Consider the following 71874-nt stretch of genomic DNA (forward strand, 5'->3'; position numbering starts at 1 on the left):
GGGGTAACTTTCAACAGCTATTTTGGGCGAGGCATGTTCACCAATTCACGCATATGTCTTTCTTTTTAATCAAAATAAAATAGAAAAATTTACTAATTTACCTATTCTCATGGTAACATACCATTCCCAAAAATTCTCTCAACAACAGTATAGGTTGTTGGGGGCCACCAGGCAAAGTTTTTCCTCATGAAAGAATGAGGCTACCCTCCAACAATGCCACGTGTTAAATGCCAATTGAATCAAACTTGAATAATGTAAAACCTAAATTTCTCAACCAAACGTAATCGAAGTTCCATTCAATCCCATGCATTGCGCATGAGTTTTATTTAAAAGTTTTTGGCTTGATGTCAAGGTGAGCATTATATTTGAAATTTCGTTTTGGGAACTATTGTTATTTGAATAAGTATAAAAATAGTTAACAAGGATTTATTTAACTAGTCGATGTAAGTTTAATTCCTACAAGTGAAAATCGTTTGATAATTCAAAGCAGCTTTTAAGACCATGGGAAGCACCGAAGCGCTCGACAGTTGCAAGGCCAAGAGGCAGTTTTCTTCATCTTCTTTCTCTTCACTGAACGATTTTCCGAGACCACTGACAGAAGACATGTCGCTAGCCGTGAGGCTGGGGGTTGCAGGCCTTCTGAAATGTAGCTGAGACAAAGATCCTTTTCTAGGGGAAGGAGATCCAACCAACATATTGATATTAATTTAATGGAACACAGTCATGAAACATGACATAAAGCTCTAGTGCCAATGCAATAGTCTTTCATATTTAAAGTAAAAGAACGATTGTCTAGAGGAAGGAGATCCAACCAACATATTGATATTAATTTAATGGAACAGTCATGAATCATGACATAAAGCTCTAGTGCCAATGCAATAGTCTTTCATATTTAAAGTAAAAGAATGATTTGTCAACTACAAAAGCACAACTGCTTAAATAGATGGTAAAAGATACAAGCATGATCAGAGCTTTAGACATATTCATTCAAGTAGAAGTTACCATCAGTACCAAGCCATGGGTTTAATAGCCACATTTTCCTCCACGAACTCTCATATTGTAGACTGCAAGATCTGGTCCACAGAGCTTTAGACAAAGAAGGCCTAAGTTTCAACTTGGATAACAGTTACACTCAATTCAAACAATAAGGCTAATTTTGGAAGGAGTACAAATGTAAATATGTACAGTGCAAATACATACAAAATAGTAGAAAAATACAAGGTTTTGCACTCTACATATTTGTAGTTGTATTCCTTCCAAGCTGAGCTTTAAGGCTGTGTTTGGTTGCAATGCAAATAAATTTGCACTGGTGCAAAATCATAGCGGTGCAAATGATTTGAGTGTAAATTCTGACCTATTTTTGTTTCAAATTTAGCTTATTTTATTTGATTGCAGTACAAATGAAGTAAATTAATATATGAAGCAGAATAAAGTAAAATCCAAAACAAAATTAAACAAGGAGTTGCATTTTTTACATTTGCACTCCCATACATTTGTATTAGTGCAAATAAATTTACACTGCAACCAAACACACCCCAAGGCTCAATTTGGAAGGAGTAAGAATACAAACATGTAGAATGCAAAGCCTTGTATTTTGTATGTATTTGTACTCCTTCCAAACTGAGCCTAAATGCATACAAAATAATACAAAATATAAGGTTTTGCACCCTACATATTTGTATTTGTACTGGTGTAGGATAAGTGGGAGACATGTTAACAAAGTCTTTGCCTAGAGACAAATTTGAATTTTGCAAAGAAGTTGCGGGCTTGGTGAAGCCCCCCATATAAGCTGGAGGGAGAGAATTGTTGGGTGTGGGTCCAGCCCATATGGAGGGGGCCCACCCCACCTTTATTCGCTCCCAAAAAGGAGCCGTATAGTGGAAAAAATGCTTCCACCTTTCAGTTTTTTGTTATCAAGTTTGTAACCACCCGACAGAAAAAAAAATGAAAAAAAAAACATAGAACCGAAGGGTTGTTTCTGGTTCTTTGAGTTCTGTGAAGAAGAGGAAAAAACTGGCTCTTATTCCATTCAAGATCAAGTTTAGAGGTGCCTTTCAAGCCCATTCTTGATGATATTAAGTTATGGAGTTAAGAATCCCACTCCAATTCAGATTTGGTGATTCTTCTTCCTTTCTCTACTTCTCGGTTTAGATTTACAACAACTTGGTGAAATCTAAACCTCTATTTGTGTTGTATCCACCTTGCATTTGGTGATGCTATTGCTATTCTTATGTGCCAAGGATTATTTCATTGATGTTTGTAGGCCTCTAGTTGCAACTAGAGAAGACTTTTTTACCCATTAATTTCTGAATTAGTGGAAGACTTTTTCGGACCATAGGTCCCATGGTTTTTCTCTGATTTTGGGACTTTCCACGTAAAAATTCTGGTGTGCTATTGTGTGGTGATTGTTATATGTTTTTCCGTTACTTGGCTGAATTGTTTAGTTGTTATTATTGTTGTTGGCAAACCCATTTTGACACACAAATTTGGGGGAAATATTCTTGCTATCCTGTGATTGATTTTATATTCATTTCTGCTACTATAGTATAACTTGCCCAACATGATCGCATGCTATTCTGAAAGCAAGATATAGAATCGGATTATTGCAAAATATGTGGTACTTATAGATGGATGAAAGATAAGTGTGTTGGGGGCCAACAGCCAATGTTTTTCCTCATGAAAGGATATGGCTAACCTCCAACAATGCCACGTGTTAAATGCCAATTGAATCAAACTTGAATAATGTAAAACCTAAATTTCTCAACCAAACGTAATCGAAGTTCCATTCAATCGCATGCATTGCGCATGAGTTTTATTTAAAAGTTTTTGGCTTAAATAATACTTGGTGTCAAGGTGAGCATTATATTTGAAATTTCGTTTTGGGAACTATTGTTATTTGAATAAGTATAAAAATAGTTAACAAGGATTTATTTAACTAGTCGATGTAATTCCTACAAGTGAAAATGTGAAATATCTTTAGTTTGATAATTCAAAGCAGCTTTTAAGACCATGGGAAGCACCGAAGCGCTCGACAGTTGCAAGGCCAAGAGGCAGTTTTCTTCATCTTCTTTCTCTTCACTGAACGATTTTCCGAGACCACTGACAGAAGACATGTCGCTAGCCGTGAGGCTGGGGTTGCAGGCTTTCTGAAATGTAGCTGAGACAAAGATCCTTCTACCTCTCCTCCACATTTGCTCCTTTTAAAATAGAGGAAATGGTCCCATTCGTGGTAATTGATAATGCCACGTCTACTCTTTTTTTAAGGGAATTTTTTCTTTTTTTTTGGGAAAATTCTATATTAGTGCCCTGTCACTTTGGTCCTCAAATTTTAAATTGCCGCAATTTAATATCTAGACTTTCAAAACGTGTCACTCTAGTACCTGTCATTAATCAGCCCATAACCGCCGTTAAGTACCATTTGAGAAGACAAAAGTATCTTTATCTTTTGAGTGTCATCTAATTCTTTTTATACCATCCAAATATTAACAAAAAATGAACAGTCCTAAATCTTTGCCTCTTCTATTAAAAAAAGTTGGTGTAGACAGAATGCCCACTAAAACATAACCAATTTTCATGAATAGAAAACGCAATTTGAGACTGTTCATTTTTATCCATATGTGGATGATTGATAAGAAAACTTACACTTAAAGAATATTTTTGTCTTTACAAATGTCACTACATTTTAAAAATTTGAATACTGAATCATCGCATTTTAAAATTATGGCATTAGTCCCAAATTACAAATTCTAATTGAGAATTTTCCGATTCAACTAAAAGTCAATTCCCCTCTCCCCATTTTAGTATTATTTTTTTTTATTTTTTCTCTTTTCTTTATTTTTAAGCAAGTGAATCATAATAATTGATCATCATTGACGTCACTGAGGTTTCTGACTTTCCTTCATATCGACATAATGTCACGGTCTGACACAGGCTTAGCCTTGCCTACGCTTGGAAGGCTTACATTAAGGGACACCACCGTCATTTTCGCCTGTAAGATTTTTGTGAGAATTGATGTCATCTTCAGGCAGACCTCTAAAAGCTTAACGTACTCTTTGAGGAGGGGTGGTCGACCTCCTTGGCTGCCTAACCCTGGCACTCCTAGACCAACTTCCCTTGCGGGGCGGCCCTAGTTAATGGTTAGCATGGCTACCAGGGTTCCTCATGGGCGACACTTGCCCATGGGGACAGTGCATGGACCGACACTACGCTGCCGACACTCAAGGGAGGCTTGGCATGCGGGCCTGGCTCAAGCATGACCCTTCACCATGCCAGCCCCTTGCCCAAGCTGATCGAGCTATCCCGTTGCCCCTAGCGCACAGGTGTGTTCTAGCTCAAGCGGTTGCCTCTCAACATGGCACACAGGTGCCCTTGGTTGAAGCCACAATATATTGGAATGATAGGAATGTGGGAACACTAGCAGTTGGAGCATGGTGGCCCTACACCGGCAATGCAACAGAGGACATGCTCAGTTCAACAAGGCAGAACACTTGTAGCAGCGACAACTCATCACAAGGCGAGTGCATGTTCGGCAACATCTTGGGTAAAAGTTGCCACCACTCACACACATTGCGGTCAGATCTCCTTGAGGCAATAGCACATTGGGGCCCCTCGGAGCGAAGATGTAGCCCGAACCGGCGAGGTGAAGTGTAGTTTCGAGGGCCAATAGAGCATATGCCATGAGTTGGTTTGAGTAACCCGCACACGGCAAGGTGAAGACCGCAAGCCAGCATGGTGAAAGGGTACACCCAACACACATCGCCAACAGCAGGAGTAGACCTATCAGCGTGTTCAGTAGCACCACCGAAAAGCTACCAAGAAGACGGTCAAGCCTTGAAGTAAAGATGATACATGGGGCCGACCTTCCCGAAGCACACATCCAATTTCTTCGAGGGCCCTTTTCACAAATTTCAACGGCATAGCCATTGCGCGGTTTGAGTGACATCAACATAGGGGGTGAAGTCTAGGCAGGCCGGCATGGTGAAATGGTTCCGTCCCCATAAATGGACACTAACATAGGCAAGACCCAGGTTGGATAGGTGAGCCCTAGAACTGGCAAAGAAGTGGATGGCGCGGGACACTGACACCCATTCACGAGAAGACCATTGTCGAGGACAACAATGGATTGAGTGGGGGAGCTTGTCACGGTCTGACACAGGCTTAGCCTTGCCTATGCTTGGCAGGCTTACATTAAGGGACACCACCGTCATTTTCGCCTGAAAGATTTTTGGGAGAATTGATGTCATTTCCAGGCAAACCTCTAAAAGCTTAACGTACTCTTTGAGGAGGGGTGGTCGACCTCCTTGGGTGCCTAACCTTGACACTCCTAGACCAACTTCCCTTGCGGGGCGGCCCTGGTTAATGGCTAGCATGGCTACCAGGGTTCTTCATGGGCGACACTTGCTCATGGGGACAGTACATGGACCGGCACTGCACTGCCGACACTCAAGGGAGGCTTGGCTCAAGCATGACCCTTCACCACGCCAGCCCCTTGCCCAAGCTGATCGAGCTATCCCGTTGCCCCTAGTGCACGGGTGTGTTCCGGCCCAAGCGGTTGCCTCTCAACATGACACACAGGTGCCCTCATCATCGGCTTACTGGAGACCCCTTACATCGGTGCCTAGTCACCTCTCATCGGCGCCCAGTCGCCTCACATCATGGTCATCCCCTTTAGCACGTAAGTGGCGCCTCCCATGGACCAGACAGTGCCAACCGAGTCCCCCGGCCATTCGACTTGAGGTCAGGATCTAGTGCTACTGACCTTGGTGGAGCCATCTCATCGGGCAACTCTTAGTCTTGCAGCACACAAAGGCTTGTCATGGCCTACCTTGACTTGGACACTGCACGGGTTTCTTCCGTTGTAGAAGTACCCCCGTGACAATAAGTCACATCAAAGCATTCTTATGTGGGCGTTAATTGACAATTCCTATTTTGAACTTTATCCCAAACTTTTATAGAGGAGAGATAGATCGAAGACTATTTGTGCTCATGTGATGCTCAGATGATAAACTGTAAAGCAAAATATTTTGGAACTTGTTCAAATTGGTGGGGGTTCTCCACCAAGCTGGCCGGATTCGTTTGTATCTGTATTTGTAACTTTATTATAGTTTTATGTTCAATTATCGAAAGAAAGATATTTCACATTTTCACTTGTAGGAATTACATCGACTAGTTAAATAAATCCTTGTTAACTATTTTTATACTTATTCAAATAACAATAGTTCCCAAAACGAAATTTCAAATATAATGCTCACCTTGACACCAAGTATTATTTAACCCAAAAACTTTTAAATAAAACTCATGCGCAATGCATGGGATTGAATGGAACTTCGATTATGTTTGGTTGAGAAATTTAGGTTTTACATTACTTTGGTTATAGGCGATACATTCAAGTTTGATTCAACTGGCATGTAACACGTGGCATTGTTGGAGGGTAGTCTCATTCTTTCATGAGGAAAAACTTTGCCTGGTGGCCCCCAACAACCTATACTGTTGTTGAGAGAATGGTAATTTTTCCTATTTTATTTTGATTAAAAAGAAAGACATATGCGTGAATTGGTGAACATGCCTCGCCCAAAATAGCTGTTGAAAGTTACCCCCTTTCGCAAGCCTCGAAGGGAAATTATGAGATTTTGCCATTTTTTCAATCCATCTTCACATGAAAAGACGTGATTTAACCAAACGGTCTTCAAATTGCTATGATCTTGATGCAAAAGCTCACATCGTCTTTCAACTATTAAAGCTTCCAGAAAATCTTTCAAAAAAAACTTGCCAAATGACCCCTAAGATAACTCTAATGAAGTAAATGTTAACTTATTAGTATTTGAGTTATTAATTCATGACATGTCTGTTCGCATAAATGGATATAAGAGAAAAATTCTATTTATATGTTTCCGGTTGGACTATGATACCAGAAAGACATGGTACCAGAAAAACTTACAGCCAATCAACTGGTATAATAAAATAGGTGACCAATCAGGTGGTATTCCTCAAACTTCATGGGGGTGCTTTAATTGGTCAAAACTCTTCTGATACCATGTCTTTCCAGTATCATAGACTTTCTCTTGTGAGAAAATGCAAGAAAAACTAGTGGGAATATATTTTATTGATTTTTTAATGTATTTAATATGTCTGGAAGGAGATTTCAATTGTTTACAATTTGCTATGATAGGTGTTTTACAGGTTCACCTTTCATCTTAGTGTGGCACAAAAAGGAAGTCTAATGTTAGATCAGATTATCAAAATTTGAGTTTTTCCTCCTTATAATCCTTTTCTACAATGGATAATTGACATATTGTTACCATGTTTCTTACTAGTTTTCAAAAGCAATTTTGTCAAGCATGAACTTTCCATTTCTTACTGTTTAGTATATTAATGGTATTGTACCTGCAATTCTGAGGTTTTTCAGGAATCCCCCTACAGTTCTGATCTCTTTTTCCATGTCAAGACTTTATGTGAGTAGGAACACCAACATTTCTGCTGGAGTTGCAGAGTGGAAGATAACCAATCCTGTACATGTGGTATGCTCTGTTTTTGTTTCTTCTATTAAATGAATAAATTGATCAGTGTTGCATCTGCGTATTGAGATGTTCACTCTGTATCACTTCCATAGTGGGGACTTGGAGTTGACCCCACAGAACTTGAGGCTCTTAGTGGTATGGGAACTAGGCATCACATTCATCCTGCTGTCTCCACTCTTGAGTCCCTACTGATTGTCTGACCTAATAACTTGACTAGTACAAAAAATAAAGGCATTGATCAGTTGCATGACATGCATCAAATAGCAGTGTTGTTTGTTTAAAAAATCTTGGTACAAGTATAGTGTGCTCATTCAAATACATTGCAGGCGATTTCAGGACTTTCTCCCATCAAAAAAGGGGTTAAGTGATCGATGATACTTACTGCTCAATGACTTGTACATCTCTATTGCATTGCGCTGATGAACGCACAAAGATCCTACTGGTTAACTATGAAAAATGAGACTTTTCAAAAGATATGTTGGTCATTTTATTGGTGATGGTCTGTATCTGCAAGCATTCTTTTCTAAAATTCTGGATACGAGATTGCTTTGATAATCATTTCAAGGGTGCATAATTGTCTGTTAAAAGAAAAGAAAGTTAGGAAGGAAGAAAATAGGAAGCACTATTTGTAAATTCTCTGATTCGTATGAGATTCTGCTCTTGATTTATTTTTTATATGTAATAGAAGGATATCTTTACCAATGGAAAGGAAGGGGAGATCATTTTCTGTGATACCATGTCTTTAAATTTATTTTTGTGCTTTTGTAGGTCTGCTATTTCCGCTACTTGAGGTTTTTACCTTCTGGCAAGTTCTTTTACAAGGTTACTTCCCATATCTGGATTTCATTTAGGGCCTGTTCCTTTTTCGGATGAGGGGGGAAATTGGTCAATGGGAGAGCTATATCCTTTTTTCAGATTTATGTGGGATTCATGGAAAATTTATTTTCCCTAGGTATCCATCTCCCTGGTGGGTAACTTTGCATTTGGGGGAAAATTGCCAACACTTGAATGGAACAAAATTGCCCCTCTTAACAATGACTTTTTATAGCTAAAACGGTCATTATCTCATTTCCCTGAGCAATAAAAGAAGACGAGTAAATGCACTTGCCCAAGAAATAGTTATGGGGGCAAATGCATTTACCTATGTAAGAAAACACTTACCGGGTAAGTGCATTTACCCAGGTAAGTAACTTCCCACAAGTGCCTCATTAACTTTCTCAAAAGATTTTGTCTTGCTGTATCTAAATGTATATTCTTACAATGTTATTCTGTTTTGTCAGAATTCTTCTGGAAAGGTGAAAGATGTGGCAAAATGCATGAACTTCCGTGCTTCTAAAACTGATGTGTTTTTAGTGGCCACTACGCACTGTCTGATGACAAGGTCTGGTTTCATTTTCTTGGTCGGTCTTCCAGAACTTCACTCCATACTTTGCTATCCACTTCTCCATTTCTATACCATTAACATTTCATTAGATGGGAAAATCTTATTGGAACCTTCTACTTTCTAGTCCACCACTTCGTTCTTATATTTCAATATGTTAACTGATGTTCATTTCTGGTCTTCATCTGCAGGTTGAAGCTGCTCTCCTGTATCCAGACTTGCGTTCTACTGCTTTGAGAATTCAGTTAAGGTCTCACATGGTTTTGCTTGCATTTTTTCTGTTGTCTAAGATATCTATTTGGGTCATTGGGGCTATCATGTGATGTTGGAAGCATATGTTCTTTCTGAACCTATTTGCTAGAAATTGGGGCTATCATGTGATATCTTCCTTGTTGACAAATCCTTTTGATAATGTAATGATGGTGCAATACAATGCTCTCACGCATGCTTACTATAAATTTATTATAGATCTAACAAGTTAATTTCTTTCTTCCTTGTTCATCATTTTACAGTATCTTCACAACTCCTAGTTGAATGAATCTGCTATATCCCTTCTTGTCATGAGCAAGCCCATAGGAATTTGAAAACATCTTCTGTGGCTTTTCAATGATGTTCAAGATATCTCTGGATTAAAATGTGTGAAAACCCATGAATTTCTGACGAATTTTCCTGCTATTACCTGAATGTGGAGTTGATGCTATTCAGTTATGTTGAACAAATACTTCCTGCTTGATGATAAGTCTCTTCTATTAGCCATTTCAAGAGAGCAAGAATTTTGACTTGTCAAAGGCCATTTATTTCTTATGGTGGTTTAGTTTCACCATGAAATCACACACCCCAATCTTGTGCGTTGTACAGGTTGAAACATCGGTTCTGAATCTTCCTGTGGACAAGATGGATTATTTCATGCCTGGGAAAATACTTGCATCAGGAACTTCCACTCTGTAAATACGTATAGGTCAGGAAGTTCCCTATGAATATAGGCTATTGTAGTAATCTTTAAGTTTGTGAAATCTTTTAGTGGTCTAATCTCATAATGAATGATTAACCAAAACAAGGATTTTGTTTTTTTAGCTTTTGTGTATAGTTGAGATGAGATGCTAACTATGCCATGATTGTGATCTTTTGTCCTCCTTTTCTGAAATATATCAGTATGTTCTTATGGTGGAAACAAAACAAATTGTTGGATGTTGGACTTAACTGAGGTGCCATGTTTAAATTCAATTACCAATCTTCTATCATGGGCTTCTTCACCTAATAGTGATATTTTAGTAACTCTCAAGCCCTTAAGTTCCGGCAGCAGTAACTGGTACAATTTTTTATCTGACATCTTTGTTTGATCACTCTCTTAGTTTCTCTTGATTTAATAAAGATTGTAACATCTCCAGGAATGACATATTTACACCACAAGCAGATAACACAAATAGTATCGCCTATTGCTGTGCAGTTGCCAAATATAGTTTCGTTGATCATCTACAGAGAATACTTTGTACCTCAGCCATTATGCCTGCAAATGGTATCCATTTTATCTGAATGCCAATTCAAATTCCATCCCATTAAACTGATCTGAACTAAATTAAATCCCCTTTTAAAGCTGAAAATGATTGCGATATGCAGTGTATGGTTTCTCTGGAGTTTCCCTTCATGGTGTTGTTGGCTGGGATTCTGAATATCATTATTTCCAATTTACCGTCTAATCCATCTATCCTGAGCATGAAGAATATGAGCCACCTGAGTTCATTCCGTGGGCAGTAATGAAAATCAGTCCCCTGATTTTCATGTTTGTTTTCTACGCGTTGGACCGTATTAAAATTTCAAGTTTAGGTTGTCAACGATGTATAGAAGAAGAACAAGAGAGGAATGCCTATATTATTGCTATTCATAATGGTTTTCATTTAGAAGGTAAACTCATTTGCACACATGCACATAGCCATCCAAATCTGTCAAATGACTCAGCCAAAGGAGTTAGCTTCTGTAAATTAGACCTTGACTTCGGAAGGTGGAATTTTTAATTGATAAGACAGTCGAAAATGGTTAGCAGCAATTTGTGGTCCATTGGTTCAGACATCCAACCATATATTTAAAATGACCTGGTTTTGATGGAACTAGAATTGACCTCTCACACATACTCCATACTTAAATTTGCATATAGTTTCCTTTTTTATTTCTCAGATAGATGCACCCACAACATAACCCCCTAAAGCCATGAAATGAGGAGCAGAGTATGGACATCATTACATAGAAAAGATGTTCTTTATTCTTTTTGATATGTATGTCTATGTAAATATATTCTAGTTGGTAAAAGTTGAGAACTTTCACATATTAGATTTATGACCATCTGTATATATGATTGAATTCCATGATGGATTCCGGGGAAGAAATGTATCCTGCCAAAAAGAAGCAAAGAAATGCCAGATTAATTCCTGTTCCGGTGGCATGATAGAAAAACTGTCATACAAAAGAATAAGTTTTCAAGACCAATCAAAGAGAAAAATCGATTTTCAACAGTATGGCTATGCAACTGTATTTTGAGTTGGAGACATGCAACATGAGGGAATAATGCAGCTGACAGGAGAAAAAAAGTTTATCTTGAAACAACGTTTTAATCAAATTTACCCTGAAACAATGTTGTTTGACTCTAGAATTCAGAAATCTCAAAATTGATAACTTGTGGCACGTATTGTTCAATATTCAACATTTAAACAAGATAAATCACATTATGGCTCAAATGATGTGTTCATGAATACCTAAAAATATGTTTAGCAAAGATAAATGTGTTCATAAGCTAAAAGCCTAAAACTGAAATTGTTGGATAGTAGTACTCAAATATGGCTTTTCAAAGACATCTTTGAACATTTCTCCAAATGTGACTAGATTGAATGCTAGGTTTAGCATGTACTAAAATAACAGCTGTACTGTTAGTGGTAAAAGAATGAATAAAAAGAAAGACTTTCCACATGTTTTCATGAGTTACCATGATGGAGCTGCGAGATTTTTCACATTTCAATGATCAGTTTTAAGAGGAATCGCGGTAAGCATAGATAAGACCGAAAGATTTGATAAGAATCTTGTCTAAGCCAAAATGGACCCAAGTTCTAGAAATGGAAACTGCTAGAAAGATATGTGAATCTCTGGCACAAAATCTTGTTTCTTTTTGAAGACACATGTTGCCCATCCTTCTCTCTGCAAGATTCAAAATCCCTGTGTTTTACTTACTGGATTAGACTTTTGAAGACACAAAATCCCTCTATTTTCCCTACTGGATTAGATTGGATGACATTGGTCTTTGGCGAAGGTATGATTAATAGCACCAAACAAGAATTTCTCACGATCAAATCTATCTGCCAGGACTGCTTGGGCTCTAATTTCTAGATTCCAATCGCTAAGTCCACATAATATTACCCAGACAAGTTAGACAAAAGTAATATATGATATGTGCGGTTCCTTGAACAATCCTACAAACCTAGTAGACAGTCATGACTCATGAATGGCTCAAACCCAAGAAAAAAAAGGCTCCTACTAGTAATTAACCATGATGAGGATGAGTTTACAAAGTCAAACAGAGAAAAATGGAACTACAGCGTTCTGCAATTTTGAGTAGGCAAGTAAAAAAACAATATTAATACAAGGATTCACTTGAGAAACAACCATTTATATGGACCATAAATTAAAGATCAACAACGGGAAATTCTAGCCATACTCAGGATCACCTTCAGTTAAATAGAACAGCAGCAGCTATTGATGCTAAAGAAATCCTAAACGGGACACAATCTACCGAATGAAAACTTGAGAGAAGCATCCGAGCAATGGAGGATATAAACCTAGATTGCAAGAGGTAAAGTACAATCAATCAACACATGTACAAAAGAAAATTACAAAATCTAGACAGAAAATTCATGAATTTGATCCATATTTAAAGTCTAACATCACTACAAAAGGCACAGAACCCAGAAGTCAAACTTGCAGACTACCAATTAATCCGGAAAAAACGTTCAACCACCGGAAAACATAAACCCAGAAGGCAAACTTGCAAACTCACAATTAAAACCCATCAAAATTCGAAACGATGAAGCATACTCGTAAAACAAAAACCTAACATACACCAATCGGAATTCTTGGCCAACACTAAGAGCCCCACTGCACTAATAAATAAACCACGAGAATGGAGTGGTGGGGGAGACTTACAGAAACGTAAGAACAGGTTGGGATTACGGACATGGAATGAGCTTTCGCATGATTGAGGGCCGAGACACAGAGATGGGAAGCGAGACCGTGGCCTCTCTTGCTAGATGGAACGAACGTGTGAACGATGTCCATGACTTTCCCGCCATCCCTGAGCTCGTACTCTATGTAAGCTTTCTTATCCTCTGTCTCGAACCTCTGCTGGCTCTCGTTCCAAATGATCTTCGGAGCCTCTGTTGCCATGTCTCTCTCTCTCTCTCTTTAGTCTTTACTGACCAGTTGAGAATAAAATTTTGCTTTTTAATATAGCAAGGCAAGTGCTTCAAGTGAGTGGAGGTGCACTATCGACTTCATTATGGCCCAATAGGCCCATAGTGACTGCTTTTGGGCTTTGTGCGTTGTGACTTGTGAGAGTCTGAAGGTAGAAGACTTAGACTCTTGGAGTTGAATTTTGAGACTTTTTTTTCTTTTCTTTTCGAAGCCTGATAAGGCGAGACTTTTTGGTCTTAGGCATGGTTGAAGGGTCTAAGGGTCTATTTTCGGTTTTAGACCTGCTTTTGGGCTTTGTGCGTTGTGACCTGCCTATTCTTTTGACCTGCAGAGTATGAAATGATGGGAGTTCTGTCTGTGCTTGTTTGAAGGGTCTATGTTGTGGGAACAGAGGAAAAGATGGGATAAATTGAAAGGTCAGAGAGAGATTGCTAGTTGAAGGGTCTATTTAAGTGCTTGTTTGAATGATCAAGTGTGCAAATTTCCGCTTCATACCCACCTCACAACACTTGTTTGAATGTTCTAATGTGTGGCTGCAACGTAAGTTAAGTAGGTGTGACTTGTAAGAAGAGATGAAGCCTCACGAGCCCCTTGCAAATGGGGACTTTTAGTTTTAGAGTCTTAATCTAGGGACCAAGTTTGAAGTTTGAAATTTAAATGCAGATTTCAACTAATCACACCTTTTACTGTATGGTGCAGAGGATGCACCATAAATTTTACCCTTGATATATCTCTGGCTAAACAGAGATTTGTGCTAAATTATATTCATATTGATTCAGGTTCAAAATGGGCTCTAATTGTTTGGTCTCCCTTCAACAGGTCAGAAGCACATATTTTGGGTATAGAAAAATTGAGTATATAGGTGTGGGTGTTCAGGTGTTCAGTGGGTTAAGACTTAAAAGAAACTACATCAAAATTAGACCATTTTTTAGCTCTGGTTGCTGTAGTATTTGAGTAGACAGACACCCTAAAGCCCAGAGATCTTCCGCATGATAATTAAGCACTTAATATGTGCACCTAAGTTTACAAAAGGTCTAAGTAATGCCTTATTCCTTCAGTCATATCTTAAATTATGTGGTGAAACCACCCTTATAACACCTCTTAGAAAAAATAATCTATTACAAATTGAAAGGGCTAAAAATTAAAAGAAGTTGAATAAATGACTTAGATATAAGTAATAAAATATGGTGCAAGTGCCCTTAATTTCACAAAAGATATGGCACAGAACAAAATTCATGTAACCGACTCCATATGGTCAGGACAAGAATTAGATGATGATGATATTGGGATCGGTAAACATTTTAAAGTAAAAGATATACTCTGCAAACAGACATAGGCAGTGTTTGGCAACGATGCAGACGATGACGAAAACGGTGCTACATCGGTGCCACATCAGAAAAAGCGGTACTTTAGAAAATGACCTTTTGTTTGGCATCATTTTTCCCAAGGTTCAAAGTATCAATACGTATCGGCCGTATCAAGAGTTTCCCGATACACCCTTACAAGGAATGTATCGAGATTTTGACTAGTTTAGGGGGTGGACGAACCTTAAACCGACCCCTCTAAACTGGATTTGAAAAAAAAAAAACACTAAAAAAATTATGATGTATCAGGTGTATCGATATTTTGAACCTTGGTTTTTCCAAAAAAATGTTACTCTAGACCATGCCTTGAGAATTGGGAAAATGTGGTATGAAGAAAACTCCAAATTCAATGTTTTCTCAAAAAACCTCTTACTGCCAATGGTGCAATGACGTGACATCAATGTTGCATCATTTTGAGCATTGGATAATGTATACTGATGAAGGAAGATTTGGCCCGACCTCGTAATCACTCAACACGTGGCAAAGGCAAACAGCTCGGCACAACAGCGCACCAAGGGCGCAAGCACCAAAGGGAAGAAACCAGCAGTCCGACCTCCTTACTAAGAGCCCGACCTCCCTACTAAGAGCTCAAACTCCCTACGAGGAGCCTGACCTCCCTACGAGGAGCCCGAACTCTCCCTTAGGCCCAGCGCCACACAAGGCAGTGACCCGAACTGGCCCGCCTCATGGCAGTTCAGGACACTCCCCTATCCGAACTCAAGACTTCACCTCGTTCGCCACTCCAGCACTTCGCCACCGAGACGCCGAACTGAACAAACGTACCATACCTGACACCGAGGAGATCCGTATCCAAGGGCGGCGCACCTGATTGACATCTGACGCTTGACAGCCGCACTTCAACGGTCACCTACCACCGCCACCTGCCACCGTCATCGCTAGTCATAGAGACGGCTCCGACAAAAGGGAGCAGTGGCGGTTCTGTCCAGCAGAGGGAATGACACCCGAACTGGTAGGAGACCAGAGGTAATTGTACCTGACCTGACAGAAGCTTAGGAGTGAGTGCACGAGGTGGCTATAAAAGGCTCCCTACCCCCAAGAACAAGGTACGTGAACTTTGCGCCATCTGGTTTTATCTTGCCTAAGAATTCTAACTTGAGCTTTGGAGCATTCATACCGGGTTCCCCCCGGAGCTTCCCCATCTTCTCTGTTTCAGGCTCCCTGTATCTTCGTTCAGAGGCAAGGTCGTTGACAGCTAGGACCAGCCGGATTGCGCACCATCAATTGGCGTCGTCTGTGGGAACACTTCTAAAAGCCTCCCTCTAAACTCTCATAACCTCTTTTCTTCAAAAACCCCAACACTCATGGCTTCTTCCAGCAACGCCGGACGTGGCATGGAGACAAACACCACCGGGGAACAACTTCATGTCCCCGTGGTGTGCGTCGGACAGTTCACCATCCCCCTTTTGGTGGACGGGATCCCCAGCTTGAATGCGCCACAAGCAGTGGCGCCCGTAAACCTTCCTGCCATGAGCATCCCCTTTCCTCCCCCTATCGAGAAAACCTTTACTAAACCAACTGTCGTCCCCTGGCAACCGGCCAAAACTGGTTGGACGACCTGATGCATGCATGCGGGCAATGCAAGCCCAAATGCAACAATTCCAGCAACACCAGCTCCAACAGCACCAAGTACTGCATAACATCTCCCAGTATCACTATCAACAGCAGTTCCCCCAACTGCCGCTGAACCAACCACTATTTCCACCTTGGCACCCTGCTCCGAGGCTAGTTAAGGCCTCCCCACAGGATGGACGCCCCCACCAGGGAAAAGCCTCCCGGCCCCAGAACCCCCCTAACAACCAGGCCTCGTCCCCAGGCCGAAGAGAGAGAAAAATCATCCCCGCCTCACAGCTCGCAGGCGGGTCAAGAACCTCGCCCGCAAGGTCAGCACCTCGGCGCTCCAGGCCCGAGTTCCCGCTCACGGAAAACCGATTCGGCGCCCTGGCAGTAGACTACCAGCATTCCGGGCCCATCGAGCTCGGCAACACAGAGGCCAGCAGTGCCAGTACCAAGCCCACTCAACAACGAAGGCGCCGGCGAAGTCGCCGAATTGCCACCCGTGTCCTGCCCGAGCTCAGAGGTAAAGAAGAGACGAGCTCGGACAAGGTAACAGTTGCCCCGATTCTCTCAGTTCCTTCCCCCCTCGCATCAGAACTCCTGGTGGTCCCCTTGCCCAGAGATTTCAAGCTCCCACCTTTGGACAAGTATGATGGGTCCTTCGACCCCAACGACCACGTTGACGTTTTTCAGTCCCAAATGCACCTCGCCAGGGCCAGTGAATCGTGCATGTGTGTGGCCTTCACCACCACCTTCAGGGGAGTAGCCCGCACTTGGTACAGGAACCTTGCCCCCGGGTCGATAAGATGCTGGGCCCAGTTCGTGCAAGTCTTCACCGCACACTTTGTCACCAGCAAGCAGTGCCCCAGAACAGAGGAAAGCATCTTCGAAGTAGTCCAGAGAGAAGGAGAATCCATCCGGGGCTACATCAAGCGGTTCAATGAAGCGTGCTTACAGATACCGCGGTTAGACCCTGCGGTGCAGCTCGCGACGGCCAAGAGAGGAGTAACGCACAAAGAGTTCAAATGGCACATGGTAGCTAACCAGCCCGCAACCGTGGTCGAATTCCTCAAGCTCGCGGGTAAGTTCATGAGAACAAAGGAAGAAATCAACCAACGAACCAAAAGCGGGAACGAGAAAAGAAAGAGGGAAGGCGAACCCTCCAACCCAGTCGACAGAAAAAACCCGGCCCGGGAGCCGAAGCCGAACCAATCGTCCCGAGCTCCCTTAGCAATTCGGACGGATTACACGCCGTTAAACATGAGGCGGACCGAGATCTTAATGACGATCAAGGACGCCCCATACGTAAAGTGGCCACCTCACCTAAAGGGAAATCCGAACGAGAGATAAAAAATTGTACTGTAGTTTCCATAGAGACCACGGTCATAGTACCAAGCAGTGTAATAATCTCCGGGACGAGATAGAGGGACTCATCCGTCGCGGATATTTAAGGAATTTTGTACAGCATGATAATAATAACAACAATACGGCGGGTCGGCAAGGGGAGCACAGAAAGGATGCCCCCGAATCTAGCAGTAGACCAGCCAAACCGTTGCAGCGACAGCCTCCGGAAGAGAGGCCAGTTCGGGGAACCATCCATGTAATTGTGGGAGGTTCGGTGGTAGCATGGTGTACTTCGGCAACGGCCCGGACGTCAGTTCGCGAAGCGGCCCAAGAGGAACAGAACCCCCCAAAAAGACCAAATACTGAAGAGCCGATCTTCTTCACAGAAGACGATGCGCGAGGGGTCCACTACCCCTACGATGATGCGCTTGTCATTAAACTAAGGATCAGCGACTTCGAGGTCAGGCGCGTACTCGTAGATTCGGGCAGCTCGGCAGACATCCTCTTCAAGTCAGCATTTGACCAGCTACAGTTATAGAGGAGCGAGTTGAAGCCCGCGAACACTCCTCTGGTAGGTTTCAGCGGAGAGGAAGTCAGGCCCCTCGGAAAAATAACAGTACCTGTGGAAGTCGGCACATGGCCTTGTGCGGTCAGACTCAACCATGATTTCCTGGTGGTCGCGACCCCCTCCCCATACAATGCCATAATAGGGCGACCAATTATGCATATCCTGCGGGTAGTGGTCTCCACATACTATTTGGCAATGAAGTTCCCTATAGACTTCGGTGTGGGGGTAGTGCGGGGCGACCAGCTCGAGTCCCACAAGTGTTATGTTGCCGCCCTGAAGGGAAAAACCAAGGTGGCCGACGACCTTGAACTGGAGCGGCCTACGAAGCAAGGCGAGGAACGAGCTTCGCCCACAGAGGAAACAGTCGCAGTCCCGACTTCGGCTACAGACCCAGCTCGCACACGACAGGTTGGTGCTTCCGTCGAGGAACCACTACGAACCGAACTAGTGAGTTTTTTACTTCAAAATTTAGATATTTTTGCTTGGTCTGCGGCCGACATGCCCGGTATTAACCCCAGCCTGATAACTCACAAACTTAATACTGACCCTGTAGTCAGACCCGTTAGACAGAAGAAACGCAACTTAGCCCCAGAGCGCTGGAGGGCGATCGACGAGGAGGTCGAAAAGATACTCACAACAGATTTCATAAGGGAAGTCCATTACCCGAGCTGGGTAGCCAACCCAGTGCTGGTGAAAAAGGCAAACGGCAAGTGGCACATGTGCGTCGATTACACCGACCTGAACCGAGCTTGCCCGAAAGATTGCTTCCCCCTCCCCAGAATTGACCGTAACTGAGTTCGGCCTGTACTGCTACAAGGTCATGCCCTTCGGATTAAAAAATGCCCGGGCAACCTTCCAAAGACTTGTAAATAGGCTGTTTCGGCCCTTGATTGGCACGAAGATAGAATGTTATGTAGACGACATGGTCGTCAAGACGCAGTTTTCACAGGAATTAATACAAGACTTAGATTCTGTCTTCCAAATCCTGCGTCAATTTAGCATGAAACTGAACCCTAACAAATGTGTCTTTGGTGTCACCTCGGGCAAGTTCCTAGGGTACATTGTCAACCGGCGCGGTATTGAGGCCAACCCGGACAAGAAAAAAGCCATTCTAGATATGAGACCACCCCGGAAAGTAAAAGAAGTTCAGAGGCTAAACGGCCGCATAGCCGCTCTAAGCCGCTTCATGTCCAAATCAGCAAATCGCTGCCTGCCCTTCTTCAAAGCAGTCAAGGGCAAAGGGTTCGAGTGGACCCGAGACTGCCAGCTTGCGTTCGACGAGCTAAAAAGCTACCTCGCTAGTGTGCCAACCTTAGCCCGGCCCGAGGAGGGCGAGGTCTTAGAACTGTACCTCTCGGCAAGCGATGAGGTGGTCAGTTCGGTACTAATAAAAGAAGTAGACCGGGTCCAACGACCCATCTATTATGTTAAGTAAAATTTTGCAGGGAGCAGAGACAAGGTACCCGCAGATAGAAAAGCTAGCGTACGCACTGGTGATAGCAGCTCGGAAACTCCACCCGTACTTCCAGGCTCACACCGTCATCGTCCTGACTGACAAACCTATGAGGCAAGTTTTACTCAAGCCCGAGGTTTCCAGTCGGCTGACGAAATGGGCCATCAAACTCAGCGAGTACGACCTCCAGTACAAGCCAATAACTGCTATTAAGGCCCAAGCCTTGGCAGATTTTATCGCCGAGTGCACGTTTAGCCTCAAAGCCCCTGAGCCGGTCGAGCCCGAGATCCCCAGTTCGGGCGAGCTCGGAGCTCCCAAGCCAATAGAGTCTGAACCCCGTGAAGTAGCAGCCAGTGTAGCATCTCTCCTGGTTAGGCCAAACGCGAACTGGGATGAGGAGCCATGGATCCTTCACATAGATGGCTCCTCGAACCAGTAGGGAAGCGGGGTTGGAATAATGCTACGCGGCCCGAGCGGAACGAAATTGAAATACGCACTACGCTTTGAGTTCGTGGCATCCAACAATGAGGCGGAGTACGAGGCACTGATAGCCAAGCTGAACCTACTGCGCAAGGTCGGAGCAAAGCACGTAGTTATCTGCAGTGATTCCCAGCTCGTGGTCAACCAGGTTACAGGCGAGTACGAAGCACACGAGCTCACTATGATTGCATACTTGGCAAAAATAAAGGAGGCTCTGCTCAACTTCCAGTCACACTTCATCAGGCAAATCCCGAGGTCAGAGAACACTGAGGCCGACGCCCTGTCCCGGTTAGCCAGCACGAGTCACAACACCATGAGAACCGTGTACATAGAGGACTTACCTCGGCCCAACATTCTCGATGGGGCAGAAGAGGTCGCTCCCGTCCTTGAAGCAGAGTCGAGTTGGATCGACCCACTCGCGAGCTTCCTGCTAGATGGAACCCTCCCTGCGGACCGCAATGCAGCCAAGAGGGTGCAGCGCCAGGCAGTCAAATACGTCATAATAGACGAACAGTTATACCGACGATCCTACACGCTCCCCTACCTGCGTTGCTTGCGACCTGCCGAAGCCGATCTCGTACTCCGCGACACTCATGAAGGTCTATGCGGTGGACACCTGAGGGGCAGAGCACTCGCCCAAAAGGCACTTCGACAAGGATACTACTGGCCAACGATGAAGGCAGAAGCCGTCGAGCTCGTCAGAAAATGCAACAAGTGTCAGAAGCATGCCAATATCCACCATCAGCCTCCTGCCGACCTCAAGTACCTCACCAGTCCATGGCCCTTTGCACAATGGGGCATCGACCTTCTGGGGCCATTCCCGCCAGCAACAGGTGGGAGAAAGTTCCTAGTGGTGGCAGTAGATTACTTCACAAAGTGGATAGAAGCTGAACCTCTGGCAACAGTTACAGCCCAAAACATACAGAACTTCTTTTGGAAGAACATAGTGCCAAAATATCAAGTTCCAAGAATGGTGCCAAAATATGGGAATTCGTCAGAACTTCACGTCGGTCACACACCTGCAGGCAAACGGTCAGACAGAAGTAATGAACAGAGTCATCCTCCGCGGACTGAAAGCACAACTAGACCGAGCTAAAGGGTTGTGGGCGGACAAGCTACCAAGTGTCCTGTGGGCTCACTGAACTACGGAAAAAACCGCCACGAGAGAGACCCCCTTTAACCTCACCTACGGCACCGAAGCGGTAATCCCGATGGAAATCGAAATACCTACACTATGACTAGAAGCATATGACGACCAGACAAACGGAGACGAGTTACGCACCAACCTCGACCTACTGGATGAGGTAAGAGACCTCGCGCACATCCGAACAGCGGCCTACCAGCAAAAAGTAGCTCGGTACTATAACGCCAGAGTAAAGAAGAGGAGTTTCCGCGTCGGCGACCTGGTTCTCCGTAAGATCATGGTACCCGAACCCGGCGTGGGCAAACTCGGACCAAATTGGGAAGGACCCTACAGAGTAAAGAAAGCACTCGGGGGGGCATACGAGCTCGAAACCTTAGAGGGTAAGCAAGTACCCCAAGCATGGAACATCGTCAACCTAAGGCGATACTACCTATAGACCACCATGCGAAGTGGATAAAATCACCACCAAAACAGGCCGCGCAAGTGCGATAACCCAGACAGGAAACAGATCGGACGTGTGGTCAGTTCAGCAAATACGTTCAGTTCGGGAGAAAGAACAACCAACACTTAACCAAAAGAAAAGTCATTCCATTTCAAAGTAAGGTAGTACATTTCAAAAAAAAAAATTACAAGCCCGGAGCTACTTCATTATCAGAAGGCACTTCAACGATACCCGAAGGCCCTGCCTCGCCCTCGGAGTCTGGCTCACCATCAGCAGCATTGGCCATCTCCTGAGTTATGCGCGAAGTGGATATGGCACTAATATCGAGCTCGGGGTACATATTCCGGATCATCCACCGGCTTAGCTTGAAGCCCCTTCGGTACGAATCCACCATTAGGTCGTCAAAGCTCGGCGAGGCGATGTACTCATCGACAGCCTTTTTCTTGGCATCTTCAATACCTTGAGAAAAGATCTGCATCCTCTCCCTAATGTCCTCCTAAAGGTATTTGACCTGATGCTGCAAATCCAGCCTCAAGTCCGCCATGTGCTTCACTACGACTCCCATGGCCTCGGCATCTCTCTGAGACCTCGCCTGCCTGACCTCTACAGCATGAGCAGCCGCCTCAGCAGCTCGGGAAGTCGTCTCAGCAGCACGAAGAGCCTCTTCAGCAGCTCACGCCTGCCTCGAGCTCCTTTCCACCTGGGCCACCAAGGCGTGGATAGAAGAGTTCACCTACCAAAAAGAACGAGTGAGTAACAGCACGGCAAGAAGGATAAAAGTAAAAGAGCTCGATAAAAAGTCTGACTTACCACCATGGCATGAGTAATAGCACGGCAGGCCACCTGGTGCAGAGGGAGATCAGTCCATGCCGCGACCTCCTCGGGGAAGATGGCCTCCTTACTCTTCTGAAGAGTGCAGGTCGGCGACAGCACACTCCTGAATTCCCCTGGGGCCCCCGAGCCCGAGGGCCCAGCTCGCGTATGAACAGACCCAGAGTAAGCAGGAGCACCAGAGTAGGTGGGAGCCCCCATGTAAGTAGTCTCAGCATACGGGCCCCCTATCGCTTCTTGCATTGGAGGAGCCATCTCGGGCTCCCTGGGCGGATACCCCGACGGGTAGTCCGGTACCTCGGGCTCCGCATCCCGGGGCAGCTCGGCGCGAGTTCGCTTGGCAACTCGCTTCCTCCTCTTCATGCCTTGAAACAAGCACCCACCACGAGTCCCTCCTGAGTCCATCACACCTGCAAAAAAGAGTTCGGCATCAGAAAAAAGCCAGATAGAGCAAAATAGAACCTTCAAGTAAGGAACCTACCCGAACTCAGGCCGGCCGCAATGAGCTTGGCCTCCGTCAGATACTGTTGGCACTTTAGCCCAAGCCGCGCCCATTGCTGGAGGCCCTTCACCGTCTCTTTGTCAAGCGTAACACCGGAGTCAAGGGCGGCCACCCCCCACCCGGTCTAAAACGGCCACCCCAGCACACTTCGCACCCCAAAGTAGTCCCGCTTCCACGCCGGGACCTTGTTAGGAAGATCATGTAAAAGCTTAAAACCCGGGCGAGGAGACAGGTAATACGCCCGGGGAGGAGACCCGCTTGCTTCTTAAGCATTAAGATGGAAGAGAAGATCTCCAAGTCTAAAGGAAAGCCCTGTTCGCTAAATAGGGAGATTGTCCCCACCAAATTACGAATGGAGTTCGGGTGAAGCTGGCCGACCGTAACGCCGAAGTGATTCAAAACCTCGACAAAGAGGGGATGAAAAGGCAATCGCAGCCCCGCAGCGAGCTGCTCACGGAATATCACGATCTCATCAGGACCGTGTTCCCAAGGAAAGCTACCCGAAGGTATAAAATAAGCGTACTCCCCAGGAAAATTGTAATAGGTAATAAGGGATTGGAGTCCCTCAGGCGTCATGGTCGAGTGGCCAAACTTGTCTAACGTCCGACCCCGACGAGAGGTGGACGCCAAACTACTCGAGGCGACCCGACCTACGGGTTCGAACTCTTCCTCGAGCTCTACCTCTGGCTCGCTAGGACTATCAGGGATGCGACTCAGTTTGTAGAACCTGCTTCTAACCCACATGAAGGACCGTCTGAGCATTCCGACCTAGACATCGAGGAGAGAAGGTGGATTCCAGGGAGGTACTCACCCGGAAAAAAGCTTCAACAAGACTACGGGAACTTGAACGAGCGAAAACCTGGAAACGCGAACTGAAAGCCTGAGCGCGAGCTGAAACTTGGACGCGAGCTCAAGAGGCAGCACAGAAGTGAAAGCGACTGGGGTCCCCCTCTATTTATACCCACAGTGACCAAGAAGTAACGGCACAGATCAAAGCCAATCCAACGGCCCGCAGTCGCGCTGACCGCACGTCCCCTGAGACCGAGACGTGATTGGTGCACGTCTTTCTAAAACTGACAGAACGACAGCGCACGTCTCCTCACATTAAAAACGGCAGCGGCACGTTTTCAAAATTTGAAAGGACGCCTGCTGTCATGTCTCCCAGCGACGCACCTTTTTGATTTTAAAATAAAGCGCGCGATGTCACGTCTGGCAGCATTTATAGGTAGGTCGGCGCGTCTTTCGTCTTCTGGGCGCTCGAAGAAACTAACCCTGACAATGCACCTCGCGCTATTAGTCAACCGAGATTCAAAGTACGGGACAAATCCACCTGCCACCTTGCGAACTCCCCGCACCAAGGCAAGACCCTTAGCACGAGGAGTGGGGGCAATTGATGAAGGAAGATTTGGCCCGACCTCGTAATCACTCAACACGTGGCAAAGGCAAATAGCTCGACACAACAGCGCACTCAGGGCGCAAGCACCAAAGGGAAGAAACCAGCAGTCCGACCTCCTTACTAAGAGTCCGACCTCCCTACTAAGAGCTCATACTCCCTACGAGGAGCCCGACCTCCCTACGAGGAGCCCGAACTCTCCCTTAGGCCCCGAGCCACACAAGGCAGTGACCCGAACTGGCCCGCCTCATGGCAGTTCAGGACACTCCCCTATCCGAACTCAAGACTTCACCTCATTCGCCACTCCAGCACTTCGCCTCCGAGACGCCGATCTGAACAAATGTACCATACCTGACACCGAGGAGGTCCGTATCCAAGGGCGACGCACCTGACTGACTTGGGATCTGACGCTTGATAGCCACACTTCAACGGTCACCTACCACCACCACCTGCCACCGTCATCGCCAGTCGCAGAGACGGCTCCGACAAAAGGGAGCAGTGGCGGTTCTGTCCAGCAGAGGGGATGACACCCGAACTGGTAGGAGACCAGAGGTAATCGTACCCGACCTGACAGAAGCTTAGGAGTGAGTGCACGAGGTGGTTATAAAAGGCTCCCTACCCCCAAGAACAAGGTACGTGAACTTTGCGCCATCTGGTTTTATCTTGCCTAAGAATTCTAACTTGGGTTTCGAAGCATTCATACCGGGTTCCCCCTAGAGCTTCCCCATCTTCTCTGTTTCAAGCTCCCTATAGCTTCGTTTAGAGGCAAGGTCGTTGACAGCTAGGACCAACCGGATTGCGCACCATCATATACCAATGCTGATAACGATTATACAGCACTACTACCAAACAAAACCAATACTGTTTTCCCAAAAAACAGCCTATGTAGCAGCATCGATGCCAAACTAAAAAAAAAAAGTGTCATTTTTTGAGAAAACAGTGCAACAGACCTTCATACAAACAGCACTGTTTTCTTAGAAAACATCTCTAAAGCAAAGGCATTGCCAAACACCTACATAGATATGATAGAAAAGGTCATAAAACTTTGATATAAATCTCATTAAGATAGAAATACATAAATGACTATAAAATAGAATACAGATTTTGAAAATTGGTAGAAGAATATGCCAATAAATTGATATAAATCTCATTAATACTGAAATGATATTACTTATAATGATCAAATATGTTTTGTTCATTGCTCATTTTCTTTATACCCAACGTTCCATATTTGAAACTTTGGGTTCACAGTTCACACACCAAAAGACAATTCAAATTTTCGAGAAGTAACAAAATTTTCACCATAAAAGAAAAATGGTATAGCTGGAATATTTCAGCCTGAAAACGTTTCCACCCACTTTAGATTGAAACAAACAGAGCCTACAAGTAAGAAAGTATGATAAAATTAAAAATAGAGAGAATAAAATATACATTTTTTCCTAATAAAGAAAATACGAAAACTAAAGGATCTGAGCACCATTTACACATGAAAAAAGCATGATTAATTGGCATGTATTTACACTACTTTTAGAGCCCTTTATAAATTCTTTTTCACTCTTAAGTTTTGCAGTGGTGATCATAAGACCATAGGCTGGGTTGCCCAAACAATTTCTTTAAATAGGGTTCTACTTACCAGTTACTTTCCCAATCAAGGCAGGCAGACGTAGGCTCCACTTGCCTTGATTTTCATGCAGGTCATTTACACTAGTTTTAAATAATTATTTATGAAAGAAATAATAAAAGCTTAAAAAACCAGGAACTTGGGAAATGATTTTTCTTGTAATAATGTAAGAATCAGACCTACCCATTTGGCCATTTCTATTCATTCTACCTTTGCACCTTCGCAGAGGCCATTAAAATAACCAATCAAAAAGATGATCAAAAATTTGGGGAAAATTTTGGAGATCTTCAATAAGACTCCACATATACAGCAAGTTCTCTTAATTTGATTAAAATCATAAATGGAATAGAATATTGAGCAAAGCTTTGGTTCAGTTGCAGTTCTTGAATCTAAACATGCCATTATAATAAGAAAGGAGAGGCTTCAAAGTAGCCACGACTTAGTCTCTTTCACTAATCCGCCCGAGATTGGCCAGCTCGAGATGAGAGAATGATACCCACAATGAGCCCATACAGAGCAAGAGCTTCAGCAAAGATCAGAATTAGAATCATACCCACGAACAGCTTGGGCTGCTGAGCATTGGCCCTGAAAATAACAACCCAAAGTCATAGCAGTAACATATGAGCACTAAATGGAGGAAAAAGCGTGTACCTCAACACCAAATAACATTCGGGCTATTATCTTTTTTTTTCTTTTTTAAGGTAAAATATAGTATATTAGATTAATATCAAAAGCAAGGTCCTCTGTACAATGAGAAGCTGTACATGATATCCTATTAGGGACCCCAAAAAAATCCACCCTCAAAAAAGAAGAAAAGGCTATTAGCACAGAAGCTACTTTTTTTTTTTGATCGTTTATCACAGAAGCTACTTCAAACATATCTTTTATTTTGGAAGCAAGCAAAGAACCATTTGTTGGATACTAAAAGCTTAAACTATATCCGGAGCATGCAATTATCAATTCTGTAGAACAAAATGATGGTAAAGAGATGGACGGACTATTATACTGTAACAATTGAAGATAAATGGTTTATTTCCGGCGAGTGTTTCAAACAATAGTCCGACACCCAAGATACAGGCAATCAAGGCACCATATTTGGATGCCTGGACCTATGGGTTATCAGGGGATAAGAACATTCTAAATCATTACAGCTTATCCATCTCATACCATATACAACAAACACTGCCAGCTGAATCTGATATGGAATATAGAAAGGACTACAAAGTACAAACTTTTCAATCATCTTCTGCACAAGTATGATTGAACTTGTACTCAAACTTCCAAGGAAACCAAGGATCTAAAAAATTGGATAAACAAATCCTGCATTGAAGTGAAGCTTTAAAAACAGGCTTTAATGTTATCCCCCAACAAATTCAGAAACTTGTTCAGTTTAGTAAATTATCAAAGTCCAAGAAGTTCATGTGTGATAGAGGAATATTGCAAGTCAGCTTGAACAATGCCTCAGACTGGCAAACATGAGCTGTAAATATAATGTCTATTCCTTTCCACCATGGCTTAAGTATGGCATTTCTGGCAGCAGTTGCCAGGGCAAATTGAAGGTGGAATGGTGGCACCAACACAAGCATCTGTGTTGTGGCTGCTGGTGTTTAATGGCATGCAACATAGCATCGCCTTCCTCACTTTCCAAACATTAGACATGAGCGATAATATAATAATCTATAATGAAATACAATATATAACTTGTACTAATCTCTGAATGAACCAATGCTCTAGATACACACATGAATATTATGCCTTGAGGTGAGCTTCAAGGAAAACAATCCAAGGTTCAAACTTGAAGCTCATTCCTGAGAATAAAAAGCACATTCCTCACAACTTCTGAAGCCTTAAGTACACATGTATTTATGCCGTAACATAAATAAAACCATTTGAGGTGTTATTTTATACTTGAACCTTTACTTTGAGAGCTTTCTAAGAGTTGCTATGTTATTCCATATTCATCCAAGTTTCTCTTAAAACAGTAGTAACTCAGATGCATTTAAAGGTCCCGCACCATGTCTAGTGCCTCCTAATTTTTAAACATTGATATAATCCTTCAAAGACAATTCAACCCATTCTTCACATATGAAAGAATACATGTTAGATATACAGTTGGAAATGTTTTTGTATTTTTTTTTTTTTTGATGAATACAGTTGGAAATGGTTTTACAACCAGATTATTGGACAGATCTTTGGCAGGGTGAATCTACTTTGGCTGAGTCCTTTCCTAGACTTCTTAGGCTTTCTAGAAACTGTTATGGGCCCGGGCGTAGGATCTCATCACGGGTCGGCCCATGGGGAGAACCTCTTGCACCTTCCCTTGCGTGCAGACCATATTGTGGAAAACTGAATGGGTCATTTGTCCAAGAGACCACCCGAACTCTCCTCACTTTTCTCTTAACTGGAATCTGGATACTTTATTCCCAAATCACAGCTCCTTAAATAGGAGATTACAAGAGGAAGACTCCTTACTCCATTCAACTAAGCTAGGACAATCCAACTTTAAATCAAACTCCTACTTCTAACAGACTTCTAACAGAACTCAGTTCCTATCTCTAATAGATAAGTAAGAACAGAACTAGGTAAGTAAGAACAGAACTGGAATAAGTAAACTATTGGCGAGCTGGCAAGAAGAGCTGACGTGGCAAGATAAGTTGTTGTGTGGCCCCCCTCTCTGTTGCTGCCGGTGACGGTATTCTTCCCACGAATGCATCCACAACATTACTCCCCTCTTGGACTACGAGCTTGTCCTCAAGCTCGAATTCAGGATGGGTGTCGGGAAACACCGTCAAAGGAATCCCGAATAGGTGGAATGACTTTGCCCTCCTGGATCGGGTTCCAATGAAGGGGGTTCATCCTCATCTTCCTCTTGTTTCACCAGGAGGCAGAAAAGTCTCTTGCACTTGTGCCCTGCTGAGTAGAGTTCATTGCAATTAAAACATTGCCCCCTCGCCCTGCGTTCTGCCATCTCAGCCCTGGACAAGTGCTTAATGGGGGGTGCAACGACGCTGCTCCCCACACTGGATGCTGATCTAGAATTGGTGCTCGTTTGTGGCTTCCGTTCTTGGATGGCTGCTGAATATGGTGCCATTCCGAGTGGTTCCGGGGATGCCCATGCTGATGGAGGCTGCCCCATACTAAAGGATCCGTGGCTGAGTTGTAGTTTGCGTTCGAAGGCGCGTGCTAGGTTCATGGCTGTGACCAGGTTGGGAGGGTGTTGCATCTCCACGTCCACTCTTAGGGGTTCTGGTAGCCCCGCGGTGAACATATCGACTTGCTGATCTGCGCGAACCGAGGTTGCTCTAGCGAGAAGGGTTTGGAACTGGCGTTGATATTCTGCCACAGTTCCAGTTTGCTTGAGGTTGATTAACTCGCCCAGCGGGTTGTTTGTCAACGGGGGTCCAAACCTGAGGAGACAATATGATTTAAACTGCCCCCAACTGAGCCCAGGTTCTTCTTGCTCCAGTCGGTAGAACCAGAGCTGCGTCTCTTCTGATAGGTGGAAGGCGGCCAGACTGACCTTATCTTTGTCATCAGTGCGCTGATTACGGAAGAACTGTTCGCAGCGATATAGCCATCCTAACGGGTCTCCGGTGCCGTTGTAAGATGGGAATTCCAGCCGACTATACTTGGGAATAACTGCGGCTGTCGGGGCAGCGATCTGCTAATTGCTGGACGTCTCTGCCTAGTCCGGACGGCAACTGTTTGTGGTGGCGGTTCCCTCAGAACTTCTTTCCTTGTTAGAGAGGAATGCTTCCAGCAGGCGTCGCAGCTCCCGGACATCATCCTTGACTTCACGAACCTCCATGCTGGTTTCTGCGAGCCTATGTTCCAGTTCGTGAACCCTGGAAGACAGCGGCTCCTGTTCCCCCATGACGGTAGGCTCTGATACCAGAATGTTATGGGCCTGGGCGTAGGATCTCGTCACGGGTCGGTCCACATGGAGAACCACTTGCTTCCCCTTGCGCCTTCCCTTGCGTGCAGACCCTATTGTGGAAAACCGAATGGGTGATTTGTCCAAGAGACCACCCGAACTCTCCTCACTCTTCTCTTAACTAGAAACTGGATACTTTATTCCCAAATCACAGCTCCTTAAATAGGAGATTACAAGAGGAGACTCCTTACTCCATTCGACTAAGCTAGGACAATCCAACTTTAAATCAAACTCCTACTTCTAACAGACTTCTAACAGAACTCAGTTCCTATCTCTAATAGATAAGTAAGAACAGAACTAGGTAAGTAAGAACAGAACTGGAATAAGTAAACTATTGGCGAGCTGGCAAGAAGAGCTGATGTGGCAAGATAAGCTGCTGTGTGGCCCCCCCTCTCTGCTGCTGCCGGCGGCGGTAATTCTTCCACGAATGCATCAACAACAGAAACCAACAAGATACTGTTGCTACATGCCTGCCTTCCCTGTCCCAGGATAATAACTGGAATGTAGACCTTTGAGGACCTCTAAGGGGTGTGGGATTAGAGGAAGGGGTGCAACTCAGGTTGGCCTGAATTAGCAATTTATACTATGTCGGCCTTGGGCCTTTGGGCCCAGCCCATTCAAATTTTAACAAAACACCAACCCAAGCCCACCCAAGTTGCACCTCTAATTAGAGGTACTGACTTCCACCAGTCCCTCAGGGAGGTTAATATTTCCCCTTTGTCCCTAGACCAATGCATCTGGAACCTTCATTCTGCTGGTAAATTCGAAACCAACTCCTTTTAGAGTTCAACCCTCCTTCCCTCTATAAGAAGATTTGGTGCTCTCACATCCTTCCTAGAGGAGTATTATTCTCAACCAACTTCCCCTGTAAGAAGTTTATTTTTTTATTTTTTTATTTTTGTGTGTATGTGTGTTTGGGGGGGTGGAGCTAATTTGGAACAAGAGAAGAACTGAGGTAGGTTATACATCTCCCCTCATGCATGCACTTCATTACTTGGGGATGGTGGATTGGCAGAGCACATCCTTCATTGCTCAGAAACTAAGAAAGCTTGGCACCACTTCCTTAACCTCGTTGGTTATATAGTTGAACCATGCCTGAGCATATTATAGATCTTATTTGGCAATGGCAAGGTAAAGGACTTGGCAAGGGGGGAAAAATTTACTGACCTGACCACATATTTGAGAACAGGGCTAGATCTCTTGATGACCTGATTGCCCATATATCTGATTTATGCAACATGTGGGTGGTAAATGTTGAAGACTTCAATTGTATCTCTTTGAATGATCTGCAAAGAAATGTGGTGAACATTTTATTTTTTCCCCTATGATTCCTTCTATTCCCCAGGTGTTAGGCTCAAGTCAGGTGGCGGTAAAATTAAACTTTGATGAAAGTGCTGTGCTTTGTGGAGCCATGGAGTTGCTGGAATTGAGAGAGTGATCAGGGAAACAGATGGCAACATACGCTGCGCTTTTAGTGACCCAATTGGTATTGCCGAGGTTTTGGCTGCTCTAACAAGGATTCAAATAGCAGAAAGCATGGGTTTATCCATCCTGTCCACTGAAGGTGACTCCGATAATACCATTAAATGGCTAGGAGGAAAAGATGGTGGGCCCTGGAGGCTGGCTCATTACCTGAACGAGTCTAGAGACATCTTGCACTCGATTAATGTATCTCTAATTTGGATTCCCAGAGAGCTGATCTCTATAGCTCATGGTCTAGCTAAATCAGGGGCCCAAAGGGATTGTTTGTATAGTGGAAAACCTCTGCCTGTGTAATCTTAAGTTGTGGTTTCCTTTTTATTTTCTTTTTCCCTGCAGTACATCTTCTCATGTACCCCTTTTATTTTCAATGAAATCTGATTATTTTCTCTCAGAAAAGAAACAAAGAATATATGTTTGAATTTATTATAACACATAGAAGTTTATATTTATAATACATAACATTATGCCTGAATGCCTGTATTGCTGTATTCTGGGGAATCATTCCATTCCCATCACTATGATCTTTCATAAGTCCTGTTATCTAATCAAGGGAAAGTTGTCAAAAAGTTATGAGAATAGATTATTAGCACTCAAAATAAATCTTTTACATGTATTACCCTATTTTTCTTTTCTTTTCAATGTCAGAGACTAATCCACCCAGTATACTGGCATTGGCTCATGTAACCCTCTAGAAAACTTCAACTCTGGTTAACAGAAATGGTTCCATAATATTTACTTATCTATGTTTTTTTTTCTCTTCTGATCAGTGGCATTTTCTTACCAAGTTGCCCTCAGTAAATAATACAGGATTACAAACTTGTTCATGAAACCACTGCCATCCCTTAAATGGGAAAGAAAATCAGAATGATGCCCATCAAAAGGAATGCATCTTTCCCACATAGCCTTCTTATATGCACATTGAATTCTCAAGTGTAAAATCCATGCTATTACTATATTAACTATTAAGTTAACCTAAAAAATAGTAAGGCAGTCAAAGATGTCTTGTTTTTAAGGTGAAGCAAAACTTTCAACTAATCTAATATATTGGGGTGCATACTTTTTCTTTCCTAGATCAAAATCAGGATAAATACCAATGACTTCCCCAATGCAGAATGAGCTACATACTGTTGTCAAGGCAGGGGACTTCCCTTCCAATATGACTAATTTGAACTTTGTCAAAGATTGAATTAGTTTAAACTGCTCCAGTTGTTCCAAGTAGATGTTGCGAAAAGAAAATCTAGTAGAAGGTTACTACTTTCGAACTGGTAAGGCATATTAAACTTGTACAGTAATTATGTTCTGTTCATACAGAATAAGATAAACTATTGAACATACATAGTTACATCTTTACCCGGGTACAAAAAGGACATGGCTGGACACTATGTTGGATGTGGAATTTAACTAAAAATTGATGCATCATGTTACATCACTTTTGTCACTTTTGTATAGGTATCCGGATATCATAGAATTACACATATCAGAAAGGAGTGAACTGAATGAAGGCAACAATATGACAGGGCTTAAACTTTTTCTTAATCAGTATGTCACGTGTCACTAAGAATATCCAACTCAATTTTCAACGAGAAAATGAAGGGAAAAAGCAAGCACTTAAACTTTGGTAACTTGACCTGAATTTGCCTAACTAAATCTCTTAAAAGTATAAATGCATATTGGTATTTAGTTAATGACAAGCTCATTTATGTTCAACTACCTATCATGAAGTTTTCAGATAAACAAAATGGAATTACAAAAAACATATGACTTTCTGAAAAGTATTGAGCAATTGCTCTTCTAGAACCAAATTTCAGTAAATGCATTTCAAGCAATCCCGTAACCACATATATGGAATTTCGTGAGGGAACATTTTCTATTATAAAATTGGAATAACATTCAGCAATCTCAGACAATTAAGTTGAAAGAGAAGATCGTTCCCCCACTGCCACATCTTCTTCAGAATTTCCAAATATACCCAGACGATAATATGAAGAGTAAGATCCTTAGTTATATAACCCGACATTAAAATTAGACCTCTAAAACCTAAGATCCAATCAAACAGCCAAAACATGCATCTCCATTTTCTTTTTTCTTTTTTTTTCAATGAAAACTAAACAGATCAACAAGTGGAAAAATTCAGGAATTCAGGAAGAGCAGATCGCTACTCAAATCAACCAAAAATCAAAGAAAAAGATTAAAACTTTAAACGATAATCAGAAATATGTAGGAAAACAGAAAACTAAAATAAGAGAGCACCTAACACCGGCATCACCGACGATCCCGATAGCCATTCCGGCAGAGAGCCCAGCGAGCCCACAAGCAAGACCAGATGACAAGTGAGCATACCCATCAAACAGATAGTACGATTTCGCCTTAGGGTTAATCCCCGTACTGATGATAACAGCAATAATCAAACCGTAAATACCCAACACTCCTGCCATAACAACTGGAACGATCGATTTCATGACAAGCTCAGGCCGCATCACACCCATTGAGGCAACACCGACGCCACTCTTCGCCGTCCCATACGCAGCACCCATGCCTGCAACAACGCCATCACGAGCCTATAATATCCAAATATAAAAATAATCCCCTAATATACAAATTACAGATCGGGAAGGGGTAGAATTTACAGGAGAAAACGAGGGCTGCTGCGGCTCCGAGGAAACCGAAGAAGGGAGCAGTTTCGTCACCGCTGAAAGTCGAAGACATTTTTGCAAAGATCCGAGAAATTCCAAAACCTTAATTTCAGTTGCTCTTTGGCTGTGGTTCGTTCAGTCGTTCTTCTCTTTCGAGAACGAGAAGAAGAAGGTTGGATCGATAAGAAGGGCTGATGACGGTGATGGAGTGAGTTTTTAGAGCTGGATGCGAAATTGCGAAGCCGAACAATCTGCGAACTGCGATCGAAATAGGAGACACAGAGATTAACTGCAGTTTACAAAAATACCCTCGTTTTTGGCATTAATTACTCTTGATTCGGCGAAATCGTAGAGCACGTGATGCACGGGGATCGTTGGGGCCCACCTAGAAATTTCAAAGCAACATCTATATCTATCATGAACAGTTTGAACAAACACCCAGATCCCAGTTTGTCGTTAGCACCAGCACGTGTGATCACCATGAATTTTCCTACAAAGCTCACCGTACTGGGCCTGGGCTAGATAAGATAGATCCGGTCCGGTGTATAAACTTAGGGCTGGGTTATTGCATCGATCTCTCGTTTTAAAGGCCCATTGGTTGATTAGGAAACGCTTGCCACCAAAAACCATTCCAGAGTTTCCAGTTGACCTTTCACTCTCTTAATCAAATATATAGTCGGAGTAGTACTTAGGGGCGTTCTTTTTTTTGGGATTTTGAGAGGAGGAAAGTTGGTTAATGGTATTTTGGTTTTTATTGACCAAGAATCTTATGTTTTTTTTATAGATTTATGTGGGGATCAGTTTATTTTCTTAAGTACCTAGATGGATAAATAACTTTCCCACTTAGGGGGAAAGTTGTCAATACTTGAATGGGACAAAAATGCCCCTTTTAATAATGGATTTTTATAGCTAAAATAGTCATTACCTTATTTACATGACAAAATAAAAGAGCATGGATAAGTGTTTCCTAAAAAAAACTTACCCAAGTAATTGCATTTACTTACCGAAAAGCGAATGAAGCCTTAGTGGTTTGGGATAAATGTTAGACCATCAATATAAATTAACCTAACAATTTGGTGGCGTTTGGTAAAGCTGAACTAATATATGAGAAAACAAAAAAAAAAAAAGGAGTATGACTCTAGACAGTACAAACTGAGGCATCGTTTGGCATCACTCTGGATTTTCACTTCTGGCAATTGTCGCATTTTTTGAAGCGGGATGCAGTTTGGAGTTATTAACTCTGGAGAATGACTTTGATTCTGAATGGAAATTCTCATCCAAAAGACGAATTCTCCAAATCCATTTTTTCATTTCTACAAATGAGTGATTCTCATCTTTTGATTTCTCACTACGTCCTTTTGGTTAAAAACCAAACATGAGTGCCCATGTTCCACATGCGAACATGGGCAGTTCAATAATTTTGCAAGACAAAATAGATGCTCAGCAAAAGCCCTAACTCTCACTCAGCTTCTTCTCCTACGTCCAATAGGTCCTCCCCACAAGGGGCTGCCCCACAATGCCCCACAGTATATTCCCGTGTATTGGAAACATCTCCCAATGATGATATTATAGGTTCTAGTATTATCATCGGGAGATGTTTCCAATACATGGACGAGATGTGTTGTGGGGCGTTGTGGGGAGGAGATGTGAACTCCTCCAAACAGTTCCTACTCTACAATGGTTCTTTGTAACTTGTAGGATTTTAGGTAAGAATCATATCCCTTCTTTTTTTTCCTCTTACAAACAATATAATCACAAAAATTCCATCATTCTCTTCATTTTTTTTCTCAAGCTTTGTTCTCATATTTTTCCCTGGCGTTTGCAAGATTTAGGGTCTGTTTAGTTCGTAGTTGGAATCGGAATCGAAATATGAATGAGAATCCTTTGGAATCGGAATCAGAATGGTCTATTCACATAGTCTATTTGGTTCAGACAGGGATGAGAATGAGAATTGGAATAAGCAGGAATGAGATTTCATTCCCAAGGGAGGGGTAGGGAATGGTCATTCCCTCAAATGGTAGAATGTCATTCCAGCAGGAATGAGAATAGGATTCCGAATCGGAATAACCCATTCCGATTCCGATTCCAAACCCCTATTCTCGTGAACCAAACTGGGCCTTATTGTTTTTGTTTGTTACTTAGAACCTACCTCAAAAAGTCCAAGTAAAAAGTGGTTTCTCGTTAATATCTATTGCATGGGTTTGCTTATTCCTCTTTCAATCATTTTCTTCTTTGTTAAACCATACGGTTCAATGTTTTCTCCTCTGTTGAAAACCCATATCGCAAGTCCACACTTTGGTTTTTGGGGTTTTTTTATGCTTTGTAGTTGTGTTCAATGCGTAGACACTTTTATGTTAGAATGTTACAAAGTGTTTATTTTTTATTTTCCGACTATAAACTCCAAATCCTAGTCTATATCTGAAGATTTGCTAGCTATTGATGCTAACATTAGAATGATAGAGATGCTTGATTTGTATTCAGTTTCTCAAAGGGATTTGGAATTTATTAAGTCCTCAGAGAAGCATGGTTCAGATATTCCGTCAAATGCTTCAATCTATTCGTCCCTCCATCTATGGGGACACGCTTGTCAAAGGTAGCCTCTGTACATAATACCTTCGTTTATATTTGATGAGATTCCTTATGTAACAATACACGGTGTAGTGGGTGGTTGAGTGGTGGTATATTTTTATATTATTTGTGTATAAATATAAAAATATAAATTTTATACTCTAAAATATTAAATATAATTATAACTAATTAAAATAGATAAATTTATTTGAATATTCAAATTTTAATTAAAAACAAGAATGTAATTGACTATTTGAAAATACTAACTACATTAATAAAATTAAAAAGAAATACTAATAATTAAACTTTATGCTCAATAAAAACAATTTAAATATGTAAGCATTTAAAATATTCATTTATATAAATATTTTTTATAATTATTTTCAAATTAGCTATAACTTAAATTTATAATTAATTCATTCTATAACTAATTGATAAAGCTTTAAAGTTAAATAGTAATATAATAACAATAATAATTATATATATAATAAAGCAATTTTGGAAAAGGGATTCAAGTAGACATTTGGTGACGTTTAGCAAAAATGTCACTAAAATATAAACTGAATGTTATTAAAAGTTAAGGTTTTTACAACGTTAAAATATTTGGGGCTAAATATTGGCGGTGGCGGGAATGACTTTTAATGACTTACGGTAAACGTCGTCAAAACAGAAATTAAATGTTGGGAAAAGGCGGATGTTAACAACAGCTATTCGTAACCGTTGCAAAAACCTTTCTTTTAACTTCACCAAAAAGAGAACTTCGGCCACGTTTTATTTAAACGTCGTGAAAGGATGATTTTTTTTTTTTTTGGTGAAATAAGCATATATTATTTTGCTGACAATTGCCCGTATGTGAAAAATTTATGGGCTGAAGAAAGTAACTTCACTCTGGCCTAGCCCAATCGGACCCATATCAAGCCCACATATAATGCAGGCGAGGCCCCTCCAAGTATACCAAATATATGGCATTAGAATATTACTAAATTTCTAATTATTTGATTAAGGCATGTAAAAAGCACATAAACTATTAATTGTTCATGTAAAATTTAAAATATTACTAAATTCAAGACTTAATACATAAAGTTTATATGCTTTCCAACAATATACAGGTCAAGGAGGGTTAGGTTTATCCTAACACGTACCCTATCCATACCCGTACGAGTTGTAGAATCTCAAAACGCATCCCTACCCCAAAACCCATTCCTAAAACAAAAAAACCTGCCCCATCGTCGTTGTCACTACCGTCGGGGAGGGTAGGGGCGGGTACCCTTAGTTTAAATGTTGCATTCACTTGTCATACCAAAGTATGAATTGCCATCCCTAATAATTAAAAGTACTGTAATTATTTAAATGTAGTTAAATATAATTTTTTAAAAATAACTACTGTTAATTATAAAATAACCATATGTTGATTTTTTTAATTATAAAATAATTACAGTTAATTACATATTTTCATATTTTTAGAAATATAGTTACATTGTTTTTGGTTCTTTTTTTTTGAAAATATTGTTTGTCGATACTCGGAGTGGCGGAGGGCAACAAAGTCAAGTCACTCCTGAGCTTCAAAGGATGGTCGAAGGCTTTGAAGATCTGAAGAGGGTATGCCGAGGCCAAGAACTAGAAGCCGAGAAGGATCGCTTCCTCGGATGCTGAAGAAGTCGAGGGCTAGTACTGAGAAGGATGTTCAAGGAGACCAAAGTATAACTACTCGCCTGTGCATACAAGGGGTCTGGAGGAGCTCTCGTGAGTTGCTCTGCAAGGAAGAAAGTGTTAGAGGCCTTGGGTGGAAACCCAAGTCAAGGACTCTAACGGTCAAGTTAGTGCCTCCATGAGGTAAACAATAAGTCTAGAGCCAAGGGACCCAGACGAGGCCATTAGTGGCACTAAGTCCTCAAGGAAGAGGATATGAGAGGTCTCAAAGGTTCTGAATCCTTTACCTTGTGGGAGGTGCCTTGCATTTATAGTTAGAAATACCTGGGAATAATTGGGCTCGGATAGCCTAGATGCGAGCCATACGAGGGTTGGGCGAAATATTCCAGCAGAGCCACACGATGCCCTATGATTGGGCTAGCCGGGGCTGACATGTGTCAGCCAATAGGCGTTAGCATAGGGTCGCCATAAGGACGCGTAGAGCCATTTGGTATAAATCGGGCACAATCACAGGGCGTCGCGTGGCTCCACTGGAATATCTTGTCCAGCCCTCACACGGCTCGCATTTGGGCCATCCGAGCCCAACTACTTCTAGGAAGCTTCAACTATAGATGCAAGGCACCTTCCACAAGGTAAAGGATCCAGAACTTTTGAGACCTCTCATATCCTCTTCCCTGAGGACTTAGTGCCACTAGTGACCTCGTCTGGGCCCCTCGACTCTAGACTTACTGTTTACCTCGTGCAAACACTAACTTGACCGCTGGAGTCCTTGCCTCGGGTTTCCACCCGAGGCCTCTAACACTTTCTTCCTTGCAGAGCAACTCACGAGAGCTCTACCCGACCCTCGGATTGTAGAACTACGAGTCGAGCTCGGGGCCGTCAGGGATGAGCTCCACCAAGTTCGGGAGAGCCAAGTTGACACCTCGGCTGGCCAGAGAAACCCGACAGGGAGGATGGATGCCTTCACCCAAACATCATCTTTGAGCCTCTCTCCCCGCGCTTCAAAGCTCCCACGTTGGAGATGTACGATGGGAACTCAGACCCCGGCAACCACCTAGAAAGTTTTAGAGCGCTCATGATACTCTATGGGTATTCCAACACCTTGACGTACCAGACTTTCCAGGCCACTTTCAAGGGGCCACTCGTCGTTGGTTCTTCAATCTCCCGCCTCGGTCAATCAACTCATGGGAGCAGTTTGCCAACCTATTCCTTGCTCGCTTCATCAGCAGCAAACGATGCCAGAAAAAGTGGTCTTGCTAATGTCCATCAAGCAGAAGCAGGGTGAAAGTTTGTAGTCCTATATCGACCGCTTTAAAAAAGAAGAGCTCGAGGTCTGTGACCTTGACCCCATAGTCTATATGCACGCTACTATCAATGGGCTCCGCCCTGGCTCGACCCTAAAGTGCTCGGTCGCCAAGACCCCACAAAAGACCAAGATGGAGTTCCTCAAGAAAGCCCAAAAGTATATTGCGGTCGAGGAGGCTTCGGTCGGAGATCATCAAGAACGGGAAGCCGAGCGCAACAATGGACCCCTGGAGAATAAAAGGAAGAGCGGAGACCACCACCACAACAACAGCAAGGACAACAAGAAGCCACCAGCTTCGGCCCTGGCTTACAGCTAATATACGCCACTCAACTCTACCAGGATCCAGATCTTGATGCAGGTCGGTGAGAAGAAGTACGTGAAGTGGCCAAACAAAATGAAAAGGAACCCCAAGAGTGTGAACCCGAAAAAATATTGCAAGTATCACTACGGCACCAACCACAACACCGAGGACTGCTAAGATTTAAAGAATGAGATAGAGTCCCTCATCCAGCGAGGGCACCTTAAGCAATTCGTTTGAGGCTAGGAGGACGAGGCACCAGCAGCAATACCAACAAGTAGCCGGTGTCATCAACGTCACCACTGGGGGCACGGCCTCGGGTGGGGCCTTGGCCTTGGCCCGCAAGGCCTACACTAGGCAATTGAGCATCCATGGACCTGCCCCCAAGAAGCTAAAACCTCAAGAAACCCTCACCTTCACGAATGAGGACCTGGTCGGGGTCACAGTACTCCATGATGACGCTCTCATAATCTCGGCCATCATCGCCAATTTCATGGCAAAGAGGATTCTCATCGATAGTGGCTCCTCGGCCGATGTCCTCTTCTACGAAGCATTTCAGAAGATGAAGATAGCGCATGAGCACCTCTAGCCTGCCAATATTCCACTAGTTGGCTTCTCCGAGAACGTGGTAAGACCAGAGGGGAGGGTCACCCTACCCGTTACGGTTGGAACTGAGCCTCAACAGGTGACAAGGATGAACGAGTTTCTAGTTGTGAAGATCGGCTCGCCTACAATGCCATCATGGGGAGACTGACCCTCCACGCACTCAAGGCAGCCATGTCTCCTACCACCTACCCTCAAGTTCCCCATCAAACACGGTGTCGGAGTCATTCGTGGAGATTAACAAGCCACCAGCCAGTGCTATGTGGCAGCATTGAAGGGCAAGAACAAGGAAGCATTGCCACTAGAGGGACTTAACCTCAGGGAGGAACTAGCGAGCCGAGGCCAACCAATTGAAGACCTCACCTCGGTTCCCCTAGATGAGGCCAAGCTTGAGAAAATAGTCTGTGTCCAGTTCAACCTTCCCCCAGAAAGCCTATCCGAACTGGTAAATTTCCTCAAAACTAAAGTCGACGTCTATGCTTGGTCCACTATTGATATGCTTGGAATTGACCCCTCGGTCATCACTCGCAAGTTGAGCATGGATCTGAGCTCTAAACCAATTTGGCAAAAGAAAAGAAACTTTGCACTGGAGTATTGGAAGGCCATAGGAGAGGAAGTTGGCAAGCTACTCGACACTACCTTCATCCGAGAGGTATATTACCCGAATTAGTTATCAAACGTGGTTTTGGTAAAGAAAGCTAATGGGAAGTAGCGGATCTGTATTGATTTCACAGACCATAACCGAGCCTACCCTAAGTACAGTTTTCCTTGCTAAGGATAGACTACCTTGTTGATGCCACTACAGGGTATGAGCTACTTAGCTTCATGGATGTCATCTCCAGATACAACCAAATAAAGATGTACCCCGAAGATGAGGAGAAAACCACGTTCATCGTCGAGCACGGTACATACTGCTACAAAGTGATGCCCTTCGGCCTAAAAAATGCAGGAGATACTTGCCAATGCCTCGTCAACAAGGTGTTCAAAATCAGATGAGAAGGAACATCGAATCCTACATGGATGATATGGTGGTGAAGAGCCTGAAAGCTAAGACTTACACCTCGGACCTGCCCGAGACCTTTGACACCTTGCAGAAGTTCAACATGAGGCTTAATTCTAGCAAGTGTGCCTTCGGCGTCACCTCAGGCAAATTCTTAGGCTTCGTCGTTACTCAAAGAGGCATTGAGGCCAACCCTAACAAGATACAGGTTATACTAGACATGGCACCCCCTCTGTCGGTGAAGGAGACTCAAAGACTCACCAACCAAATAACTACTCTCAACAGCTTCATGTCGAAGTCGGTCGACTGCTATCTTCCCTTCTTCCACGCCATCAAGAAACTAAAAGATTTCTAGTGGACAGAGGAGTGCTAGCGCGCTTTTAACGAGCTAAAGAGATACCTCACCTCACCTCCCCTCCTTGTCCGGCCTACTCTTAAGAGAAATTTTGTACTTGTACTTGTTAGATGGGGATGAGGCAATCAGCTTAGTCTTGATAAAAGAGGATGGGACGCAGAAGCCAATTTACTATGTCAGCAAGGTTCTCTGCGTCACTGAAACCAGATACCCCGAGGTGGAAAAGTTGGCCTTCGCCTTTGTAATCTTGGTCAGGAAGCTTAGGCCGTATTTTCAAGCTCACACCATTGTGGTTTTGACAAACTAGCCCATTAAGGTCATCCTCACCAAGCCTGAGATCTCGGGACGTCTGATTAAGTGGGTCGTCGAACTGTTTAAGTTCGACATCAAGTACCAGTCGAGGCCTGCAATCAAAGTGCAAGCGTTAGTAGAATTTGTAGTAGAATGCACCTTTAGCCGAGCCCTTCATCGAGCCCTCGATGATGAATTGGAGGAGGGTCGTTTAGTCAAGGAGGCTCAACCCGCGTGGAGACTTTTTGTTGACGGGTCATCCAATGCCAAAGGAAGTGGAGCATGCCTTATCATTCTTGCCCCAGATGATGCAGTAATAGAGTACGCCCTGAGATTTGACTTCCCGACATCCAACAATGAAGCCGAGTATGAGGCCCTTCTTGTTGGATTACAGCTCGCCAAAGACCTCGGCTCCCAGCACATCAAAGTCTTTAGCGACTCGCAACTAGAGATGAATCAAGTCAATGATGAGTACGAGGCTAGAGAACAAAGCATGACTAAGTACCTCGCCAAGGTTCAAGAGCTAGCTCGCCACTTCCAACGCTTCTCCTTGCAGCAAGTCTTGCGAGCCAAGAACACAAGAGCCAATGCCCTCTATAAGTTGGTGAGCACCTCAATCGCACTATTCGTGTAGAGAAGCTACCTCGGCCCTCTATAGAAGAGGCCTAGGTCCTCCAGATAGAGGCCAAACCATCATGGATGGACCCCATCGACAACTTCCTTTTGACTGAGCAGCTGCCCGATGACAAGAATGAAGCCAGGCGACTCCGACATCAGGCAGCCCATTACACCTTGCTCGAGGGAAAGTTGTACAGAAGATCATTTACCTTGCCCTACCTCCGATGCCTCCGTCCGGAAGAGGGTGAATATGTACTCCGAGAAATTCATGAAGGCATTTGCAGCAACCACCTCGGCGGTAGAGCCTTAGTCCAAAAAGCATTAAGGCATGAGTACTTTTGGCCGACCCTTCAGAAGGACACAACCGAGTTGGCATGGAGATGCAACAAATGCTAGAGACATGCCAACCTATGCCACCATCCAGCCACAACCCTCTCAGCTCTCAACAGCCTCTGGCCCTTCGCCAAGTGGGGAACGAACCTCCTCGGCCCCTTCCCTCAAGCAACAGAGGGCAAGAAATACCTCGTCTTTGCCGTGGACTACTTCACCATTTGGGTAGAAGCCGAACCCTTGGATACCATCACAGCTCGAGCAATCCAGAGCTTCTTTTGGAAGAACATAATCTGCCACTTCGGCCTCCCCCATATGTTGGTAACTGACAACGAAAAGCAGTTTGACGATGCCATGTTTCGATAATGGTGCACCTCCCTTGGCATCAAGTAGTAATACACCTCGATAGGCTATCTCCAAACAAATGGCATAGCCGAGGTCACCAACAGAACCATCTTGGATGGACTAAAAACCATACTAGACTGGGCTAAAGGCCTATGGGCTGATGAACTGAACAATGTCCTTTGGGCATACCAAACCACACCTCGGAATGGCCACGGGAGAGACCTCATTCGGCCTGACTTACGGTACCAAAGCGGTTATCCTAGCAGAGATTGGCTAGACGACGCTCTGGATCGAAACATACAATGAAGCCGAGAATAGTGAAGCACTGAGAACAAACCTAGCTCTCCTGGAAGAAGCCAGGGAGCAAGCATAAATTAGGGTGGTCACCTACTAGCAACGAGTGACCTGCTATTATAACTTGAAGGTGAAAGAAAGACACTACAGAGAGGGGGACCTCGTTCTTAGGAAGGTAATGGTCCCCGAGCCCGGGGTAGGGAAGCTGGGCCCCAATTGGGAAGGTCCCTACAAGGTCAAGCAAGTCCTCGGCCCCGACACCTTTTGCCTAGAACACCTCGATGGAAGACCTGCCCCTCGGATGTGGAACTCAGAGAATCTCTAGATGTACTACCAGTAATTGTAAATTTTGATGGCCAAATGATGAATGAATAATGCAAAGTTCCTCTTCAGCTCAATATTTAGCATGTGTTCTCACTAAGTCCCCAAGACCTCCTGACTTCACGAGGCCGAAGCGCGTTGCCTCTCCCGTTTCGAGGACTATGCGCTCGCGCCGGACCATCGCCAGGGCACATAGCTCCCCCCGAACCAGCGGCGAACACCCAAACTTAACACCTCGCCAAATGAGAATACATCAGGACGGCCGAGGCATCGCACGCCTCACTTCCTCACTTCCCACCTAGGTGGTAGATGACCTCTTGGTCTTATATACTTAGCACGATTAAAGAAAGATGGCAACCCTGACCAACTTGGCAGTTTGCCTCAGCCCGAGACCCCGGCCTCCCCGGCAGGTCACCTCGGCCTTGCCGAAGTAATCACTTGGGAAAGAGATGGGCCAGGTGAGCTGCACCTCTGCCTCAGCCTCTCCCTCACACTTCGACAGGCCACCTCGGCCTCGCCTAAGTAAACACTTGGAGGAAGCGAGTCAAGCAAGCTACACGGCTGCACCTTGGTCACACACCTTTTGCCTCGGCCTCCCAACTATCTAAAGCGAGCATATATCTGAAGCAAGCTATTACGAGCTATTTTTTGAATTGTGATCCCTTCGATGGGAGGAGTAGGGACCCTCGGTAAAAAAAAGGGGAGAAAAGAAAGGAGAGAACACTGTACAAAAAATGCTCTATTCACTCATTCATTCATGTGTACACATTTACATTCCTTTGGCCTCGGCGGCCGAGCACATTTACATCAAAAAGAAAAACAAAAGAAATACAAGGGAAAGAAGTAGCTAGATCATCACTAGCTGGGGGGAGGGTAGAGTATTCGACTTCACCAGCAGCCTCGTCTCCAATAGCAGGCTGCTCGAGGATCTGGACACTCTCCTCGGGGGACTCCAAGTACACTTGCAACCCCTCGACATCGAAATCTGGCATCACTTGCAAAATTGCTTTCTTCGAGTCTTCGATGTCGTCTAGGTAGGAGGCGGTTGTGTAGTCGGCAAGGCTTTTTTGGTACTCCATTGACTGCTTCCAAATCTCGACAGCCCTAACCGCTCGTGCTTCGGCCTCGGCTTCTGCTGCCTACTTGGAGGCCCCCAATGCAACTCTGTTGAGACGGGCCTAATCCTCCTCAGTATTCTTGAGAGCCTCCTTCACACGGTCGACCCAAGCCTTCCCCCTCTTTAGATCATCCTCCAACGTCTCTTGGAGCTGCTACTCATCCTTCAGGGCCGCCATGACCTCGTCTCGACTACTCTCCGCCTTGGCTGCCTTCATGGTAAGCTTCTCATTGATCTTCTCGAGCCGAACGAAGTGCTCGTGGAAGATTTCCACTCGGTCCCCAGACCGACGAAGTGACGGCAGACCTGCACCGAAGGGAAGCACCATCAGTAAAGAGAACGACGAATCACGAAGAAACAAAATACGAGAGGAAAAGAGCTTACCTCGGCCAAGTGGGTGAGGCCATCATCGCGCACGCACAAAAGGTCACTCTGCATCTTCTCAAACTGGTCCCGTAGAAGGACCACCCCGCTCACCAAGGCCTTGCCAACCCCCTTCTCAGTAATGGAGTCCCCCTCACGGATCTACCACTAGGGGCAAAACACCCGGGTGAGGCGTTCAGGCTCCCCAGCCCGGTCTTGCACGGATGTAAGGGTGGACGAAGGCCCTATAGGGTACCCTTTGTAGGAGGCTTCTTCGCTACGTTAACCTTGGCAGGCCGATCTTTATGCGCCAACTTCTTCAACGGCCAATCTCGTGGAGCCTCCTCAGCCGGCCCCTTCTTCCCCCCCTCAGCCGTCTTCTTCCCTTGGTCCCCTCAGCCGGCCGAGACTTGCTATGGGTTAGCCCCGTGGCGGGAGCGACACCCAATCACCCCTTGTTGGTGCTACAGCGGTAGGCTTCTTTAGTGCCTACCCTCTTGGCATATTGCCCCCTTGGGCCTTCTTCCTCGCATGGATGCTCTCCAGCAACAACTTCTTCGTGTCCATGGGAACCTCTTCAAGCAAGCAAAAACACAAGTCAGTAAACTATTGAAGACGAGGGGAATGTTTTAAGAGACTACATGACATCTCCTACCGATGGGGCAGGGCTGAGCCCCGCGAACACCAAAGGAAGTTTCTCCTCCACCAAAGGCTTGGCCTTGACTGTCCCCAGTACGAGTAGGTGGGCTATGTCAGCGGCCTCCTTGTTCCGAAGTGTGGGGGGCAAGTGATGTAGGCGCATCCAGCTGGCCAATACAGGGCTGACGCATGTTAGCTAGCAGGCGCCAGCATAGGGTCGCCATAAGGACGCGCGGAGCCAATTGTAGGGTGCTGCATCGCTCAACTGGAATATCTCGCCCAACCCTCGTACAGCTCGCATCTGGGCCATCCAACCCTAACTACTCCCAAGCAACTCCAACTATAAATGCAAGGCACCTCCCACAAGGTAAAGGATCTAGAACCTTTGAGACCTCTCATATCCTCTTCCCTGAGGACTTAGTGCCACTAATGACCTCGTCTGGGCCCCTCGGCTCTAGACTTACTATTTACCTCGTGCAGACACTAACTTGACCATCGGAGTCCATGCCTTGGGTTTCCACTCGAGGCCTCTAACACTTTCTTCCTTGTAGAGCAACTCACGAGAGCTCCTCCAGACCCCTTGTACGCACAGGCGAACAGTTATACTTTGGTCTCCTTAAACATCCTTCTCAATACTAGCCCTCGGCTTCTTCAGCATCCAAGGAAGCGATTCACCTCGGCCTCCAGTCCTTGGCCTTGGCATACCCTCTTCGGATCTTCAAAGCCTTCGGCCATCCTTCGAAGCTCAGGAGTGAATTGACTTTGTTGCCCTTCACCACTCCGAGTATCAACACTATTATTTAATAAATACATTATTTTAAATAAATAATGTAATTAACAAAATACTATATTTATTGAAAATATTGTTAATTAAGTAATGATGTATTTTTTAAAATAATGTTAATTATTAAAAATTAGAGAAATACTGTAATTATGAAAATATTGTAATTATTAAATTACTGTTAATTAATAAATACTTTATATTTAATAAATACTCTTATACTTGTAAATAATAAATATTGTTAATTATTAAAATAAACACATTATTTTTAATAAATAACGTAATTACTAATACTTTTAATTAATAAATACTGTTAATTATTAAAAATACTGTAATTATTTAAATGTAATTTTCTGATAATTAATATTGTTAATTCATAATTACTGTTAAAATACAGTAATATGAAAAAATACTGTATTTTTTAAAATAATGCAAATTATTAAAAGTTATGAAAAATACTATAATTATTAATACTTGTAATTAGTAAATACTATATTTATTAAAATACTACTAATTATTAAAAATACTATAATTATTTAAATGTAAATTTTTATAAATAATTACTGTTAATTACAATTGACTTTTGTAATTTTCTGCTAATAACTGTAATTAATTATTGTTAATTATATTATTGTTTTTTAATTGATTACTGTTAATTGATTAATTGTACCGTATGATGCATGGTCGGTGCGAACCGTCCGCAACATGGTTCGGGTTCGTACATACCCGATATAATATCAAAAACGGGGCGCAAAAAAACCGCTTTCGTTGTCTTCTTCGCCCGATTGTTAAAACGGGTTCTGCGAAGACCCAATTATCTTTTTCATTTTTCATTGCTTTTTTTTGCTGTTTTCTCTACTTTTTTGTTATTAATGAGTCGGTTTTACTTTTATTAGTCATTTTTCAACTTTTTTTTAAAAGTAGAGAAACGAAGGAGAAATGAAATTTGTTATTGTTCAACAGTTCAGCATAAAAAAAGAAACACTTAATAATGCTACCAATAATGCAAAAAAGGCACCTAATCAAATCTGTTTTTCTGCGGAAAAACACCTAGCTAATACGTATCTGGTCTGAGCAAGAAAATTGGAAAAAGCAAAATAATGCTGAGATGCTTCTTCCAAGCTAAATCACGTCTGCTCAAGTAAAGTGAACCTGAATAAAGTCATACTGAAGATAAACAATGAACAATGACAAAATGAAAGTTTTTGAAAGTTTCAGGAAAAAAATGAAACAAACTTAATCCAAGATGTTCTTAGAGGAGACTGTAGAAAACAAACATTTCAGCACAAAGAAAAGCAAGAAAAGAGAAAGTGCGCATGGGAGTCCAATTCCAACTCTTATAGAAAAGCTTGGAAGTCCAAAAGTTCTTAAGCTTTCTATAAGATTTAATGGCAGACGTGGGTAGGAGACGCTTTGGAAGTTCAGACGTCTCTGCCTCCGCTTTATTTCACAAAAGTTTGATTGGTTGTGTTGGTTGTGGGATAATTACGTGGATAAAAGTTTTTAGTAATTTTGATTATAAAAAAGTAATGGGTTTCCTGCAAGGAGAAGACCAATTTTAACATATATAGCTTTTTTTTAGTAATTTTAATTATAAAAATAAATGAAATTTTTATTTTTTTAAATATATAAATATTAATCACACATGCGAGCCTGGCCCAGCTGCCCGGGACTTTAGGCCTGGACATGTATTATCAGATCCGAGTGCAGACAGGACTAGGCCTACGCAGGCCTCAAGATTGTTATTGCCCTCTAAAAGCCCGGCCCGGCCCATCTAACGTGTTAAAAGTGTTTAAACTTTAAAGTGGGCTATGAGGTATTTAAGGGACAGGTGTCCAGTGTCCACATACTCATAATGTTTACATAGTGTGCTCATCGAGTGTGGCTACCAGTTCCGGATTCCCAAGGATGATGGAAACGTTCACCCAAGAGATGCTCTTCATAAAGGGTCGACCTAACAAAATTAAAATATAGAATGGTTTTAGTAAGATTGGTTTTTTAGTTTCCTCATCAAAACACCTAGAGGTATAGAACTATTCCACAGTTACCAATAATCATATATCATCCTAATACCCAGAAAAACTTAGTACATATCCCAGTATATTTGCATTTGATTGATGCTGTAAACAACCAGATTAACCAAGATATAGTTCAGAGCGCCATGGAAATTGAAAAGCTTGCATAAATAATCACTCGCCCATTAAAATCTTGAGTTTTGAATCAGAAGTAAATTTAAATCTAAGGATATTAATAAAAGGGATCTGATTACAAGAAATGGAGTCTTACCCAACTTGCAGCTGGAAAAAAAAAAAGAAATCAGAAGCTGAGAACAATGACCATATATATATAAACAAATCAACTGCCTTGTAGCTCCAAAAGATCATCCCTATAAAGACCAACCGTCAGATTATTAACATAAAAGAATTTAAAGCAGACCCAACAAACCATTTTACAACCAGATCAAGAGGAATCTACATCTATCTTTTTTGAGTGGAACCAATTAAGTCCCAAAGTCCAATAAAGCCGACTAATTAAAATACAGTCCTCCAACCAATTCCGGATTCCTTATGCTTTGTTGCGTTGTGGAGTGTTTTCATCTATATCAATCCCTGCTTGTTTGTATGCCTTTTTATTCAATCCCAAAAGATAGGACCCAAATTAGACCATGTGCAATACAAAAGAGAACAAATTTTGAACATATTAGAGAGAAAGAACAAACTGAAAATGGAAAGATTGAACTGATAATTTTTTTTTCTTTTTTTTAAGATAGCATTCACCTTCTACAGCAGTGTCGTAACAAGCAACTGCGGAAACCTGGGTTATGGTGTTATCCTGCCGTGTGAACTGGTGGAAAGAATTCCAACCTTCTGAAGTAGCTTTGTCCATGAAAGTACGAAAACGAAAGCTATGGAATAAGTGCAGAGAGATACTGAGGTTACGAAATAGGCCAGTCGGCAGTCGCGAGAAGCTTAATTGTTATCACGCAGTTCTGATTATGATAAAAAAGCTTGCAATAAGTTCGCCTTCTGTAATCTACCTAGTCCACGGCGGAACTATTTTCCACTCCTCTGGTTCTTCCTACGGCTTCCGGGAAGAAACGAAAGAGAAAGAGATCGAGGGGAAGAGTGGAAGAGGGTTCCGCCATGTAATAGGCCGATTACAGTACGCGGGCTTACTGCGAGCTTTTAGATTGGGCTCATCTACAGAGTGATAAACAATTAAACTTAAATACCTCATCACCAGCCTCGTTCCTAACCTCAATATCTCTGCTGCACTTCTCTCGCTTTCGTCTTCATAAATCACAAGTTCATGGACGAAGCTGCTTCAGAAAGCTGGAATTGTTTAAGACCCAGTTCACGCGGCAGGAACTCTGAAATGAAACAGCCACAGGAAGATTCAGAGGGAGGGAGGAATAGAAAGGAGTTCTGCCATGAACTAGGCTGATTACAGTATTTGCCCATCATGTTCTTTTCCCGACTAAAGCGCCAACCCAGCTGCAGGACTTACTTCCTTCATTCCTCACTGTGTAAATTGTAATGACTAATGAGCGCAGGGAAAAGCTGTGAGACGAGTTCTTTTATAGTTAGCTTGGCCACTCATAGACTTCCAAGGGTCGTCGGTCGTCCACTAATCAGGGCATATTGATTCGGTAGTTAATCAGGAGACAGCCCTAACCAAAAGATAAAAAGAGTGATTAATTAAAATTTAATATAATATAATAAAAGAAGCTGTTAGTGACTAGTGAGCCTCATCCACTTACTTTTCACGTTACATTGAATTTGCTTGCATTTTCAGTTAATGTTACAGGGAAGAGGGAAGAGGAGAAGATGTAACTGCAGGAGGTTCAACCCATGGAATGGGAGGCTCAAACCCAAGTATACTGAATGAATGGCACGTGTTAGACGACCACTTTAACACCTCAGGCTGTGTTTGGTTGCAGCGCAAACTTGTTTGCATCGATGCAAAACATTGAATGATTTGGGTGCAAATTTTGTTTCAAATTTTATCTAATTACATTCTAAGTGAACTAAAATAAGACCTGAACCACAACAGATTAAAACCCAAAGCAAAATTACACCAAAAATTTTTGTATTCTTTTCATTTGCACTCCTATGCATTTGTATTAATGTAAATAAAATTTTAATGTAAAAAATTGTACGTATTGCAATCAAACACAGCCTAAATGTTTCATTATGTGACTGTATATTATGCCCCTAAACGAGTCTGGATAATAAGAGATTCAATTCAGCCGCCCATTTAGCAATTATTATCGGTGACCTCCTTCGAGATTGTCTTTCTCCTTGGAGATTGTCTTGTTTTTATTTACTAGTAAATAATCACGTTTATTGCACGTAAGAAAATTTTCTTCATATTAATTATTTGAGTTTTAGATATATCTTAAGATAAAAATTGGAAATTAACAAAAGTAACAATATGATTAAAAATAAACTTAAATATTTATTATTCAATTATGATATCATGGGTTTTTTTGAAATGTTAGATCATTGTCCCACCATCTAAATAAGAAAATAGATTTTTTTTGGATTAGTTTTAAATTAGTCGGTGCCGGTTGTACATTTAAAATTAGGCTACAAGTTGGGCCATAAACCAACAAAACTCTGACAACTGGTTCTACACTTCAAATTTTAAAAATCCTCGCCATGTCATCGGAGGCTTATGTGGCTATTGCCAATATTAGGGGTGCTCACAGTTCGGTTAACAGAAATGTGGGGTATTTTTTCAAACCGAACTGACCTAATCGATTTTTTAAATATCCAAACCGAAACCAAATTGATGCAATTGGTTATGGCGGTTAACCACAGTTCGGTTTTTCAAAATTTTTATGCACTTAAAATTAAAAAAAAAAAAAAAACTAAAACTGTTGGTGGACGATGGTTGTTGTTGATGCCGGATTTTTCATGAAAATGGTGGATTTTTCATTTATTTTTTCATTTATCATGAAGATGGTGGATTTTTCATGAAGACGGTGGTTGTTGTCGGTGTTGGCACTAGTTGGTGCCAGTGGTTGCTGCCGAGTGTCTATTGTTGCCTGAAGTGAAAGCTTGAGACTTGAGAGGTGGCGCCTGGCGAAGACGTAGAGAGAAGTGAGAGAGCGAGAAGAGAGACGAAAGTCTGTTTGATAGGCTTGGTGCTGTCGTGCTGGTGGTTGGCATTGGACCGTTGGTGCTTGCTTGTCGGTGAGGCAGCGACCGGCATTGCCACTGGTGCTACCGTGTTGGTGGTTGACGCGGGCCGCATGGGAGTCTGGAGTGGGGATTGGGGAACAAGAGAAATGAGAGACAAAAGAGTAAGAGAAAAGTAGAGAAATGAGAGAGTGAGAGAAAGGAAAAGAGAAATGAGAGAGCGAGAGAGTGAAAGAGTGAGAGACCAAAGAGAAAAGTAGAAAGCCGAGAGACTGAATGAGACAAAAGAGAAAATGCCAGATTAGCAGTTTGGGGAAAAGATAAAAGAGAACCGATGGGCGACGGAGAGTATTGGAGGTTGTTAGACTAGCAGTCTGGCACTGTTGAAAAAGGTTGAAATTTCAAAGAGAAAGGTTGAAACAGGTTGCCGAACTCTTTTTTTCGAATTTCAAAAAAAAATAAAAAATATAATATAATATATAATATTTAATATATATATATATATATATATATCGATCGGCTTGGTTAACCGCTGGTTTTTTTAAATGGTTAACCGAAACTATCAGTTTTTTTAAGAATATCGAACCGAAACCGAACTGATTGGTTCGGTTAACCGATTTTTCAGTTTGGTTTCAGTCGATTCGATTTTTTCAGTTTTTTTTGCTCATCCCTAACTAATATGAGACTCTTAATCCATGTTGGACACAACAAAAAGCTTATACTAAAATTTCCCTTTAATGTTGGGTGATTGGAAAATAAAAAAGGGTTTTTAGTCTCTCTCTTTCTCTCATCTTTATCTGCTCAATGACTATGTGATTTGAAAATAAATAAAAATGGTTTTGGTTTCTGCATTTACGTTCTCCATTTCAATTTCTCTTATTCTCTCTCTATCTATCATTCTCTTTCTCAGTCGATCTCTTCTTTTCTCTTAATTTCTATCGTTCTCCCTCAATTTCTCTCTCGCTCCCTCTCTCATTATTTTTTTATTTTTTTACATTAATCAGATCGTATAAAAGAACATGAGACCAACTTGGTATGGTTCAAGAATTATTACACCAATTTAATAAAAAATCACAAGAAGCTCTTGGCTATGAAATTTACACCAACCAGAGAATAATAGAGATTAAGGGATAAGGAGATATTGACCGAGAGGAAGAGTGAGGGAGAAGAATGATCGAGAAAGATTGGGGGAAAACAATAAAGAGAGAGAGAGAGAGAGGGAGAGAGAGAGAGAGAGAAGTTTTGATTTTGCTATAGATCAAAGATGAGAGAGTGGGAGAACAAAGGGAGCAGGAGATCAAGAGATGACTGTGAAAGTGAGAAAGGAGGGAGATCAAGAGACAGAGGGAGTGGGAGAGAAACTTAAAACCTATTTTCAGTATAGGTTTTTTGCTGTGTCCAATGGCAACAGCCACATAAACCTCTGATGACTTGGCGGGGGTTTTTATAATTTGAAATGTAAAGCCGGTTGTCAAAGTTTTGTTGGTTTCTGGACCAACCTGCAAACTAATTTTAAATGTACAACCGGCTTTGTTTATAATTTTCCCTTTAAATTATATTATTTATTTACATTATATAAAATATTCTTTATTTATCACACTTAATTTTTGTTTGTCTATAGTATCATTTGACTCAAAACCACTAACCCACCTTCTAAAAATAAAAACTCTTTGATTTCTAGGTTAACATTAAATTTTGTATTACACTTCCATCATTGATAAAGTTATTTCTTATGTATAAAACTTATTTTTGTTCAATATACTAAGTGCACAATATTAGAGATGTACCCGCCAATATTTTATTTTTTATAAATATATAACATTAGATATGTGCCCAAAATTTTCTCTATTTTTTTTTTATTTTTGTGATTCTTTGTATTTTCTATTATTAAAAATTTTATTATTTGACTATGACATCATTTCATTTCTAGGTAAATTTTGAATTTGGTATTCCATTTTCAACATTAATAAAAATACTTCTTACATTTCATATTTATTTATTTTAATTTTTATTATTTAATTATGGAATTATTTATTAATCCATTTGACCCCAAATGGTCAAATTGCTTGCCCACCACCGGGAGGGAAGAAAATGGTTTTGTTTTCAAATTACTTTTTTAAATATTTATTTTATATTATTAAAATTAATATTTTGGATTTAATTACAAGAATTTAATGATGAGAAAAATATACCTTAAATATAGGATTTAATTAGAGAGAATAGGAAAATATTTTTATTTCCAATTGATTTTTAGTTTTACACTCAATTTCCATCATTAATAAAAACATTTATTATTTATCATACTTATTATTGTTTAATATGTATGTTAAAAATGTTTCCAATTTTTTTTAATTTCTATTTTTTTCATTTTATCTATTTCTTAATTTTATTATTTAATTGTGGTAACATGGATTAACCTATTTAACCCAAAACGATTTAATTTCTTACCACCACATAAATGAAAACACTATTTTTTCTAGGTAGATTTTAAAAGTATAAGCTTTTATGTTATTGGAATTATTAATTTATTAAGCATGGATTTAATTGATAGAACTTAATGATGAGAAGAAACAAATTAAAAATGACTTAAATATATGATTCAATGAACATAGGATTTAATTAGAGAGAATATAGTAAAATATTTTTATTTGCAATTGATTTTAAATTTTACATTCCATTTCCATCATTAATAAAAACATTTCTTATTTATCATACTTATTATTGTTTAATATGTATGCTAAAAATGTTCCCAATTTTTTTAATTTCTATTTTTTTTATTTTATCTATTTTTTAATTTTATTATTTAATTGTGGCAACATGGATTAACCCATTTAACCCAAAATGATTTAATTTCTTACCACCACCTAGATGAAAACACTATTTTTGCTAGGTAGATTTTAAAAGTATAAGCTTTTATGTTATTAGAATTATTAATTTATTAAGTATGGATTTAATTAATATAACTTAATGATGAGAAGAAACAAAAAAATGACTTAAATGCATGATTCAATGAACATGAATGCAAGTTAATAACTTATGTTGGATTTAATGAGAGAGAATTGAATGCATTGATTATCTTTAAATAACTTCTTTTCAACTCATTTAATATCAAAAACCGATTACCCTATTTGTCCTCATTTTTTATCAATAAATTTAAATATAGAGGGGTAAATTTTGTCCTTAGAAAATTCTAAAAATATTTTTGAGGCCATTTATGCTTTTTAAAGTAGTTTAGATTTTAAACCTTAAATGTCTCCACTTTTAATTAGAAAACCAACCAACCCATCTGGAATCAAATGATACAAAAAATGCCACCCCATCTAGAATGGAATCAAAGAAAGAAATAAAAGGTTTACCATAGCTACTAGACTCGTTAACTTCTAACTGTATGCTTAGATAAGGGAATGGGTTAGCTGAAAACAAAATCATACACACCCGGCTGAACTATCTATCACAATTAAGCACGCCAGTACTCACTATGGGCCCCATCCGGTGTGTATGTTTTTGTCTCCAGCTAATCTACTTCCATTAAATAAAATTTAAAACATGGTTACTTCTTCTTGCTGCATTTCCCTTACAATTTCTTTGACTCTCTCTCCTCTCCCCTTTTCACCACCGGCGATTTCACTGCACAACCAACGTCTGTGAACGAGGAATCCACCGACGACAAGAAAATCAACCAGCAATAAGCATGCTTGTCTTCTTTCTATTCTTCTTCGAATCTTCTTCTGAGGAATTCTTTTTCTTCTTCTCCTCCTCCTTCCCTGCAAACATAATTTTTTTTCTTTTTAATACTTTTGAAGTCAACGTTACCCCTAAACTCCTTCCTCTCTGTAACAAAAATCCGCATCCCCAAGTTGGTGCTACCCCGATCGAAGGCAACCTATCAAAACCCCAAAAACAGATTTGGATCCAGTTCTCTGTTGCTCTGGTGCCATTTGTCTAATACAAAAGAACTGAATTCCTTGTCTGTTTAATGCAGTTCTATGAGACTTACTACACTACTTTGAGAGCTGAAAACATGGAATTTGGACTACAGAAATGAAATTGTAAAAGCAATTCTCTTACTAGAATTCCAATATTGAATGCTATTTGAGTTCATCTCTGTAGAAATTCCAAAATGATTTTTATATTCTTAATGCATGGCTGTTCAGTGTACATGAGTTATGTCTGTATAGGTTTTTTATGAAACTAATACAACATTTTAACTTAACCTTAGAATTAAAAAAAAACATGTCGATCTGTTAACCTTGAGGAGTTCAAGGAAGAAATTCAACACCACTTCAAACCAAGCTCTGTTACTTTGTGATACAAATTTGTTACAAGTAAAGAAATAAAACTTTGATTTTTTTACTCATAAATTTATAGCTACTTACAAAGTCTAGAACTTACAGAAAAATGCCCATCTTGATTTGGTGAAACAAACCAGGCATAGAGAGTTAACTGTTCTCTTTCCGGAACATAGATTGCCTTCCATCAAGGTACCGACGATTTGGGGATGTTGTTGTTCGTTTTAGAGAAAAAAGGGGTTCAAGTACCACCAATTTCAGAAGTATTCACAAACAACAAAAAAATAATAGTATAAAGAAGTGATATTGGCATTAATTGGAAACCCCTCGCAATTTCTTGCATTCAGGAACACCAGAGTTTTGAATCCGTCATTGTACAATGTTGAGTACCAATGTTCCGGCGAGAAATGGTAGTTGATGGAGACGACGACGGTGGAGAGAGTATGTGCTGTCCAGCAGCAAACAAAGCTGTAACCCTTGATGTTGTCTGCCGGTGGCTTTCACGTTCACGGACGTCGTGCCGATGGATGCTTCTAGGTTAGGGCTTGGTGGGGAAGAGTTGAAAATGGGAGGAAGACCGAAAATTCCCACTTCTAACTAAGACACGTCTCTCTCTCTCTATTTGATTTATTTAGTTAAAGTGATGTGGTTTATTGGATCGGGTATGGTTTGGTTTTCATTAATCTGATTCATTTACTTTGAATGGTATATTACCTATTGTTTATAATTAATAATTTCATTTTATTCTATTATAACTTGTACCAAAATAAATTAATTATTTTTGTGATTAATTAAAAATTCCCAAAAAATATTACTATTTTTAATAATTAATATTTTTCATTTTAGTAATATTTTTGGGATTAATTACTAATATTGTCAACAATTTACTAATAGTTTACCAAAGTTAATTAATTCTTTTTAGAATTAATTGAAAAATACCAAAATTCACTTAAAATCTATTATTTATATCCATGATTTCTTAAAAATTGCCAAAATTTAATACCAAAATATATTAATATTTTTAGTAATTAATATTAATAATTCATGATTAATTAATTAGTGGCATACTACCAACAAATTAATTAATTACCAATAATAATTAATTATTTTATTAATATTAAATTTTTAAAATTAATATTTGTTTCAATTGTTTATTAAATTAACTATTATTACTATTAATAATAGTAATATTTTTATTAATTAAGAATTGTAAAATTATTAATTCATAATTAAGAGTTATTAACTATAGTTATAAATTTATTAATATTTTTTAAATATTAATTATTAAACTTAACAAATAATTATTAACTATTTTTGTGAATAACTAAAAAATACCATAAAATATTACTATTCTTAGTAATTAATATTACTATTAGTAATTATAAATTAAAATTAATGCTATTAATTACTAGTGGGGACCCTACAATGCACAAATTTTGTTAAAAGAATTTGAGGCAAAAGGAGCTAGGGGTATACCTTGGGTTGGGTGGGCCTAACTTGAGCGTGACTGAGTTCAACCCAAGCTTTTGCACAAGTTGGGCTTGAGTTTTTTAACTTCAAACTGGGTGTAGGCCAAAATTTTTAATGCTAATCTAAACTCAGGTTGGGTTTGGGTTGAGGCCTCGGATAATTTAAGCTCGACCTAATCCAATTTGAGCATGTACCAACATTTTATGATATACATATCTATATATTATCAAAATGTTCTACTTGGAAATTGGGCTATAATGGATGAGGAGATGCACGTTAGGAAAAAGAAACACCCAAAAGATTATAATGGAAAATACCTATTGCTAAACTAATTGTCCCTGTTAGTTCGATGCATTAACTGGTTAAGGATGTCTCTAGCCTCTGTTAAATAATGCGCCGGCCTACAATGTCCACTATCCTCTCTCAACCATCTGACTGTGTTTGCTGAATCCCCTTCATCTCTAACTATACAAATCCTAGTTAATGCAACTAGCACCTCAGCTTTAGTGGAGTTAACAATCTCTATTGTGGAAAAACAAGAGAATTAACAGCAATTCCAATGCTCCAGTCCAAGCGAAATTTCATATAAAGTTATGAAGGAGAGCACAAATACAAATATATATAGAGTGCAAAACTCAAAACTCTGTATTTTGTATTATTTTACAAGTGTATTTGCACTGTACATATTTGTATTTGTACTCTTTCCAAACTGAGCCAAAAATTCAATTCAACAAAATCAGATAAGCATGAAATATTCCACATTACTAACTATCATTTTTTTTTTGCCATATTCCACATTGCAAGCATGAAGTTTATGTTCTCTCCGAGCTTGCCTTGTGGTGCAAATGGTGCAAAAAACGTATAGTTGAATACACACCATGAAAATATTTTGAATTGTTTTACTTATGAAGCCACTACACTTACTTTTAAAACAAATTAAAGGGATAGTTGCATGGATACATCCTAACTTCTAGTGTTATATTTCAACATGAGAATTAGGTTTCCCATGCCATTGATGTTCATGGATGCATGTTACTCCAACAAGAGTGGCTATCTCATTTTTTTAATTATTAACATGGTAAAAGTTTTAGGGAAAATTCTTGATTAGTACTATGTACTTTGGGCCTAGTGCCACTTTAATCCCCAAACTATAAAATGCGACAATTCAATACCCGAATTTTCAAAATGTGTCAATCCATTGCCTACGGTTAAGCAGTCCTTAAGTGGCATTTGAAAAAGACACAAATACCTTTTGAATGTTATCTAATTTTTTTTATCAACCATCCAAACGTCAACAAAAAACTAACAATCACAAATCCTTGCTTCTTCTATTCAAGAAAGTTGAAGTCAATCTCATGAGCATTTCTGAACCCCAACTTTCTTGAATAAAAGAGGCAAGAATTTACGACTATAAATTTTTTTGTCAACATTTGGATAGTTGGTAAAAAAATCAGATAACACTAAAAGGGCATTTGTGTCTTTTTAAAATGCCACTTAATGACTGATTAAATACTGATTAAGGTAAATACTGGATTGACATGTTTTAAAAGTACGAATACTAAATTATGGCATTTTAAAATTCAAAAACTAAAATGACACTAAGCCCAAAATACAGAATACTAATCACAGATTTTCCCAAAATTTTATTGCATAGTAGTGAGCAAAAGCAGAAAATGGGCAATGGGTGTCCATCCCTTCTACAAGCTTTTGAAGCTACATTCACAGTTCAGTTACACCGGTATATAAGATGCATAGTCGCATGACCACTTGAGCCAGGTTTTAGCAACCAAGGCCTGGAAAAAATATAAACTGTGAGCATTGAGGTTTGATGGTATTCCAAGATTGTTAATTTGAAGATGTTGAAGTATTAAATGGTAGTAACCACTAACCAGTCAGGTCAGTGGTATTCATCATGTGATTCCAAGGAAGCCCATATTTTTGGCAGCCAAGGCCGGGGGAAAATGAGTATTGAAGATCATACTCTTACACATGTAAATGCACGTGCCATTACTCTCTTGAAGCACGTGCTCTAATTCAGTTAAAAAGAAATATATTAAGAACAACAATAAATAACAGCAAGGCCCTGTTTGTTTTTTGGTAAGTTATTTATCCGAGTAAATGCACTTATTCGGGTAAGTCTCTTTTCTGGGAATTACTTATTTGGGTAAGTGTATTTATCCATGTTCTTTTATTTCCCATGCATACAAAATAATGACCATTTTAACCATAAAAATCCATTATTATAAGGGGCATTTTTGTCTCATTCAAGTGTTGGCAATTTTCCCCGAAGGTGGGAAAGTTATTTATCCACCTATAGACTTGTTCATGGGTCGGTCTCGAGCCGAGCTTTTGCTCTTCATTAACAAAAATTTTTCAAGCCCAAGCTCAGCCCTCATAAAAAGCCCGAAGCCCGAAGCCTGACCTAGGAGTCTGAGCGCCGCCAGTGCCCTATGAGATTGAGAGAATGTTGCCTGAGATGAGTCCACCGATTCCTAGGAGTCTAGTGGCACTAGCCGCCGGAGAGAGAGACAACCTAGATCTAGTGGCACCAGCCACCAGTGCATGAGTTCGCAAAGTAAAAACGGTGCGCTTGGGTTCTGATGGCACCAATTGGAGAGGGAACTAAGAAGATAGAAGTCCTAGTTATGATAAGAGAGAGAACTGAGAATGAGATGATAGAAGATGAAAATGGTGCCAATTGGAGAGAGAGAGAGAGAGAGAGAGAGAGAGAGAAGACCTAGTTCTAGTGGTGTTGGCCGTCGATGCCTAAGTTCGCAGATTGTGAGAGTCTGAGAGGGAGAAATGAAAGCCCATTGAGAGTGTGAGTGAGAAATTATAATGAAAAGAAAAGTTATAAGAATTTAGGGTTAGAGTTAGGTGGTTTGGGAATTTAGGTTTAACTTGTACAAAAGTCGGGCCTGGCTTTTTTAACAAATCCTGAGCCCAGCCTGCAAAATAGTCGGACTCGAGCTTTTAGGTCCGAGGTCAAGCCCATAGGCTAAAATGCATGCTCAAGCCCATCTAGGGGCCGGCTCGGCCTATCGGGCTACCCAACCCATGAACAGGTCTACTCACCTAAGAAATGGATAAATACCCAGGAAAATAAACTTTCCCTCATCCCCACATAAATCTGAAATAAGAGCATGCGATTTTTGTCCCCGCCTTAAAATCCAGAAAAAGAACGCCCCCTAAGAACAGCACAACAAATACTAGAAAGTAGAAACCACCCTCTGCATGTTGATTGAACAACCAAGATTAAGAGTAGCCTAAAACTACTAAATTGCTGCTGATTGAACTAACAGAAAGCATCCACATTGAGGCCATACAAAAACATCTCCACCATCCACAATCCACATAATTAACCTTTCTTCCTGGTGACAGATGGGCTGCCAAATTTTCTGATTAATTACAAAAAGAAACTTAACGATCATTTATATCATGGTTATAAGTTGCAGTCAGTCCTAAGTTCAATCTTTGACCAGCAAGTCTTCTTTCATCCCCCAACGGGTGGAGAATAAGCCAAAAAGATCCCCATTTTGCAATAACGAAATCACCATTTCAGTCTCTAACCACAACACCAAAAGAAGCTGCTCCTGTCTCATTCCTTCTAACATCAAAACATTTACTCTGAATCTGTGATCCATCCTTGGCAGATGGCTTCAATATCATCAATCTTTTTCTGCCTTTCCTGTTAACAGCATCAATAGCATCACAAGGATTAGGATTAGAATTATTAAATAATGCATTATTATGAGGTGTCCCTATTTGCCAATAAAGCCGAACAAGAACTGATTAGAACATCATTCTTGACTTCTTGTTCTCTTTCAAGAGGAGAGCATCAGAACAAGACTTGAACAAACCTTGGAGCCATCAGACTTACACCCCAACATGCTTCCAAACCAACTTGTTGAGGTTTTAATTGACCACAACTGCTTGATCTCTAAAGAAAATTGATTAAATACAGTTCCTAGCCTTTAATTGAGAACCCCATTTTTAAGTAGCCCTATAATTAATCAAGAAAACACTCAAAACTCTCTTGAGCCTTGATAGCTCAATAAACACCCTTCTTACAGTGATTAAAACCTAGTAAAAAAATCATATTTAATCAAAGAAAGCTATCATGCTGGTCTGAATCCTTGAAGAGCCATATCCCGGCCCTACAGTCTACAGACCTAAAAGAGGCTCTGCCCAAATCCTTACAGGAAGAATCTACTCCGAATTTTTAGCTTTACCTTGCTTTTTTCTGCAACTACCTTGAACATTACGTAGTTATCCACGAAGAATGAGTGATTGCGGGTGCAGACTCCATCACTGCGATGATAACAGGTGAGGCATAGATCAAAGCGCCATTGTTTGCTTTCGGAATTCCAGGTGTCGAAGCATTCTACACATGTGTAATACATGCCTTTTATAAACAGTCCACATCCGTTACACGTTTGCCTACAGAAAGCCATATAGTTACTCACGATCATATCTTCCTTATCCAGATACCCATCTCCATCTTTGTCTACGAGCAAGAAATCTTCTAATGCGAAGGAAGGCCACCAATTATCACGTAACTCCTTAAGGCTCCATTTGCCATTGGTCTTCTCTAGTATCTCCTTTTCGTCACTCGTATTGAAGAGTGTCATGGCAGCTTTACGGATTTCCGTCATCTCTCCCTTTTTCTGCGTTTCCTGTGCCCAACAACAGATTAGCCAGATAATTAGAGAAACAACCAGAGCATCCTGCCCCTCGAATCTCTTGATGGAGGACCAACTCAGGGCCAATCAGGCGACAACTCATAGATAGAGAATACAACTCACAGATAGAGGGGCAGGATAACAGGATAATCCCATGCATGGGATAGACACAGGGAGATCGGACGGTGGAGATAAAAGGCAGCATAAAGGAGGACTTCGATCCTAACTAGAAGACTAGATGTTTTAGTTGTTTTAGACTTTTACAACTTTTCTTTCCTAGTTATTCTTTGAGTTTCCAGATGTATTATAAATATCATTATTTTCAAGCGAATACACACCAAGAATTTTCGTCGCCAATTTTTCTCTCTCTTCCAAAGGGTTCCGCCAAGTTCTACCGGCTTCACGACGAAGCCTCACGTTCGCCCGATGCTTGCATAGTCAGCCCGGTTTATTGCTTTCACGCTGCGTCAGGTGGGATCAGAGCGGGAGTTCGCCTAGTCAGATGGCCAACTAAGATGGTAGCAGTCGCAACCAACCCCGTGACGGAGATCAGGGGTTACAAGCTGTTTGGAGAGCAATCGAAGAGCAGCGCACAACCACGCGTAACATTGAGCAGCAGTTGGCAGAGATCGTTGGACAACTGCGGACCTTATTGCGGGAGGATGTTCCAAGGAACCGGGATAACCCATACCCAACCGGAGGAGACGACCACGGTAGACCACTCGTCAATCCCATACCCTGGAATCTTGTTCTTGATGATGATAGTGACGATGAACTAGAGCTTGGCGTTGCTCTAGTTCTTCCCAGCAACAACAGAAACGGTAGGAATTGGCGCAACCCCGGCAATTGTAATCCTCGTCGGAATTATGATGAGTTTAAACTCAAGGTAGATATTCCTACTTTTAGTGGGGATCTGGATATCGAGAGCCTTCTAGATTGGATCACCGAGGTCGACCATTTCTTCGAGTACATGGAGATCCCGGAAGAAAGAAGGGTGAAATTAATAGCTTTTCGACTGAAGGGAGGAGCATCTGTCTGGTGGGAATGAATGAGGGAGACTCGGATTAGAGAAGGAAGAGGTTCAGTTCGAACATGGAGGCACATGAAGCAGCTAATAAGAGGTAGATTTTTACCCCCTGATTATGAGCAGTATATGTTTGAATCATATCAACGATGTGCACAGGGAACAAGAAGCGTAAATGAATACACATCAGAATTTTTGAGATTGACTGAACGAAATCAGCTATCTGAAAGTGATAATCAGCAGGCAGCCCGTTATCTGAGTGGTTTGAGACCTGCTATCAGAGACAAGATTGGTGTCCAGATGGTTCTCAGTGTGCAAGAAGCAAGGAATTTAGCTTTGAAAGCTGAATTAATGTTCCAAGAAAGGATCCGGGCCGATAGCTATCGACGGTACAGTGGGAGTGACAACAGACCGACAGCAGCCGACAAGAGCAAACCAGCCCCGGGAGTACAACCCTCCCACCCGCCGAATACAGCTAACGTCAATAAGGCCGCCACGGGAGGAAACACTCAAGGTAACACTTCAAGCCCTCCTAAACCCAGTAATCCCTATGCAAAACCTGCTCCTTTTAAGTGCTTCAAGTGCAATGAAGTTGGGCATAGGTCTAGTGACTGTCCCAAAAGGAAGGCAGTTACCATGGTAGAGAGGGAGAAGGAAGAAGATGTTGACGATGAAGTATATTGTGGACTTGATGGAGAGGACGAAGAAGGTCCCTATGAACATGAAGAATACACGTGTTGTGAGAAAACTCATGTTGTCCCAAAGAAGCAAAGATACTATTCAACGACACCGACTGTTTCGCACTAGATGTACTGTACAAGGTAAATTATTTGATTTAATTAGTGATAGTGGCAGTCAGGAAAATATTATTTGCAGTGATGTGGTACAGAAATTGCAACTACTTCCTGAGTAACACCCGAACCCGTACACAATTGGGTGGATCAAGGAAGTCGGCGGCATACGAGTGGAGGAACGTTGCAAGGTCCCATTCTCTATTGGTAATGATGAGGTATATTGTGATATTGTGGATATGGATGCTTGCCATATTTTGCTGGGTAGGCCCTAGCAGTTTGATGCAGATGCAAAACACCTGGGTAGGAAGAATACCTACCAGCTCGAAAAAGAGGGTGTACGCTACACCTTATTACCCATGGCAGAAAAGAATCCACCAAAGGCTCCAAAGGTAGAGGAGAGAAATTTCCTTACCATTACACATCACTATGCTGAATTTGTAAGGGAATGTAAGGATACCCGCGAGGTCCACCTGTTGGTGGTGAAGGGAGAAAGCATGAATGAGTCACTAGAGGAAAACAAAATTCCAGTGGAAGTGTAGGGACTACTCGATGAGTTCCATGACGTAGTTCCTGATGAGTTATCTAATGAGCTCCCACCCATGCGAGATATCTAACATCATATTGATTTTGTTCCTAGTGCTAGTTTACCTAATCTACCACACTACAGGATGAGTCCTAAAGAAAATGAGATCTTACGGGAGAAGGTAGAAGAATTATTAAGAAATGGGCATATTCAAGTCAGCATGAGTCCTTGTGTAGTACCAACATTATTAACACCCAAGAAATATGAGAGTTGGAGAATGTGTGTCGACAGCAGGGCCATTAACAAGATCACTATTGGCTACAAGTTTCCCATCCCCAGGCTGGACGACATGCTGGATCAACTTGATGGAGCCGTAGTCTTTTCCAAAATCGATCTCAGGAGTGGTTACCATCAGATCAGGATCCGTCCCGAAGACGAGTGGAAGACAACTTTCAAGACTAGAGATAGGTTGTTTGAATGGTTAGTCATGCCCTTTGGACTAACCAACACACCCAACACCTTCATGAGGCTAATGAATTAGGTACTGCGCCCTTTTATTGGTAAGTTTGTTGTGGTATACTTTGATGACATCTTGATTTACAACAAATCTATCACTGAGCACCTAGGACATATTAGGAAGGTATTGAATTCATTGAGGGAAAACAAATTATATGCTAATTTAAAGAAATGCACTTTCATGAGCGATAATTTATTGTTCTAAGGGTTCATTATAAGTAAGAATGGAATTAAGGTGGATGAGGAAAAAGTGAAAGCCATTAGGAAGTGGCCGACCCCAACAAACGTCATGGACATAAGACGTTTCTATGGGTTAGCAATTTTCTATAGGCGATTTATCAAACACTTTAGTAGTATTGTAGCTCTCATCACTGAGTGTTTGAAAAAGGGAAAGTTCCAATGGGGAGAAGAACATGAGCAAAGTTTTGCTCTCATAAAAGAAAAATTATGCACCGCTTCTGTCCTTGCATTACCAAGTTTTGACAAACTATTTGAGGTTGAATGTGATGCCAGTGGAGTCGGCATAGGGGCTATATTGTCACAAGAAAATAGACCAGTTGCTTTCTTTAGTGAAAAGTTATGCGAAGCCAGGAAGAAATGGTCCACTTATGATAAAGAATTCTATGCTGTTGTTAGAGCACTAAAAACCTGGGAACATTATTTAATTGCTAAAAATTTGTTCTCTACACCGATCACCAAGCTCTTAAGTATCTCAGTAAGCAAAAGCATTTGCGGAGTGACTGGCATGCAAGATGGTCTGCTTTTATTGATAAATTCCCATACAAAATTGTGTATAAGGCTGGACAGCAAAACACAGTGGCTGATGCTCTAAGTAGGCATGTAGCCCTCATCAAGACTCTCAGCATTGAAATAGTGGGCTTTGAATGCTTGAACGATCTGTACGCCCAGGATGAGGACTTCAAACAGGTGTGGGAAAAGTGCATAAATCAATAGCTAGCAGGTGATTTCTACATTCATGATGGGTTCCTTATGAAGGGGGAACAATTGTGCATCCCTTGCACCTCCCTCCGCGAGAAGATCATCAGGGATCTGCATGGGGGTGGATTAGTAGGACACCTCGGGAGAGACAAAATGATCGAAGCAGTCAAGGGGCATTACTAGTGGCCTAAATTAAGGAGGGATGTGACCACTATTGTGAGTAGATGCTATATTTGTCAGACAGCTAAGGGACAGACGTAGAATATTGGCCTCTACATGCCTATACCTGTTCCTACTGCGATTTGGGAAGACTTGTCCATGGACTTCGTGTTTGGCTTGCCAAAGACTCTAAGAAATATGGACTTCGTCTTTGTGGTGGTTGACCGGTTCTCCAAGATGGCACATTTCCTCCCATGCAAGAAGACCGCAGATGCAACAACGACAGCTAAGCTATTTTTCAGGGAGATTGTCCGTTTACATGGGGTGTACCTAAGACCATCACATCGGATCGAGATACGAGGTTCTTATGTCACTTCTAGATGACCCTGTGGAGACTATTTGACTCATCATTGAATTTCAGCAATACAGCTCATCCACAGACAGATGGACAAACAGACGTGGTGAATCGGACCCTAAGTAACTTGATCCGCAGTATCTGTAGGGAGAGACCGAAGCAATGGGATTTTGCCATAGCACAAGTAGAGTTCGCTTACAACAACGTAGTTCATAACTCTACAGGTAGATCCCCATTTTCCATTGTTTATATGAAGGTACCTAACCATGTGTTCAACTTAGTAAAGCTACCTAGAGTACCCGGCCTCAGCACTTCTGCAGAACAACTAGCAGAACAGATCCAGTCAGTCTAGGAAGTAGTGCAGCAGAAACTGGAGCGAACCAATGCCAAGTACAAGATTGTAGCTGATAAGCATCGTCGGCACCAAGTGTTTGACGTCGGTGATGAAGTCATGGTGTTCTTAAGGAAGGAACACATACCCGTGGGAAAGTATAACAAGCTACATCCTCAAAAGTACGATCCATACAAGATCATTAAGAAAATCAACGACAATGCTTATGTCGTGGACTTACCAGATCACATGGGTATCTCCAAAACATTTAATGTTGCTGACCTTCATCGTTATTTACCGAAGACGACACTTGCATACCCCAGTCATGACTCGGGGTCGAGTTCTTTCCAAGTGGGGGAGAATGATGGAGGACCAACTCAGGGCCAACCAGGCGACAACTCATAGATAGATAAGACAACTCACAGATAGAGGGGCAGGATAACAAGATAACAGGATAATCCCATGCATGGGATAGACACAGGGAGATTGGACGGTGGAGATCAAGGCAGCATCAAGGAGGACTTCGATCCTAGCTAGAAGACTAGGTGTTTTAGTTGTTTTAGACCATTACAACTTTTCTTTCCTAGTTACTCTATGAGTTTCCAGATGTATTATAAATATCATTATTTCCAAGCAAATAGACACCAAGAATTTTCGTCGCCAACTTTTCTCTCTCTTCCAAAAGCTTACGCCTAGTTCTATCGGCTTCACGACGAAGCCTCATGTTCGCCCGGTGCTTGCATAGTCAGCCCAGTTTATTGCTTCCACGCTACGTCATCTCTCCTCTCAATGCAAGCAACACAAGAGTAAAGCATGCCGCCCTTTATTTTCTTAAGGCAGTGGTCGCAAGAAAAGCCCTGGTAAAACTTGTAGACCAAAGCAATGAAGTCTTGGAGATCGAGATACCCATTTCCATCTTTGTTTAGTTTGGTCAAAGTTTGTTCTATTTCTGCACGCCCACCGAATTTGGAGAACAAATCTTCGAACTCTTTACAGCTTACTTTGCTCTTGTTGTACGAAGCCAAGGCTTTGAAAGCCTCCTCCACCAACACTTTTGCCTCATTTGAGTAACTGTAAAGCTCTAAGGCAGTAGTTCGGTAAGCTTTCATCTCTCTCTCTCTCTTCTCCCTCTCTCTCTCTCTCTCTCCCTCTAGTTACTGGGCTGGAGAAACAAGATCCAAGATTGGTTGTTACTTGTTACACTTCTCGGCGAATATCTGAATCCGATTCGATAGTACAAATCTTATATCTTATACAAATTTAGACCTGTTCATGGGCCGGATAGCCCGACGGGCCGGGCCGGCCCCCGGATGGGTTTGCGCATAGTTTTTAGCCCTTGGGCTTGACCTCAGACCTAAAAGCCCAAGCCCGATTGTTTTACAGGCTAGGCTCGGGATTTGTCACAAAGCCCAGCCCGACCCGACCAAGTGTAACCTATTCTAATTTCTAAACCCTAGCCGAATAAATACCCTTTCTTATTCTCCCTCTTCAATCTTCATCTTCTTCTCTCCTCACTCTCACTCTCAAGAATCGACGCAAACCATTCTCAATCTTAGAGGCAACACGTGAGCTCAAGCACCGGTCGTCTCTCTCCGGCGGTGAGTCTTATCTCTCTTTTCTCTCGCAGTTCTCATTCTTAGTTTCTCACTAACTGGATCATTGTCACATATTCTCATTTTCTCAAGAACCAGCGCCACCAGCGAACTGTGGCGGTGAGTTCACGTTCTCTCTCTCTCTATGTGTTCCATCTTCTCAATGTTTTCATTCTCACCAGCGCCACCAATGAACTCCAATGAACTCATTATCACCAGCGAACTTAGGATGCAATCTTCAATAAAAGTGAAAAAAATCATTGTTAGGTCGGGCTCAAGCCCAAGTTGTAGGCCTGTTGGTCGGGCCATGCTCGAGCTCATGCCTGAAAAAATTCTATTAATGAAGAGTGAAAGCTCGACCCATGAATAGGTCTATACAAATTTCAAATTATTAAAAGAAAGTAAAACCTGAAAAATTCTGTTATTGAAGAGTGAAAGCTCGACCCATGAATAGGTCTATACAAATTTCAAATTATTAAAAGAAAATAAAATAATTTATATAAAGAAAAAAATATAAATATTTTAAACCATTTTTATCGTATATATACATGTCTTTTTATAAAAATTACAAAAGTATAATATACACATATTTATAAATAAATAAACAAATAACATATAAAGGTGATTCGAATATGTTCCAATTGGATTTTTTTGGGTTGGATAGGGGTGATCCACATTTAATCCAATTTTTAATCAAATTCTATTATCCAATTCAATCGAATACAAATCGAAAATCCAGTAGGAGATATCAAAATCCGATAAAATGGAATGAAATCAAAAAAACATTCTCTCGGATGTGTTTTTGGTAGTAGTCTATAGGAGTGAGCAAATGATTAGGTTTTACTTAGAATCAAATGGAATCAACCTTGAACTTATCTTGAACAGGCCCTATCCAATCTGTTGCAAGGTAGGTCTAGTTCCGAATTCATAGAACTAACCTCCACCCAAGCTAGTTTTAGGGTCTAGGGGTACCCGATCCGACTCGATGAATCAACCTTGGTTGGCCTTGATCGTTACAAGGTAGGTCTAGTTCTAAATTCTTAGAACTAACCCCCACCCAAGCTAGTTTTAGGGTCTAGAGGTACCCGATCCAACCCGATGAATCAATCTTGGTTGGACTTGGTGGAATTGACCTTGTTGGAACTTGCTTTGAAATTGAACTTGCCTTGAAGTAAACACTAGAATACGTAAGGTGTTAACCAATTGGTTGGTAAGGTTTCCTATTGGTCATAGCAAAGACTTGATAGGTTGGGGGATGGGCTACCCCTTGTTGTGTAGCCCTTGAAGGCTTCTTTCGTTTTGTGGATTTTAGAAGGGGAGAAAGTGGGTCAATGGGATTTTGATTCTTATTCACCAATTCTCCCATGTTCTTTTTCAAGATTTAAGTGGTACCCACAGTAAATGCGTTTTAAGGGTGTAAATGGATCGAATTCGAATCGGATCAGGCAATATCCGAATTCGAATCCGATTAAAAAAATATGATATCCGAATTCGATTCGATATCCGACAGATATTGAAAATTAATATTCGAATTCGAATCCGATTAAATATTCGAATATTCAATTCGATTCGAATTTGATTAATCAAATATTTTAGATAATTAATAAATATATAAAATAAATATTTTATTGATATAAAGTATATAAATATATAAATTATTTATATAACTTAATTATTATATATAATATTTTATATATTATATATAAGAATTAAATAATCGATCGAATTTGGATATTTATTGAATCGAATAAGGTCATATCCGAATTCGACTGATTAAACATTTAAATTATCCAAATTTGATTCGACTATATCGAATATCAAATTTGAAATCGAATTTTCGAATACCATTTGCACCCCTAATGCCTTTTCCTTAGGTATCATTTATCTGGAAAACAGATACATCTACCATGCAGGAAACATCTTCCATATATAATAATTTATAAGTACAGAAGATATTCCCAATGCATAATGCATGGTAGGATGTGCGTGTAAGATCGGTGTGAAGCGCCCTGTGTGAGGAGCAGATCGGTCGGTCTCTCCTCGTATTCTAATGGTCTCCAAAACGCACGAATATTTAAATACACAAAGAAAGAGAACGCATGAATATTGAAGGACCGTTGGGTTGAGAGGACTCTTCAAACCGACAAATCATCACCCCTGGGTTGACAACTTGACATGACGTCAATTTCTTGCTATTTTAACAAAATTTGATCCTTAATGGCTTTGAGATTATTGAGGTTTATTTTTGCAATTTTTTATTTTCAAAATATATTTGAAAAATTATACGTGGGTCCCATACAAAATTTCCACATTCATATAAAAAAAATAATTTACATTTAATAATTAATTATTAATAACATAATAAATTACTAATAAAACCAAAACAAAACCCTAACTCTTTCAATTTAAATAATTTCAAGGAAAAAATAGGTGGGGTCCCACTTAAAATTCCCACCTATTCACCAAGAATAAAAATAAATAATTGTTTTTATTTAAAAATTAACTATCGACAAAATAAAGAATTATTAATAAAGCAAAAAGATAATCTAGCTATTTAAAATTCCCGCCTATTCAGATCTGATCAAGAACAAAAACAAAATAATTATTTTTATTTAAATATTAATTAATAGTAAGTTATTAATAAAAAAAAATTAATAGTTAGTAATGAGTTACTATTTATTAATAATTTTTCCAATTATTTAATATTTGAATAATTTATTAATAAATACATATTTGTATTAATAATTAATTATTAAATAAAAAATAATTAATTAGATTAAGAGGAGCTGCAATTTCAGATTATAGGAGTCCACTTATCCCTTGTTTTTATTGTTGGTAAGATGTGATTCATGTGAATAAGGGGGATTAGTAGGACTTAGCAGGCTCGACTCGCTTGGCACGCTTATTTTGCATTAATTCCCGGTCTTGTCAAAGTTATGGAGTCACAACTAGCATTACCACGGTGGGATTCAATTTTGATATCCTCCTGGTTTGATTGGACTGATTGTCACTATCCCTTGACCGGACTTCATATCTACCTACTTCCAGAGATTTTAATCAG

The 71874-nt window shown here is 41.3% G+C and overlaps 4 protein-coding genes and 1 long non-coding RNA gene across 6 annotated transcripts; 2 read left to right on the top strand and 3 right to left on the bottom strand.

The window, feature by feature from the left end:
* The first annotated feature begins 8906 nt into the window (after nt 1-8906).
* LOC148791477 (uncharacterized) lies at nt 8907-11284 on the top strand. 2 transcript variants are annotated; one of them, XR_016075979.1, is made up of 4 exons: nt 8907-9856; nt 10051-10207; nt 10287-10414; nt 10516-11284. It is a non-coding gene; the product is annotated as an uncharacterized LOC148791477 (long non-coding RNA). The 2 variants fall into 2 exon arrangements; XR_016075977.1 differs by having other exon boundaries at nt 8907-10207.
* Nucleotides 11032-13362, bottom strand: LOC104587069 (Acyl-CoA N-acyltransferases (NAT) superfamily protein). The gene is made up of 2 exons (XM_010244522.3): nt 13084-13362; nt 11032-11285 (listed from the first exon to the last, which is right to left on the bottom strand). Exons 1-2 carry the CDS (start codon nt 13321-13323, stop codon nt 11214-11216), a joined length of 312 nt encoding a protein of 103 aa, XP_010242824.1. The 5' UTR covers nt 13324-13362; the 3' UTR covers nt 11032-11213.
* A 12943-nt stretch (nt 13363-26305) lies between these two features.
* LOC104587068 (V-type proton ATPase 16 kDa proteolipid subunit) lies at nt 26306-34376 on the bottom strand. Its single transcript, XM_010244521.3, has 3 exons — nt 34111-34376; nt 33734-34019; nt 26306-26652 (listed from the first exon to the last, which is right to left on the bottom strand). Exons 1-3 carry the CDS (start codon nt 34187-34189, stop codon nt 26520-26522), a joined length of 498 nt encoding a protein of 165 aa, XP_010242823.1. The 5' UTR covers nt 34190-34376; the 3' UTR covers nt 26306-26519.
* Nucleotides 34377-41503: 7127 nt separating this feature from the next.
* Nucleotides 41504-42821, top strand: LOC148791478 (uncharacterized). Its single transcript, XM_088888190.1, has 2 exons — nt 41504-41749; nt 42204-42821. Exons 1-2 carry the CDS (start codon nt 41504-41506, stop codon nt 42819-42821), a joined length of 864 nt encoding a protein of 287 aa, XP_088744316.1.
* An 18412-nt stretch (nt 42822-61233) lies between these two features.
* On the bottom strand, nt 61234-62920 carry LOC148791479 (uncharacterized). Its single transcript, XM_088887044.1, has 2 exons — nt 62131-62920; nt 61234-61586 (listed from the first exon to the last, which is right to left on the bottom strand). The coding sequence occupies exons 1-2, from the start codon at nt 62551-62553 to the stop codon at nt 61521-61523; spliced, it is 489 nt and encodes a 162-aa protein (XP_088743170.1). The 5' UTR covers nt 62554-62920; the 3' UTR covers nt 61234-61520.
* Between the last annotated feature and the right edge of the window lie 8954 nt (nt 62921-71874).

The sequence above is a fragment of the Nelumbo nucifera genome, chromosome 5 (genome assembly GCF_055504915.1).
Source record: "Nelumbo nucifera cultivar China Antique chromosome 5, China Antique-T2T, whole genome shotgun sequence".
Classification (NCBI taxonomy): Eukaryota; Viridiplantae; Streptophyta; class Magnoliopsida; order Proteales; family Nelumbonaceae; genus Nelumbo; species Nelumbo nucifera.

What these genes read in the sequence shown, in the direction of transcription:
- LOC104587069 (XM_010244522.3), bottom strand. Translation starts at nt 13,323, where the DNA reads ATGGCAACAGAGGCTCCGAAGATCATTTGGAACGAGAGCCAGCAGAGG. An exon ending in CAACCTGTTCTTACGTTTCT is followed by an intron (nt 11,286 to 13,083) that starts GTAAGTCTCCCC and finishes TCTTTTTGGCAG; the next exon opens with GATACATTTCTTCCCCGGAA.
- LOC104587068 (XM_010244521.3), bottom strand. Translation starts at nt 34,189, where the DNA reads ATGTCTTCGACTTTCAGCGGTGACGAAACTGCTCCCTTCTTCGGTTTC. An exon ending in AGCAGCCCTCGTTTTCTCCT is followed by an intron (nt 34,020 to 34,110) that starts GTAAATTCTACC and finishes GCGTTGTTGCAG; the next exon opens with GCATGGGTGCTGCGTATGGG. An exon ending in GTCGGTGATGCCGGTGTTAG is followed by an intron (nt 26,653 to 33,733) that starts GTGCTCTCTTAT and finishes TGTTATTTTCAG; the next exon opens with GGCCAATGCTCAGCAGCCCA.
- LOC148791478 (XM_088888190.1), top strand. Translation starts at nt 41,504, where the DNA reads ATGCCTCGTCAACAAGGTGTTCAAAATCAGATGAGAAGGAACATCGAA. An exon ending in CCAACCCTAACAAGATACAG is followed by an intron (nt 41,750 to 42,203) that starts GTTATACTAGAC and finishes TTGACAAACTAG; the next exon opens with CCCATTAAGGTCATCCTCAC.
- LOC148791479 (XM_088887044.1), bottom strand. Translation starts at nt 62,553, where the DNA reads ATGACGGAAATCCGTAAAGCTGCCATGACACTCTTCAATACGAGTGAC. An exon ending in TAGTTGCAGAAAAAAGCAAG is followed by an intron (nt 61,587 to 62,130) that starts GTAAAGCTAAAA and finishes TGCTGTTAACAG; the next exon opens with GAAAGGCAGAAAAAGATTGA.